Source organism: Photinus pyralis, unplaced genomic scaffold (genome assembly GCF_008802855.1).
Source record: "Photinus pyralis isolate 1611_PpyrPB1 unplaced genomic scaffold, Ppyr1.3 Ppyr1.4_LG1, whole genome shotgun sequence".
Classification (NCBI taxonomy): domain Eukaryota; kingdom Metazoa; phylum Arthropoda; class Insecta; order Coleoptera; family Lampyridae; genus Photinus; species Photinus pyralis.
In genome coordinates this window covers 62,368,494-62,423,264 of record NW_022170249.1, presented here as the reverse complement: position 1 = coordinate 62,423,264, position 54,771 = coordinate 62,368,494, and the positions used below count along the sequence as shown (strand labels likewise).

At 35.0% G+C, this 54,771-nt stretch overlaps 3 protein-coding genes and 1 long non-coding RNA gene across 6 annotated transcripts; 1 reads left to right on the top strand and 3 right to left on the bottom strand.

The window, feature by feature from the left end:
* Positions 1 to 1,645: 1,645 nt before the first annotated feature.
* On the bottom strand, positions 1,646 to 19,604 carry LOC116158789 (squamous cell carcinoma antigen recognized by T-cells 3-like). Of its 3 annotated transcripts, none has more exons than XM_031471630.1 (4): positions 19,498 to 19,604; positions 18,660 to 18,736; positions 17,582 to 17,849; positions 1,646 to 3,806 (listed from the first exon to the last, which is right to left on the bottom strand). In XM_031471630.1, exons 2-4 carry the CDS (start codon positions 18,726 to 18,728, stop codon positions 1,813 to 1,815), a joined length of 2,331 nt encoding a protein of 776 aa, XP_031327490.1. In that variant the 5' UTR covers positions 18,729 to 18,736; positions 19,498 to 19,604; the 3' UTR covers positions 1,646 to 1,812. The 3 variants fall into 3 exon arrangements, with proteins under 3 accessions (XP_031327490.1, XP_031327491.1, XP_031327492.1); XM_031471631.1 differs by having other exon boundaries at positions 19,550 to 19,568; XM_031471632.1 differs by lacking the exon at positions 19,498 to 19,604 and adding an exon at positions 18,982 to 19,000.
* LOC116158790 lies at positions 10,422 to 10,689 on the top strand. The gene is made up of 3 exons (XR_004142815.1): positions 10,422 to 10,468; positions 10,516 to 10,608; positions 10,660 to 10,689. It is a non-coding gene; the product is annotated as an uncharacterized LOC116158790 (long non-coding RNA).
* A 4,704-nt stretch (positions 19,605 to 24,308) lies between the features above and the next one.
* LOC116178837 (dolichyl-diphosphooligosaccharide--protein glycosyltransferase subunit STT3B-like) lies at positions 24,309 to 34,401 on the bottom strand. The gene is made up of 10 exons (XM_031498466.1): positions 34,169 to 34,401; positions 33,895 to 34,113; positions 26,943 to 27,385; positions 26,726 to 26,897; positions 26,502 to 26,680; positions 26,243 to 26,451; positions 25,240 to 25,511; positions 24,930 to 25,191; positions 24,556 to 24,879; positions 24,309 to 24,510 (listed from the first exon to the last, which is right to left on the bottom strand). Exons 1-10 carry the CDS (start codon positions 34,306 to 34,308, stop codon positions 24,430 to 24,432), a joined length of 2,301 nt encoding a protein of 766 aa, XP_031354326.1. The 5' UTR covers positions 34,309 to 34,401; the 3' UTR covers positions 24,309 to 24,429.
* A 6,957-nt stretch (positions 34,402 to 41,358) lies between these two features.
* Positions 41,359 to 51,257, bottom strand: LOC116181968 (oocyte zinc finger protein XlCOF6-like). Its single transcript, XM_031502422.1, has 8 exons — positions 51,051 to 51,257; positions 50,705 to 50,996; positions 50,549 to 50,659; positions 50,210 to 50,497; positions 49,505 to 49,661; positions 45,671 to 45,780; positions 45,298 to 45,619; positions 41,359 to 42,061 (listed from the first exon to the last, which is right to left on the bottom strand). The coding sequence occupies exons 1-8, from the start codon at positions 51,221 to 51,223 to the stop codon at positions 41,481 to 41,483; spliced, it is 2,034 nt and encodes a 677-aa protein (XP_031358282.1). The 5' UTR covers positions 51,224 to 51,257; the 3' UTR covers positions 41,359 to 41,480.
* Between the last annotated feature and the right edge of the window lie 3,514 nt (positions 51,258 to 54,771).

The window sequence follows — 54,771 nt, the reverse complement described above, 5'->3', positions numbered from 1 at the left end:
ATGCATCTAAATGATAAATTGCATGTACATAGGAAACAGCAAGATGGCGTGGTTCTACTCTTAGATCATACATACATGATCTAAGGCTCTACTCCAGCTTCAGTTAACAAATTAATTTAACACAAAAAGTACATGTGAGAATGCCAATAGCAAATATGTGAAAGTCGATTATTGCTCAAGCGAAACATATTTTAAATAGAGCAAATTTTAATTAGAGGGCCTCTTAATTTCTCGTATTGCTAAGATACAAGTTCTGCAATCCCCACGAGGTAAGTAGGCAACAGATACAGCGACAAGTTCGGCTACATGCGGTTCCTTTTTCCACGGAGATAAATTGTTAGATCTAGCATCCAGGCGACATCATACTGATAATTCACTAACACGTGAGTATATCAAAAATACGTAATAAAACAAAATAATGGCATAATCACCTGTACCTACAGTATAACAAGCAAACGATTCAGATAACAGTACATAAACAAAAGTATGTAATGTTTAAATATCGGTATTTTATGCAAAATGTAAATAATAACAAATTGTGACATGAAATTCAATGATTAATAGTTAGTACAAGAAGTAATAAAATGGTCCCTACCTGTAAATACACCTCCAAAACAAAATAATCAATCAGAAAAACCCGGGAATGCGTCATGCCCCCCTCATTGCCATTTTTTGCGTTCACCAAAATATTAACCTTTCTTAGTCGCATTTTTGTTTCAGACGTAAAGCTGTGTTGGCTAACCATAGGGGTACATTATCATATATACAGGGTGGTGACTTGCGTAACGCATCATAGGGATTTCAATGTAAAATTCATAACATGCGATTATTGGCTCCCCAAATTATTTTAGAGCAAAAATGTATTAAAGTTTTCTGTAGACAACATTTTTTTATGGCACTCAACCGTATTAGGTTTCAATTTTTTTTATATAAAGACTGAAAATTGGAAAAATAAAACTCGCATCTTTTTCAATAATCTGCGATGCCATGGAATTTTCTAAAACAAAAAGATATCCAGTTATCAATTAGCAGCAGTTCGAAATGGATTTTATGATCGACTTGGTTACTGTCTTGCAGTTAATGGTGACTTATTCGAACAACATTTATTGTTTTTAGTAATTTGGTCTTTCTTTATGTTGAATTCGCTGTTCTAAATATAATACTTTTTGATAGAATTTGATTTGTTTTATAGCAGACATTCCATGGCATGACGGATATTGGCGTAGTTTTTGTATTAGAAAATTCCATGGCATCACAGATTATTGAAAAAGATGGGGGTTTTATTTTTCCAATTTTCCGTCTTTATTATGCACAAAATTGAAAACTAATATGGTTGATTGACGTAACAAATTTTTATCTACAAAAAACCTAAATACATTTTTGCCCTAAAATAATTTGGGGAGCGAATAATCGCATGTTATGAATTTTACGTTGAAATCCCTATGATGCGTTACGCAAGTCACCACCCTGTATAAGGGCTGACCAACTGGTATAAAAATCATTACTGAAACTTGTAGATCAGGTCAAAGGTAAGTGTTACTGTCATGTGAGAAAAATATACGAAGGTTTTACCACTTGTTTTGTAATATCACGATAGTATAGAAACTATTCGAGTTTACAAAACTGTCAAATAATTTCGTAATCCTTGCCTTAAAACAACTTTATTATATACTATCTTTACATACAAAACAGTTTAATTTAACGCTGGAACAAATGGAAAAAAGGAGAACCTTATCTTACCAACTCAAACGTATCAAAACTAATACAAACATTAAATAAATGTTAGGACACGCCCTTAAAATCATAAAAGAATTAATTTTTATTCAAAAGCATCTTCCTGAAATCTTCATTACTTTTCGAAGTCCCCTGAGCAACGCTGTCAGTTTGTTTCGTTTGCACAGAACGTGGAACAAGGGGTAGTTGTATCCGGCTTCGCGCATGACGAGTGGGAATCAACAAGTCGGACTCGTCGTATTGCCTCTTTTGTGGTGGCGCACTTATCGCGACAGTAATTACAAACCCATCTATATCCATTTGATCAGTCGCTTTTAAGGCCTCCTCGGCCGCAGCTTTGTCCTTAAAATCGATGTACGCCAAACCTTTAGATTGTCCACTTTTTAGAGACACAAGCCTTACTGCCGTACATTCGTACGGTTTGAAGATATTTTCGACATCTTCTTGAGTTAATTTTTTCGGAAGACCGCGAACAAACAGTTTGTTATTTTCACCCTGTGTGGAATATTTGAAGGCAGTCCTACGTTGTGACTGTTCTCGCACACACTTAGATATAAACAACGGTCTTCCTTGTAGGAGCTCACGATCTCTATCTAAAGCATCTGTAACTTCAGTTTCCGTTTCGAACTCAACGTAAGCGAAACAGCGGGATCCACCTTTCCTATCCGTGGGTATGCTGATGTTCTTCGCTGATGGAAACATTTTTTTAAGATCTTCGTCGGTAACGCTACTCCGCATGTTGCTAACGAACACAGATGTGTCTGTATTTATATCAGCAACCGTAACGTTTTTTTTAAATGGTTTAATTTCGAGTTCGTCAGAAATCTTTAACCGTTTTATTTTGGGATCATTGCCATCTTGAGGTCGTGATCGTTTTTTAGACTCCACAGGCTTCTCTTCGCTAACACTTTGTTGAACGATTGTTTTGTTAATATGTTTACATTTATCTTCACACTTTAACATATCTTGTAGTGTGCCGCACTCTCGCTCGTACATCTGCCAATCCTCGGCGATAAACTGAGGCCAATCTGTACACTTCGCTATGGCCCGCTGATACAAGCTTCGTAACTGCTGAGCGTTCCCGTATTGCTTCTCTAAGGCGATATATTCTAGCCACACGTTAGCCAACTCCTTATTGCTGGGGTATTGAAGGATGCTTGACCAAATATGTCGCGCCTCGGTCATGTTATCCGCCCTTGCATGTAGCTTAGCCTGTAGACGTAACAACTTAAACGTCGGATCTCCGGTTTCTCCCAAGTGCTCTGCGCCCTGCGTTATGATTTTATGTAAATGTTCTGGGGCTGTTGAAGAACGCCGAATGAATTCTATGTAAGCCAGCCACAGATTTAAACCGGGAGATGGCGCTATCGATACCAATCCCTGTTCTAAACATTGTGTAACAGGTTGCTCATCGCATTTATTATGTTCTAAAATGCGCATGCGTGTGATCCACAACTCCTCACTCCATGGACAATTCCGTACAGCCTTTTTGCTCACCTCATCTGACAAATCACCAAGACTCATTGCGTATAAGCAGTAGTCATTCCATAATGACGTATGCAAGCTGAGTTGAGCCACGGCTCGTTCGTACAAGCAAACAATTGTGACCGGATTTTTTGTTACCTTTATGTAGTCCTTATATGTTCCATACAAAGCCTCATCGTCTTGTTCAGTTAAAAGCTGATCTTCAAATGGTTGATAAGTTTTTAAAGTCTTCAAAGCCTGTTGATATCCCCACTCTACCGGTTTTAAATCTAGCGTATAATCCGAAGGTAGCCTTTGCACCCACTCATTCCATTCTGCATAACAGCTCTCCATGTGCATAAGAGGCACGGATAATTGACGTTTAAAAGCATCAACGACCTTTACTACTTGTTGTTTCCACTTATCGCTTAGCTCTTCGTGGAGCCCCAACTGAGTTAGTTCTAATTCTCTTAACAAATCCCATAGCAATGACCCCTGGTTTGCATGTAAGCCTGCAGTGCTCAATCCTTTTTCCAATACTTTGTATGTTTCCTCTAATTCGCAGTTTCCCAAAGTGTATTGAATGTACTCTAGCCAAACATCAACAGCTAGAATAAAACAAAACTTGTATTAGGATTATTAGTACAATAAAGATCTAAAGACAGGGATGTCTTTTATATGCCTAATTATACACTGTCTCCAAGGATGTCTATTATGGGGATTTCTGAAACCATGGAAGATACGACGATGGTGAAATTAGGGAAAAGTTGCGCAAATAAACAGTTTTAAGATGCTTTAAACAAAACCAAAAAATTCCGATTACTTCTCAGAGTATGCGGTATGCCAGAAAAACCGAAATTTGTCAATTTGTATTTTCCATTTTTTAGGAAATTTGTCTAATAGGTATTCTGGCATGATTAGGGCGTTTTGCGCGGGTGCACCATCCTGTTGAAACAGCAATTTCCAATTTTTGTTTTTAGCTTCCTAGCATGTGCTAGGTAGCTATTGCGGTAGCCGTTTTTTGAACATTTCAAAATTTCATCAAATGTCGACGATTTAGACCATTTTAAGCAACTTTTAAAGAATACAATTTTTTTCCGTCTGTATGTACGTACGTACGTACGTTTGTTGGCAATTTTCTGAGAAAACGGCTCGACGGATTTTGTTGAAATTTTGTATATATGTTTTAGGCATACCGAACAGAAAAATAACGGGCCGGATTTTTGAAAAAAAGTTTTGGAGCGCCGTAACGGCATCGAACTTTTTTTTTCAAATAGCAACGTAAAATTTTTATTCTATTATTTGGAAGACCTTATTTTCCTGTGTACAACCTACAAAAAATTGGGCCGGGTTATATTATCAAAAAACGGAGAAAAAAATTGTCAAAGTCAAAAAATTGTGTTGCATATGTGCAAAACGCAACGATCTTGTTTCTGAAGCAATTTAAACGAAATTTCTATGGTAAGTCCCTTTAATAAAAGCAAACAAAATTCATGCGCAAAAAATCGAGTTGCGCATGTGCAACATCCAACTTTCTTATTTATGGAGCAATTTTAACGAAAATTGGATGGTAGGTCCCTCTAATAAAAGCAAACAAAATGCATGCGCAAAATCGTGTTGCGCATGCGCAGAAATGCAACTTTCTTATTTATGGAACAATTTTAACGAAATTTAGATGGTAGGTCCTTTTAATAAAAGCTAACAAAATGCATGCGCAAGTGCGTACATATGTTAGCAATTTTTGGTTTCAGCTAGGAAGCTATTCTGTCAAGAATTTGACACCTGGTTTTTTTTGGTGTGCAGTACATCGTTGTTTTCATACTAAAAAATGCTACTCAATAGAGTGTGTACTTTTTTTACAAGCATATAAAAAATGAAGTTGATAATGATTTCTCCGAAACAAAACGTTTTATTGAAAATCTGTCAACTGTGTCTTGTACAGCTCAAAAAGTGGCAATGAGAAAGTGTTTTTTAATTTGTTGTTGTATCGGAAAATTTCGGTTGTTCTGGCATATCTTCGTAAGTAATTCTAATTTTCTGGTTTTCTTTAATTAAAGCATGATCAACTCTTTAATTTGACCATTGTCGTATCTTTTATAGTTTCTGAAATCCCCGTAATAGACATCCTTATCTTGGACACAGTGTATATGGACTGCTAATATCAATTAAATTATATTCAAGCACATTGCCTAAACATATCAATAAAAACCAATTATTATTATCTTTGCTGCAGATGTATAAAACGTAATGGCGAGTGTAATTAACAAGTATGGAACGGGTACAGCTATTCTAGTATTCTGTAAACAATGAAATACAAACATGAGGAATCTTTGCAACACCTATGTGCGGTTTTCAAGTATGATTAATTTTTTAACAGATTTTCTAAAAATAAGGAGGATGTGTTTGACGCGAATTCAGAGTTAATCCGCTGCAAATTGCAATATGTGAGCTTTGTAATAGGCATATCTCTGTAAGATGATTTTACCACAGACTTAAACACTACAGATTGCTCGTGAGGAAAAATAGATACCTAATTTTAGTTTTAGTAGTATAATACATGATTCATTTTAGGTTCATACATCTAAAGTTAAACACTAAAAAGGTAAGTCGAGGGAAGTGTAAACAAGTTAAAAAATAATTGTAAACGATTTACATAAAGCGCATTTCCACTTGCATTCATTTCCCATTTGTAAGATGCAACTTCTGTTAAAATCGTAAAAATCCGCCCACAAATATGAAAGATAGCGTTGCACATGGGCAATCCATTTTTGACGTGCTACTTCAATTTCAGTTTATGAGAAGAATTTCATTTCAATGCTTTTCTAAATAAGAAAGTTGGAACTGCGCATGCGCAAACCTACATTTTAAAACTAATGTTAGATTTTCCTTTGTTCCAAGCGCCTAAGTATCAAATTTCACTTAAATGGTTCCATAGATAAAAAAGTTGGCACTGCGCATGCGCAAAATAAAATTTTGAAACTGGCGCTAGATTTTCCTTTATTCCAAGTGCCTATGTATCACATTTCATTTAAATTCTTCCATAAATAAAAAAGTTGGCACTGCGCATGCGCAAAACCAAATTTTGAAAATTGGCGTTTGATTTTCCTTTATTCCAAGTGCCTATGTATCAAATTTCATTCAAATACTTTTATAAGTAAAAAAGTTTGCAATTCGGTTTATAAATGGTCGAGATGCGAAAAGGGCACTGTGAATTTTGAATCGATTCGATTCAACTTTTGGCATTGCGTATTATATGGCTAAAGCTATGCCCATATTGAATTTCATGCAATACAGTTCATAACGGAGATGTAAAAGCGATCGAACATTTCTAAACAAAGTTATCGTTCACACGGACAGATATATGGACAGACAGACAAAGGAACAGACGGACAGACCAACCGGCAGGCGACAGATAGCAATGCAAAATTATAAACGATCTCTAGGATCGTTAATAAACGGCAAAAGTGTAAAATTATGGAACATGTAAAGAACGGTTTTTTGTTTTTTTTAAAAATAACTTTTTTTGTAAGCGGTACAGAAAAAATTCCTTCCTTGGTACAAGACTCGGCACCATAACGAACCAAATAGCGAAAAAAGTAGAACAATAGCTCTTAAGATAAAGAACTAGTAGCGTCGCAAAACGAGCGTTAAGGTGCCGAGTCTTGTACCAAGGAAGGAATTTTTTCTGTACCGCTTACAAAAAAAGTTATTGTAAAAAAAACAAAAAACCGTTTTTTACATGTTCCATAATTTTACACTTTTTTTTTTTAGAGATCGTTTATAATTTTGCATTGCTATCTGTCGTCTGCATGCTGGTCTGTCCGTCTGTTCCTTTGTCTGTCTGTCCATCTATCTGTCCGTGTGAACGATAACTTTGTTTAGAAATGTTCGATCGCTTTTACATCTCCGTTAGTTATGAACTGAATTGCATGAAATTCAATATGGGCATAGCTTTAGCCATATAATACGCAATGCCAAAAGTTGAATCGAATCGATTCAAAATTCACAGTGCCCTTTTCGCATCTCGACCATTTATAAACCGAATTGCAAACTTTTTTACTTATAAAAGTATTTGAATGAAATTTGATACATAGGCACTTGGAATAAAGGAAAATAAACGCCAATTTCAAAATTTGGTTTTGCGCATGCGCAGTGCCAACTTTTTTATTTATGGAAGAATTTTAACGAAATTTGATACATAGGCACTTGGGATAAAGGAAAATCAAACGCCAATTTCAAAATTTGGTTTTGCGCATGCGCAGTGCCAACTTTTTTATTTATGGAAGAATTTAAACGAAATTTGATACATAGGCACTTCGAATAAAGGAAAATCAAACGCCAATTTCAAAATTTGGTTTTGCGCATGCGCAGTGCCAACTTTTTTATTTATGGAAGAATTTAAACGAAATTTGATACATAGGCACTTGGGATAAAGGAAAATCAAACGCCAATTTCAAAATTTGGTTTTGCGCATGCGCAGTGCCAACTTTTTTATTTATGGAAGAATTTAAACGAAATTTGATACATAGGCACTTGGGATAAAGGAAAATCAAACGCCAATTTCAAAATTTGGTTTTGCGCATGCGCAGTGCCAACTTTTTTATTTATGGAAGAATTTAAACGAAATTTGATACATAGGCACTTGGGATAAAGGAAAATCAAACGCCAATTTCAAAATTTGGTTTTGCGCATGCGCAGTGCCAACTTTTTTATTTATGGAAGAATTTAAACGAAATTTGATACATAGGCACTTGGGATAAAGGAAAATCAAACGCCAATTTCAAAATTTGGTTTTGCGCATGCGCAGTGCCAACTTTTTTATTTATGGAAGAATTTAAACGAAATTTGATACATAGGCACTTGGGATAAAGGAAAATCAAACGCCAGTTTCAAAATTTGGTTTTGCGCATGCGCAGTGCCAACTTTTTTATTTATGGAAGAATTTAAATGAAATGTGATACATAGGCACTTGGAATAAAGGATCATCGAGCGCCAGTCTCAAAATTTTCTTTTGCGCATGCGCAGTGCCAACTTTTTTATCTATGGCACCATTTAAGTGAAATTTGATACTTAGGCGCTTGGAACAAAGGAAAATCTAACATTAGTTTTAAAATTTAGGTTTGCGCATGCGCAGTTCCAACTTTCTTATTTAGAAAAGCATTGAAATGAAATTCTTCTCATAAACTGAAATTGAAGTAGCACGTCAAAATGGATTGTCCATGTGCAACGCTATCTTTCATATTTGTGGCCGGATTTTTACGATTTTAACAGAAGTTGCATCTTATAAATGGGAAATGAATGCAAGTGGAAATGCGCTTTATGTAAATCGTTTACGATTACTTTTTAACTTATTTTTATTTTTGTGGAAATGCGCTAAAAACCAGACTTGAAAAATTAGTACAAATAACGTTTTTGACATATTAATGCTCAAATTTACCCTTTTGAAGTGATAGCTGTTCACAAAAGTAGCGACAAAGTTGATTTTATACAGATGACAGACGGTCGTTTATTTAGTTTGTTTGTTCTGGGGTTTATTTCAAAAGAAATTTGAGAGTGCCGTTTTCAGCAAGTGTTAGTTTATTTATTTATGTTGACTGCAACCAAAAGCTTTTACGCCAATAATTCAAAAATGAAGTTGATGATGGTTCCACAAAGACGAAACGTTGAAATACAAAAATAGCAACGCCACCTTCAAGAGCATTAAAAGTTGCTGTGGAGAAGTGTCCTTGGTGTTGCTCTAGGTCAAATATTAACGCCAGAAAAAATAGCAACAACGAAAATTCCGATTTTTTCAAAATATTTCAAAAACCAAAAAATTTTTCAAGGATTTCTAATTGCCATCTTCTTAGATCATAAATTTGTATCTCTCACCTTTTCTAGAAGGCCCATAGTGGTCCTCCCTATCTCGGACACAGTGTATAGTAAAGTCTTTATCGGTCTTTATGCATTATACATTGTGCAGCGGTACCTACGCTAAAGCCCCTCTATTGGGTGACTTTTTGCAGCGGAAGCTTTTCTGCAAATAATTTTGACAATTTCCTTTGTATTTATAAAACTGGAAATTGCAACAAGAAAATTGTATCATTAAAAAATTACTCAATGCCATCGGCTAGCCCTTATTATTTTTTACCACAATTTCACCTCCTAATAAATCCCCTTGTTTTCGCGAGAGATCTGACAGTTTGTTACAAATGGTTATTTACTTTTCACTTTCCAGCAAAATAACGACACCAAATTCAGTGGGTTCTATTGAGCGCAAAATACATTGAAAATACCAAATTTTACACTTATTGGAATTCTTTACGATCCATCATTTACAACTTTTATTATATATATAGATTAATACTACTTTTTGGCAATGGATCTCAGTTAATATTTTAACGAAATACGTAAATACAACCAACCTTTATTTACAATTTTTCTTGGACGTGTATGCTCTGGAATTTTTACTGCTATCCTTTTTACTTGTTAATTTGGGGTTGCAGTTGTTTTCTAAAGAACTTCCCACCGGTATAGAAAACATGCCAACGATAATTCTGGGTTGAAACCGCCTCTACATGTTAATTTGTTTGCTGGTCGATGAAACTGCACTCACATTAACTAGATTTTTTTATTATTATCATTATCAAATAAAGCGAATCGACAGCATAAGTGATTGGCGCCTGTCTAACAATTACAAGATGAAATATTATATAGAACCTATATACAGTGATAACCGTTGAGAGGTTCCACCCTGTATATACAACTTACGACGATGCACACATTTTTGAGAGTTGGCAACCATGCAATTTCTAGGTGGGGAAAAGCCAAGGTTGGTATATTACAGGTTGCCTCGTAAACTTGCAGATGAGTTCCACACTGACTCCCTGTACTGCGCAAACGCAAGCGCGCTAAAATTTGAATTTGTGTACAGCTGTCAAGTGTAAGGGGTAAATAATATACACATAACCGGCAAACGTTATAATTGAAGATAATTTAGCTTACCTGCTTACCTATTATATGTAGTAGGTATATGAAAATGCCATGTTATCAAGATGAATTTTGTTGTTATCTACATTTGGTGTGCATGGTTATAGAATATACCAAAGGCGATATTAGGAAACTGCTTCAGTAAGTACTGTAATACTTAATTAGAAAGAGTTAATGACATTTACTTACAGCAATAACGTTATACAGACCAACATTGACCTATGGTAAAGAGAGAGTCCGGAGCTGAACGAATCTCAAAAAAACCAGACTACAAGGATCATGACTGATAGCTAAAGTAGAGGTTTGCTTTCAAATTGGCGCTATAATGTATTTAACTGGAATTCACAGTAGTGACCGAAGGCTTTAATTCGAGAAGAAGAACATATTCTTTCCGAAAATACAGCGACATTTGGTTTGTAATATGGAAGTCAGCAGGAACTGGTATTATAAACAAAACAAACAGTGGCACGTTAAAACAAATTCAAATTTTAGCGCGCTTGCGTTTGCGCAGTACAGGGAGTCTGCTCGTGACGTCACTGGTAGCCACTCAAATTTCGTTATCTTGTCATTACCGCTTATGTGACATACGCGTAAGGTTATAAATATTGAACCTCCTGTAAAACCTGTGCATGCAGAACCTAGAAATATTATTAAAAGGTCGTGGAATTCTTTGACAAACAGAAAGCTGCCAGTAGGTATGTGGGCATTTCCTTTGGAAAAGGCTACAGAGCTAGCTGCTGCTGTGACGGCAAATCAATAAAACTCATAACTAAATTAGATAATGTTAATTTCAATTTCAATTATTGATGGAACGTAGCAACATTGTTGATTGTCGGTCACGATATTTACTGAGAATGAAAGAAAATTTTGCTTTAGGGAAAAGCGGGTCGGCAGAAGATGAACGTCCTCCTGACCGGAGCAGGAGAATCATATGGTCTCGTTGATACCGCCTATCGCATCCACAAATCGAAGACTAAGTGTAGAGACGATATAAACTACGTTAAGAGAATTGGAGGAAAAATGTGACTACGCGATTGATTGTTAGATGAAGCTGTTTATCTTTCACGGTAAACACTGGTACATCAGACGAAGATTGACTGTATTATATAACGATTTATAATTACTAAATTTTAAAATATAAAACTGAATATTTGTGTTTCACTAGTTAAACGATTCAAACATCATCAAAGAACTGTAAACAATAGCTACGCATCAAATTTTCCAGCTGTATGGCTGCATGCATTTATTATTTCGTTTAAATCGTGGGCTACCAGTGACGTATTCGCGCCTCGATTGCTATTGGTCGATAGTTACGAGGCAACCTGTAATATACCAACCTTGGGGAAAAGCTGCCTGCGCCATCTAGAAAGCACGAACGGGGATTACGTTGGGCATCTTGTCTTGTGAACGCGTCGCTTCATAAATTTTTGTTGATATTTTGTATTATTCAATGCAGGTAGTAATTTTTGCATTTCTTTATATCGTATTTGTGTTTTGTATGCTGCATTTTATATTTTTTGTGTGTTTCAATCTTTGTTTTTGTAATTGATTACGTTTTTGGTGTAATGCTTGCTTAATTTATGTTTATTGATGTTGATTACTTCTTGTCCCTGAAGTAACATTCATATAAATTTTGATCATTTTATTTTAATGTGTGGAAATTACCGATTCGTTTGATGTATGTACTGACTTGTTGTTTGTTACTAACATTTTTCTCCGAATGAAGTTTGAAGTACGACACCTAATTCCGCGATTGTCTTCGACGTTCAACTGTAGGCTCGAAACCCAGAAACCAGGGGCGGGTTATCTATCTTGCAGGAGCGGGATTACGCTAATCAAAGCTCTTCGGTTTAGAATCTATGTGCGATAAATGAGTTACGATTCTTAATTTCCATATATCTTGTTTCTAGTTAAATTTGTTTATCAGGCCATGTAATTTTCCATCTTGCTTTTAACCAAAGGACTTAATTGCACCAAAGATGAGTTACATCCTGTACTGTTCACCCTTTCTCAGAATTTAGGTACCTGCTCTTACCTGACCCTTTGTTCCCAAAATTTGTTTTTAACCTTCAGTGTAACCAACATTATATATATGCCTTCACTATCTTTGTTAACTAGGTACTGCTTAAACTTCTACAAATTATTTTGTCTACTTATAATTATTTGTTCTTTTCTTGTAAGATTATCGTATTGATCTTTTCTAGTATGTTCTTCATTCAGTTGGCGTAATTTATTATTTCCTTGGCTTTCCCATTCGTTGTTCCATTTTTCTGTTATATATCGTTTTAAGATCGCTCAGTTTTATTTTTCCGCAGTCAATGCTGAACTTGGTAGTACAAAGTTTGAAAAGTTCGTCTGCCTCTTCGTTCATCTCAGTGCCAATTAGATTTCATTACTGTTTACTTTAAATTTGGAGTAAACTCTCTTAGGTAAGCGGTTACACCGAATTGCCTTTTATGTTAGCGGCATTAATAATGAACTTTGGTTTCTATTTGATTTTACAAACAGTTTTCTTTGTTGTAATTCCGTTCGCCGAATGAATTAATTTCATCTCCCTTTTCCCATTCCCAAATACGAGATAAAATGTCCCAAAAAATTTACTTGCGAACACCCTTGTTTATAATAGCGAACAATTTCCAGGATCGTTAATAACAAATCGTTAGAATGATTGATCAATTTTTACGCTAAAATACACTTAACCTGAAGAGAGAAATGTCAGCAGACAGCAATAGTTTTTCACCATAACAAATAAATAGTAATTCATGCATTGATATTATATTGACGTTGGTGAATCAAAGTTTAACGTGCGCCGACTTGGTCTACTCTGTCGCACAGCGCATGCGCAAAGCGGTTAGGAAATTACAGAAGTCTCCTTGTGCGCTATCTCTCTCAACGTGCTATGTTTCTATGGCAGAGACCGCCAGTGCAGCATAATTACAGTGCAGTGTACAGATATGATAAAACGGCTACAAGATAGGTAGGTACATATTATTTAAGACCATGTCAATTTGAAAATAAATATGCTTGTTTATTCAAAACAGATTTATCTGCATGATGAAACACTGCCGTGTGTGCTTATTGATTTCTGTAAAATAAAGTTTTGGTAAGAATCTTAAATACATATATTGGTTCCATCGAGGGTTACAATTAGTTTGAATTGAACTCACCAGACGCTTAAATCCAAGGAAAGCGCAGACTATTTTAACCAACCATTATATATATCTGTAGTTTTTAAATCTGTGATTTTACGTGGTTGAATAGTGGTTTAAAACGCAAAGATTTTTTTGGAAAACGACAACATTCTTTCCTGTCGTTTTATCTATGATCAAGAATTTTACTACATAATACTTCAGGGTGAAAAAAAGAGGATGTGAAGTATTCCACCAAGTGATATGCCATGTGTCATTTGTAGTACTTTTTGGTGGGTGGGAAAAGCGAAGCTGCAAGGTAGCAAAATGTGCTACCATTGAATTGATAACTATCAGAAGCGCAGGTTAAATGGCAGGATATGTGACTGTTTTCAATAGTTTAAATTACAAGACGTAGATGTCTCTACCATCGAGAAAGATGAATAATAATGTCAGTTTTTTACCTTTGTTAATTATTATACAGGAATCTGTAATGAACCCACTATCTCGATTTGTAATTGTTGTATACAGAATTCTAGATACCCAAGAAACGTACTTATAAGGCATTTATGTGGCACACAGGATGTTGAATGACGTAAGATAAACATTCTTCCTTTCATGAATCGTGACCTACTTAACATTCCTTAAGGAAGATTGAATTACATTTGAACAGGAAAGCAAAAAATACGCAGGCATCCTTGATCACTGTAACAGAAATTAAATGTACCTACCTATCTATTCTTAATTTTTGTGTGTGTCGGTTAAACCGTTGCCACCGGTTAAACTACCTAGGACAGGGGTCGGCAACCTATTGAAACGGAAGAGCTAAAAATTACAATTTACAAAATTTCCCAATTCTTAAAGAGCCACAAATAATTTTTGATTCAATATTATAGTTTTTGGCTATATACAGGGTCCTGCAACAGTCCGTCGGTTTTTCCTACATAGCTGATAGATACCTGGTAAAAATATTGGTGGTTGCGGATCTACAGAAATTATTTTTGAATGTACAGGGTGTTCCATTTTTACGATGTCAATTAATAACTGATCTTTTTAAATAGAACATCCTGAATATTTGGTTGTTTCAATGCCGTTTGTTCAAAGTGCTATAACTATTCTTTTTCAAATGGAACTACCACTATTTTATTTCGCTATTCGCTTTTGTCTTCCCTTAAATGTTTATAAGGGGTGTCCTGTGCTTAAACTCCGCAGTGTTTAGGTTATTCAATATTTTTCACAAAAGTACCTACTCATTAATTAATTACGTGTTTATACATCGGAGTAGGCTGGCTATAATAAAAAAACAAAAGAATACCAGAAAGTAAACAAGTGTCAAAAATTAGATAATTATTTGCTGCAAGTATACTTTTGATACAAAATAAGATTAATTAAAAAGGCGAATTTCGAACAAATGAACTAATTTCTTTAGATAAATACGGAGAGCCGCAACTTTATAGGTATCAAAAGAGCCGCAGGTTGCCGACCCCTGATCTAGGATCACACGTCACACCTGGCAATTTGATACAAAATAAAAAGGTCGTTAACCTCTTTTCTTTTAAATTCTGACGTTTGAAATTTGTTCTCAATGGTTAATCGATAACTTATCGATAATTATCGATTAATAGATAGTCAATCGATAAATTTTAAAAAAATGGTCGACCGGTCAACAAAAAAAGAATTTTTTGCGCATGGGATTTACACAATATATATTCTGACTATAATAAGCAAAAATAAATAAAAAGTGCGATTAAGACATCGAAAATATTTGCTTTTACAAAAGTTACAGCGATTTGATTGAAAGCTTTCAGGGGCGAAAATTAAAGCTGGAAGAAAAATGGAGGGTGATATTTTTCCGCGGTTACTTAGCAAAGAGGAAAAAAAATCCTGGAACAGTTTTAAGGCAATAGTCCATGGTTTCCCGTTCAGTGTTTCCTGGGAAACCATAGAGCTGAAAATTATGACGAGCTGACAGGATTTGGTTTTGTATCATGGGGTATAGAATGTCTCTAAAGAATAAAGATGCACAGGTTACATTCTCATTTAGATCAATTTAAGGATAATATGGGAGCTTATTCGGAATAAGGACAACACTTTCTCGAGACAATGGAACTTAGGCACCTTCCCAAGGCCAGGAAGTTGGAAGCATGATGGAAGATCAGATTCAGTTGAACATGACAAAAACAGCAAAACTGTTCCATTTTTAAACATTTAGACTCTAAGATAAACAAATTATAAATGTAGAAACGTTACCATTTAATAAATCATGCCTATGTAAGTAGGATTCTATAGGTATTTTTATTTTTTGGTTTTTTGCATTTTTTTCACACAAAAACAAATACATAACCATTTTTTGTTCTAATTCTTATTTGTGGCTATAGAAGCAATAAAAATAAGGTATATATGTCCCATGCGCAAAAATGCTGTAGACCGGTGTAATTTATCGAAAATGTTAAAGGATTGGTCGATAAACCTATAATTACCGATAATCTATCGATTAATCTCACAACTAAACTATTAAGATAGATAATTATCGAGAGAATTTTTAACGACATAAACTTTTCAATGTTTAGGTATACCAGTTTACTTCCAACAAAAGCGATGTAAGAGCATTGTTGAGTTGCCATATGATCACAATTCACAACCTACTGCTGTACTCATTTTTGAGGATTATCGTCCACTTGATCACCTTTGATTTCAGAAAACTTGAGCATCAAAAGATCCTGTTTTATTTAAATTATCTCTCGCAATACCAATACCAAAAAAACAAAAGTGTTAGCGAGTGTACGCATGGATGATGTAATATATCGATTGAGCATTGAGAATATATATCGATGAGATTTATGAAAAAGTATCGATAGTTTTCTCTTGATAATTTCCGCTACTTATCTATTAATCGATAAATATCAGAGATAGACAATTTTCGTGGCAATAATAATCGATTATTATCAGCAGCTAACAATCATTATTAATTATTTTTCAAAGTTATCGATAATTATAAAAAGTTATCGATAATTATCAAACGTTATCGATCATTATCGAAAATTAGCGTTACGATTTATCGATAATTGTCGATTATTATCGAAAGTTATCGATAAGTGTTTAAAGTTATCGATAATTATCGATAGTTATCAATTAACGATTAATCGATAATTATCAGACTGAACAGACTTATCGATAAATCGATAACAATTTCATTTATCGCTCAGCTCTAGTAGGTATACGAATTCACGTAAACTGGGACCGATTTATTTGTGCACAATGCTGCATGGTTATAAAAAAAGCTGATTCGCGAAATTTAGTTATCAAATGTGAATGTGGAAATGATGTAGCTGCCAACTGCCAACAATTCCACTACTGGACTGTTCTGAGGTTCATTTAAATTTGGGTAAATTTCGCCAACTTTTTTTATACCCTGGCAGCATTGTGCACACAGCAAATAAAATTAACACATCGGTTCCAGTTCACGTGAATTCGTATTCTGCCAACGCGGCGGCAAATGTGTTGGTACGTTTTTTCTCTTCTCGCTGACCGTTGGTTTTCAAAATTCAAATGCTTGCAACGGACAATATTTTGCCTTCAAATTTTTTTTGATCGTTTTTTAATAACAAAATCTCCCGCTTTCAGTAAAAATGTGGAACCTGCCTATTGTACTGCCTGTGAATAGAATGTATGAAATTGCATTCCTTCAAGGACAAGGACTGCAAGCTTCGTTCGTCTAAATGTATTATTATTTACATTACAAATTTACGCAATGCTTCTTAAGGGATCTATTTTTAGAACATTCCAATCCTATTTATAAAACCATTCCAATGATAACACAAAAAACATCCCGAGTTCCTGACATCTAACGATTAAAAAGGAAAATATTCGAATGGTCAAAATAAATGGTTTGTAATGCTGCCATCTAATGTCAATGTAACGCTCCACTTTCGATCGCCCACGGACTTTCAAACGATCGAACTGCCCCTAGCGGCGGCCAGTTGGCACATGGTCACAAACTGTTATATGGGATCTGCGCTTCTGATAGTTATAAATTCAATGGTGCTACTATCTTTTACACGGTTGCGTACACCTTAACTGCTAAAAACTGAGAATTAAACCAGAGTGAAACTTACATGCAATTGCAATTTTGAATTCAGTTTGCTATAAGTAGATTGAAAGAGACAGTGGGTAATATTATAGTTGCTTCCAAGGAAACAAGTTGCAGTAATGTACGGCCTAAACAAAGTGAGAGCTGTATACAGCAACACTATCTCATTGGTTAAACTATTTACACAGATACTTACATAAATAATCCTTAACAGCTCTTTCAAATAGTGTTAGTACATGTTTCTTTTCAGAACTTGATGTCGCCAGTTTAACTTCATCTTTTATCCAGGCCAACCATATTGTTGACGTGAGAGGAAAGTATTCCGAAAATCGATTATACGCCTCTCTCATCGACTTAATATCGCCTAGTTTACGATAAATTTCGACAACCTCTAGATGCACTTCGTAAAGATATTTGTTATTGGCCAGCTCCCCTTCCAGTGCAGTTGCTCTATCCTCAAGCTCCTAAAATTGAAAAGCTCATTTAAGATGATACAAAAATTGATAGTAGGTATGTGATTAAAGATAGAATCTCTGTAGGTACATAATGCCCACAAAATAAAGAAGTTAATGTCATGCAGATATTTCAGGGGGTGATAGTATTCGTCAAAATAAGAAAAAAATGCAAATATATGCATGGTCTAAAGAGCGTTGTTTACATTATACAGGGTGGCAAACTAGGTGATACATTAATTATTTTCGAGACTATTTTTTAGAATAAAGAATTTAGAAGAAGTATCAAAATATTTTATCTTTCAGAACTTTTTTTGGAACACCAAGCATGACATTTGAACTCTCTATTCCTTTGTTTAGCTTTCAGGTCTCTTGCACTATTCTCGTATCTGTCACTGTTTTGGATTTATCTGCATCGATGACAATTATCTGTGAGCAAAATAGCGAAATAATAAATACCTATGAGAAAAAAAATTAGTAGGCTGGGGCAGGTTATTTATTGTGGATATTATTATTATGTATCAAATTTGAAACAATTATCACAGAACATAAGAGAAAAAATTCAAAATAAGAGAAAAAAAATCGAAAAAAAATCGAAACTTTGCCACTCTGTATAATGGAAACGACGCCCTTTAGACCATGCATATATTTGCATTTTTTGACAAAATATTAAATATCTGCATGACATTAATTTTAATAACATTCTGTGTATTTATAAATATTTATAAATATACTAAAAGTGTTGTCATGTTTAAACCACGCACTCTGATTCAAGACCAGTAGATTCTTATATTTTGAAAATAAATAAACATTGCAGCTTACCTTGTCTTCTCCATCACTAGAAGAAAGTTCATCATCATCTGAAGTAACCATCTTATCATTGTCGCCCATAGGTACCACTATAAAAGAAATCAAAAACTAAGTATATTGATATACAATATACTTCAAACACATATAAGCGAGCATATAAGTAAGTACAACCATCCTCCTCTTCCCACAACTCGTTACACTAAAAAATTGATTAATAAAAGTGATATTTAAATAACACCAACTTAAAATGGCCAGTTTTTGATTTAACCATAAAAAATCCTACTTGCTCAGTCAACACAGCACCAATGATTTATTGATGTACATTTATGTATACCTTTCACATAGCGCTACTATTGACACAATCTATGCCAATAAGTATTTCTTAATCATCTATAGGTGGTGACGTTTTCTTTGATGGGACCTATCTATTAATGCAAATGAAGAGGAGTTCACATCAAAGTAACTTGAATTTGCAACTGAGATATAGGTACCATCAATTTGCATACATCTCAGTAGCTGTATCAAGTTGCTCTAAAGTGAACGCAAACTTGCTCATTGCCATGATACAATAAATATACATACTCATTGCAATGTTGCATGATAAAGCACCATTGCAATGGGCAAGTCTGCTCCGATGGCTAGTGTGGAAGTTGTTTCACATTTTTAGTGATATTTTCCTTAATATGCAAAATAATCACTAAACAAATCACAACTCAAATTCGGTATTCTCCAGTCGTGTGCTGGGCACATTAAAACGTCGTACGTCTCTAGATGTATGAACTTTCCATCACATAGTATCAAAATCAAACACAGAAATTATTCGGAATATGAATTCAAATTTACAACAAACCTTTGTGTTTTAAACTTTTTTGGATTAATTTATGGGAAAACAACAACTTAACCTTATATTTCCACAAAATAACCACAAAATCAAAACAAACTTTGGTTGAGTTCAGCAGATTCATACACAGTCGGTCGCTGCCAACCTAAAATCGACTCGACTCGTATATCTATATACAGGGTGTCCCTAAAAGGTCTGTACAACGCGCTACCAGGGGTTCTTGGTATTAAAATAGGACGATTTAACCCAACTTACCTCTAACCAAAAATGCTTCGGTAAGGCGCTATCTACCGCCAAAGATTTAAAAAAAAAATCGTTATTTTTATTTTATCGGAAAATGGTTTTGCCGATTAAAATGAAATTCGGGATGTGAATGTCTAATGTAAAAAGGGTCTTTGTGATATCATCGTTTTGATTGTAGTTGCTATGTAGGTGGTAAAATACTGACCATCCACATCTGAAGAGGTCTAAAACTTTTTAACTACTATTTTGACGGTTCTGAATTTTTAGACACTGATAGACAGTTTACTTGCAAGCATTTTTTGTCTCTTGATGAATATCGCTATCTGTGATGGTTTACGAAAAAAAAAAATTTAGGCATGATGAATGGCATGCACCATACATGCGATTGTTCCTCAAAAAATCAGAAGATGGCTGTGAAACCTTAGAGTGTCGTAACGTTTGTTTGTTGTTTCTTAAACTTTAACAATTTACGTTTTTTTTTGCGACCATTTCCACGACAGTATCCAAACACTAATAGCATATCAGTTAACTCTGCGTTACTGTATTGAAAGGCCATATTACAATTTTAACAATGAAATTTTAAGTCTTCAAGCAAAATGTAAATTGTTAAAGTTGAAGAAACAACAAACAAACGTTACGCCACTCTGTTTCACAGCCATCTTCTGATTTTTTTAGGAACAATCGCATGTATGGTGCATGCCATTCATCATGCCTAAATTATTTTTTTTTTCGTAAACCATCACAGATAGCGATATTCATCAAGAGACAAAAAATGCTTGCAAATAAACTGTCTATCAGTGTCTAAAAATTCAGAACTGTCAAAATAGTAGTTAAAAAGTTTTAGATCTCTTTAGATGTGGATGGTCAGTATTTTACCACCTACATAGCAACTACAATCAAAACGATGATATCACAAAGACCCTTTTTACATTAGACATTCACATCCCGAATTTCATTTTAATCAGCAAAACCATTTTCCGATAAAATAAAAATAACGATTTTTTTTTTAAATCTTTGGTGGTAGATAGCGCCTTACCGAAGCACTTTTGGATAGAGGTAAGTTGGGTTAAATCGTCCTATTTTGATACCAAGAACCCCTGGTAGCGCGTTGTACAGACCTTTTAGGGACACCCTGTATATCCGACATGACTAAAAATTCGCATGTTGATACTTTTTATCGCTCGGTATGTACTGCATGTTTTTGCGCAGGAGTAAAATGATCTTATCCATCACGCTTGGGTAATGCCGTGCGATCCTGAGGCGAAAGCTTTGAAATTGACTAATATTTTTGAAAAAGCATACAGAAAAAACAGGGAAAACCCGAAATTAGTGTAAGGTGTGTTGCATACACTGCAAAGTAGCCCATTACCACAAATATACAGAGAGTTTTTTTAAATGCGAACATAGGAGTTTGCATGCAATGTAATTTCCCTATGTTCGATTAAAAAAAAACACATCAATCTCTGAGGTGTGCGCGGTTCACATTCCCAAATCGTGCAACTTGTGTGACTATGAATTGTGAACCAACCTTCAATTATTTGTAGGTCATGTGCACCGGTATTCTACTAATTTGATTTATTCAATAATTCAATACATAAATTAAGAAAATAAATAACGCAAACAATTACAATAAATGTTCGAAGTGTCCTCCTTGACATTCTAAGTAATAACCTAACCGATTTCGTAATTAAATTGGACGGCGGTATTTTTAAAAATGTGACAGCTGTCAATTGTATCTACTACTCATTTGAACTACTCAATAGATTGATGTGTTTTTTTTTAAAATCGAACATAGGGAAATTACATTGCATGTAAACTCCAATGTTCGCATTTTAAAAAAATTCACTGTATGTACATCATTGAACTGTATACTAACGTAACTGGAACGGTTGCGCTATAACAAATAAATGAGGCAAATAAATTTGTAGGCAACCCGCAGTAGTAAAGTATCTGTCTCTTTTTATCTTATTACTTTAAGCGATATTTATCTCTATCCTGAGTGAATATGCTTAATTGTAAAATCTTTTTGTATTTTAAATTGATAATTCATAAATAAACTATTCTATTGAATACTTTTGTATGTTCGCAAACATTTAGACCATTTAAAATTAAGTTTAAAGTTGTTTTTTTGATGCATATAAAAGTATGGGTTTATAATGTCTAAAATTTTCTCTTTTATCAGTATTTTAGTTGAAATTGTCCTACTTTGTAGGTGTATGATTTATAATTTACAAAAAAGATGAATTTTTTAAAATGCACTTTTATTTTAAATACACACATACATAATACCTATAGTTTATACATTTAACAATTATTAAATAAAATTAATTTATTCATTTTTTGCCGAACTGTTGCAGATTTTCCATGAAATTCTAAATTTTTTAATTTGGAATGGTGGTGCATTCTGCATTTCAAGAAGACATCCACTATTTTCCGTATGATCTGAATTTCATGGGAATCTTCAGCAAGAAACTCTTCTGTTACTGGATGCGTTGGCTTAAAGATGTGAATCTTTGCTGAAAAATTGTGAATTGCCGCGTTTGTTAATAAAAGTTTCAGATTGTAGGTTATTTTTTAAAACACCTCCTTGTTCGATTAGAAGGCGAAACTGCACTTAACAGCCACACAATGATGCACCATTTTCAAAAACAGGCACTACACAAAATATTAATAATTTAACAAGATGAACTCTGTTCTAATTGTCTCTATACACAGCAAACAAAACTCTGTGCTACTCAGAATAAAATAAAAAAGCGTCCTAACCCCCAAATTTGGGTATACTTTTGATGCCGGTAGAAATTTACAATCTACCTGTGCGAGTTGAAGAGATGGATATCCTTTAGTATAACGATATCTCTCTCTGGAGTGCCACTATGGGGATCTCGCTTATCTTAGAGATAGGAATTTGGTTAAATGAGGGCAAAGTTGCGAATTTTCGTGTTGAATATAATAATCTGAAAAGAAATTTAAAATACCTTCAATAGTTTTGAAAATATTGCAAAAAACGAAAATTTCTGATTTTGGTTTTAAATTTTTTCATAGTCGAACACTTTTTAATGCAGATTTCGAATACGGCATTCCGTTTTTAATAACGTTTAAGATGATGATTTTGACATTTTGAGACTAGGTCTTTTTTTCTCTTTACAACGATCACACAAGGTGGTTCAGCATCACATTTTTCCTAAAATTACAATTTTCATTTTCTGCGGAGAGTGCTTTGGAAAAACAAATTGTTCTTTTCTTATGAACAAAAGGTTGACTTATTTCAAGTAGTTTCACTTTACGTGTGTGCTAGAAAATATTTTTTTTTCACTACTAGCGTCTGATGACATGATTATTAATCTTTTTTCCACTTGTAAAGTAGGCTTTCTCGGCATTTGTTCAAAGTGGTTAATAATTTTTTATTATTAACTAGTAGTCAATAATGAGAACTGTCACGTTGTCACTTTTAGAAAACACAACCCGAAATTTCGCTCAATGAACGTTTAGACAAGTTCTCTAAAACGAATAATTGCCACCATTCGCAATTTCCAGAGAAATTACATACCTAAAATTATCACATTTGAAAAAATTCGAACGAAATTACTCTTTGAAAAATCTCAATGACAGAACAAAATACGGCCTGTTTGACTTGTACTTCCACGTACTTGATTGACATGTTAAATTAAGAAACAAACAATTCTGTCCAACCGTTAACTCTATTATCAATATAATATGTTAATTTAGAGGATTTCAAGTGCTAGTAGTGAAAAAAATAGTATATATACCACGGTAGAGAAGTCTATTATTGCCCTCGCACCTTACACCCCTCGGCGCAAGCGCCTCGAGATGTAATCTTGGTGCTCAGGCAATAATAGTGGACTTCTCTACCTTGATATATAATGTACTATTATTCTTATGTATTCTGAACTATAATTTTCTTGCAAAACGAAGATTCAATTCTATTCAGATGAAAATCGAATTTTCTCAACACAACTAGTTCATTGCCAATACTGCAACCAGACAGTTGGATCAAAGTGTCAAACTTTTATTCACAATAAAAGAACCACGAAAAGAACGTTTTATTTTTCCAAAGCACTCTTCCCAAAATTAAAAATGTTAGGCATGGAACCAATTGTTTCATTTGAATCAAATGTCAAACAGTGTCATCTTAGTGTTCAAATTAATTTGTTTTTGATGAGGGTTCATGATGATCTTATTTTGTACAAAAAAATCATCTACAAGGAGGAATCAACCTTTTGTCTAGGTTTGAACTGAATCGACGGAATCTGGGCTCACAAAAATCTCCATCTTGTAATGGGAGTGGAATACCAAGTTCAATTCAGCATTGATCTCTTACAGAAATTATCACCAAATTTGAAGTTCAGTTTTCATTTTGGCTTGGAGTTTTATATCCAAGGTGAAACTAAATAAAAGTACCAAGTACAGCTACCATATCCGATCTTTATTTCTAACAGTATATCAATACTGGAGCTGGATGTGTTTCCAATGTATGTTATAAATGTTGATGGAATTTTGCCAAAACATTGCAATCACATTATCTTATGCGACATTATGCTTTGACAAAAACTAATTGAAATAGTGTAATGATTTGTATTAAAGTTTAACAAATTTTATTACAAACACAACAACTTAAATACATACGGCAAATTGTAAAAACAGTATTTAAATATAATTATTGGTCAACCTGTCTTTTCACTATGACTGTTTTGTAGCAAGTTTCTTCCCTTTTATTACTACAGGTTTATTTTTTAATGTCCCCTTTCTGCGTTTAGTGTTCTGTAATGAAGGTGTTATTATTAGTTACAGAATTATACCACTTACCTTTTTTGATACAAAATTTTGTGTCTTCACTATTCTCTTAGAGAATGGTATTTTAGGTCGATTAAATTCATCAGGTTTCTTCACTCTGTATATTCGTACCAGCCAGTGCTCTGTTGTATAGGCTTCTTCCAAGTAAGTCAAGTTAATGTCTTTATTGCCAATTACGGCACCTCTAGTCCTGTCATATCCTCCAGGATTGCGATAGTCAAGTCTGACTTCTCCAAAACGATAGTAACTTAATTTATACATTAAACAGTTTAGTAATGTCGGTGAACCTTCTGCGTCAACCCGAAATTCTCCGTGTTCAGTGAAGTAGTCGGCTTCCTACGTAGATCAATGAGACATCTGGTATCACTCACTAAAGAGCAACTTACTCGTATATCTTTCGGATGTTCGCCTTCCGCAATTCTAACCATCCACAAGAACTTATTTATGTCATCACCTGAATAACCGATGACACCACCAAATATCACAAGAACGTAATCTACACCTAACGAAGTCATAATTTCGTAAGCTGCACTTTCGTTCGACGACATTGCCTTTCCAACCAACGCAATGTGACTATTGTTCCAAGTATTATTATCGACTAGCGTTGTGCGATTAGCCATTCCCGCAATTTGATAACCATAATCCCACCTTAAAAATGCAATTTGAAACTCCTAAACTTGGAAAAGAGACGCTTACCAGCTCATTACTGTTGCATCGTCCGCCGTATTCTGAGATAACCAATAGTAGGCCTCGCGAAAATCATCTAAAATCTGTCTGGAACCGTCGTTTCCGTATGAAGCTAACACAATACTTGGACTAGAATACGCGTTACTTGTTACCCACGTGCAATGAACGGCAAATAGCATGAGCAACAATAACATCACTATTATTATAATGCTTCGTAAGTTAGCACCAATTCCATCAGATTCCTTCACTTGCTCGTGTTTCATTTTTGGAACACGGCCGGCCTAAAAATGGGACAGTTAATTCATTTCGGTCAAGCCAGTATAAATGAATTGGTATATGGTATTGTGGCAATTTCGTGCAGTGCATTTTTAAGCCATCACTCGGGGCCATCTATACACTGAATAACCAATGAGCAGATGTTGAGTTGAATTTTGAGCTACTGTGCATCAGCCCTCATCGGTTGAAAACTAATTTGTAAGATTATTTTGGTTTGGGAAAATCAAGGGTGCCATCGAAGTTTTCAAAAAACGTTTTTTGCATGCCAGTAAAATGCTCTTTGGGGATGAGGTACACAAGGTGTTAAGAAAAGTTGTTCAGAATGAAAAACTGGGAAATGTGCAAAAATTCAGTCTTAGGCCTACTACGATTTTTTTGGTGTTTTTATTTTTTAACTGGATTTTTTGAGGAAATGAAAAATGAAAACAAAAGTTTTTTAAAAATTTGTAGGCACCCTGGATTTTTTGAATTAAAATTATGTCACAAATTAGTTTCCAACCAGAGCTGATCCCCAGAAGCTAAAAATTCAATTCGAACATTTTTTATATTTACATGACACGACCAAACAATCAGGGGCCATACTCATATCTATGAATAAGAAATATGTGAATTTACTTGGTGGCGATACAGTTAATTGTGACAATCGCAAAAATCAGGTGGGGTGAAAATAAGGCAACCTATACAAACAAGGCTACTACAACACCACTTGGATGATGTAAAATAGAATATTCCAAACCTTATCATACAGTCTTCGATTGCTGCTAACAGTCTGCTCATCATCAACGTCACTTTCACTTGATCGAGGCGTGTCTTCTTCGCGAAGGAACAGGTCAAACAGTACGGAAAACGCAATGCCGCTCAACATGCAAACGACCGGAGTAAGTGTCAACATTAATCGTACCATTACACCGGCAAAATATACTGCACTAAGTGCATACAAAACAACTAAAATCATTTTTTCTAATGGTAAACGATTAGAACTATACCAATCTTACCAAAGACTCTCTCATCGTTGATGTTCTTTATGCAGTACCACAGTCCTGCCGGGAATGTAGTGATCAGAACATGTAAGTCGAAAAAGAACGAAAACCAAGTTGTAGGTTGATGTTCGGAAACCGAAGCGATGATGGGTATGTGAATTTTGGCATATGCCGTATCCCATAAAGAGTAAAATCTGCACAAAGTTATTATAAACCAATAAATTACATAAGAAGCTTACCTTCCACTCCAAGGTGCAACGTATCCGGCATAGGTGAGTACCACAACTGTCAGAAACACGACGCCTGCAGAAATTGAAGCACCCACTATGAATAACGATTTAAATTCTGCTTTAGACAAGACACTCTGTAGGTACTTTAAAACAGCCACCGCAATGATCAATGCAAAAACACCTGAAAATTACCAAATAATTCGAGTCTCAATTTTGCTGCACTTACCCGATGCCGCCATATGCTCACTAGTCCGTATCGGCTGAAAGCCGACAAACGGTATTTGCATCGAAAACAAGAGACCCAAAATGTAAAAAGTCGTATAACTTGTGAACAGCCTGTTGGAATATCGTCCCATTAGCAACAGGACAAAGACGTGAAGAGGTATCAAGTTGATAATGAACACATATCCACCCCACGCAGATACCATGTAGAAGTATGACAGGGCGGTCATACATGACCAAAATATTGATCCGGTTTTTACAGACTTTACCCATAAGTAATACGTAAATTGTAGTGCAAATATTGCGATTCCTTCATTGTCGTAACTACCTGCCACTGAACGACTGATATATCCAGGCACAATAGCGATGAAACATGCTGCAAATAGTCCTGCTCCCGCCGACCACAGTTCTTTGGTAAGTAAATAAGTGGAGATAGCAGTCAAACCGCTGTAAGAAAAGTTATCATTATAAATTGTATACAAAGATATTTTACTTTAAATCGTGACGTACTGAGTTATAAAATGATTCAAACACTTAATTATATCTATCTATCTATTCTTTCTATCTATTTTTAACCTTACTGTTTTGTTGTTGTAACAAAAACTGTTACGCCTATGCAACCGCCTCTTTTCCCAATAAAAATGGAAATGGAATGCTTGTGAATAGTGACTGTCTAACTATTTTACTTACGTAAAATGTAGTGATGTAGTCAACAAACATTTTTGAAGCGCCATTTCTAAGATTTGATCCAAAGTTAGTATTTTTTAAATGCAACACCATCTATTTTAACGTCAATTTTTTGCATTCTATTTCCTGATTACATTGATGTAATCACAACCTACATTTTTTATATGCCTAATTATACACTGTGTCCAAGGATGTCTATCTAGAGCATCTCTTAAATCAAAGAAGATACGACGATGGTCAAATTAGAGAAACTAGTTTTATCCTTCATGGTACTCTAATGAAAGGTCTCAACGAAAGGAATTAATTTCTACCAACCATAGCCCTCCACCTCAACCTCTTATCGTGAACGGGTATATTCCCTTATACCTCAAGAACGGATTGTCAAAAGAGGGTACTCACAAAGGGCGATTGAGTCGTCAGCAAGAAATATATCCATTGGTGATGTTAAAACAAAAGCTATTTCGGTTAAAAAAAATGCGCTTTATCTGCACGAGAGTTGTGCACAATTTATACTTGTTTTCTGATGCTATTTGAAGAGACAAAAAAATACAAAACACTTTCTCATTGCCACTTTTTCAGTTCTATAAGATAGCGTTGAGAAACGTTGAATACAACATTTCGTTTTGGAGAAATCATCAACTTTATTTTTTTATATGGCCCATAAAAAACACGCTGTATTGAGTAGAATTTTTTATTACTAATACAATGATATACGACATACCCGCAATTCACGTTTAAAGGTTTTGTCGAGGGCTACCACATTCCCTTTGTCAATACCCGCTTCCGACGTCCCGTTCACGCGCAATTCGCATTTTGGTAGATTTCGCTAAAAGCCCTCCACAAAATGGTACTCCATTTTGGGACACTTCTCATATCTCGGAGCTTCTATTGACAACATGTGTAAGAGAGACTGCGATTCGAGATTTAAAAACTTTAAACCGCGGGACAAAATTCGCAGCTGAAGATACCTTTTGGGCGCCCGAAGTCAACTGCCCCTCGACGACGTGCGCCTTGCACAAGGTGGTTAATTTCGCCCTACGAAAACAAGTTAAAAGTAATCGTAAGCGATTTACATAAAGCGCATTTCCACTTGCATTCATTTCCCATTTGTAAGATGCAACTTTTGTTAAAATCGTAAACATCCGGCCACAAATATGAAAGATCGCGTTGCACATGAGCAATCGATTTTTGACATGCTATTTCAATTTCAGTTTATAAGAAGAATTTCATTTCAATGCTTTTCTAAATAAGAAAGTTGGAACTGCGCATGCGCAAACCTAAATTTTGAAACTAATGTTAGATTTTCCTTTGTTCCAAGCGCCAAAGTATCAAATTTCACTTAAATGCTTCCATAGATAAAAAAAGTTGGCACTGCGCATGGGCAAAATAAAATTTTTAAACTGGCGCTAGATTTTCCTTTATTCCAAGCAGCTATGTATCCAATTTCATTTAAATGCTTCCATAAATAAAAAAGTTGACACTGCGCATGCGCAAAACCAAATTTTGAAACTGGCGTTAGATTTTCCTTTATTCCAAGTGCCTATGTATCACAATTCATTTAAATTCTTCCATAAATAAAAAAGTTGGCACTGTACATGCGCAAAAACAAATTTTGAAACTGGAATTTGATTTTCCTTTAAAGCGCCTATGTATCAAATTTCATTTAAATTCTTCCATAAATAAAAAAAAGTTGGCACTGCGCATGGGCAAAATAAAATTTTTAAACTGGCGCTAGATTTTCCTTTATTCCAAGCAGCTATGTATCCAATTTCATTTAAATGCTTCCATAAATAAAAAAGTTGACACTGCGCATGCGCAAAACCAAATTTTGAAACTGGCGTTAGATTTTCCTTTATTCCAAGTGCCTATGTATCAAATTTCATTCAAATACTTTTATAAGAAAAAAAGTTTGCAATTCGGTTTATAAATGGTCGAGATGCGAAAAGGGCACTGTGAATTTTGAATCGATTCGACTCAACTTTTGGCATTGCGTATTATATGGCTAAGGCTATGCCCATATTGAATTTCATGCAATTCAGTTCATAACTAACGGAGATGCAAAAGCGATCGGTCATTTCTAAACAAAATTATCGTTCACACGGACAGATAGAGAAACAGACAGGCAAAGGAACAGACGGACAGACCAACAGACAGACGACAGACAACAATACAAAATTATAAATGATCTCTAGGATGGTTAATAAACGGCAAAAGTGTAAAATTATGGAACATGTAAAAAACGGTTTGTTGGTTTTTTTACAATAACTTTTTTAGCCATAAACGCAGAAAAAATTCCTTCCTTGGTGCAAGCCTTGACACCATAACGAATCAAATAGCGAAAAAAGTAGAACAATAGCTCTTAAGATAAAGAACTAGTAGCGTCGCAAAACGAGCGGACGGACAAAGTGGCCACAATAGTGCATTTTTTTATTTTTGTGGAAATGCGCTAAAAAACAAAATTCTGCCACTCAGAAGTTGTGCGCCTTTACAAGATCTTTCCAACGACATCATTTTGAAATCAAAACTGTAGAAGAACATAGGAAAACACTAAAAAATCACCATGTTCGTATAACACGCTCAGGGATGGCGCCCAGATGTCGCCGACCCCACATCATGTAGCCCCGTACCTAGAGCTGTTAATTACAGAATCCCAGTAGGTGCACATACACTCAACTTTCTATAAGTGTCTTCTACACGCCCTCATTTGCTGCCACCCAACCAGCTGACCGAAGTGAGATTAAAAGCTACCTTTTTACAAATAAATTTGCAAAAAAGCGTTAAAAAGTAGCATGTTAAATTTTAATATGACTACAATTCACAATTCAAAAAGGACATGGCAGGATGCTCCACCACTTGGAATCGTACAATTGCAAAAATGCCCTAAAGAGGTAAAAACTGCCTGTTATAGATAATTTTACGTAGAATCCAGTGGTGAAGTCAAGTAAGATTTTGGGCGACCTTTTCTGTGATTTGAACCAAAGTTGGTATTTTTTAAATGCAATAGGTACTTAATTATAATATTATAATATTTTAACGTCTATTTTTTGCATTCTTTTTCCTGATTACAACACAACCTATAATTTTTTATATACCTAATTATATATTATTTAATATTATTCAAATTTTTGAAATGACGTCACTTGTCAGCCATTTTTATTGATTGGTATCGACTACTTTAGTTATCATGGATACAAAAAACAACACAAAATCTCCATGAATCCATGACCTACTATTTAAAAACTTAAAACAATGTTTTCATTTTTAGTTCATGCCCAAAATTTAAAAAATATACGTTGTGATACATCAATGTAACCAAGAAAAAGAATGCAAAAAATTGACGTTACTTACCTGTTACTTATTAAAGACGAAAATTCAACTCTATCACCACTGTTTAAATACTTTATAGGCAATAGGTACTACTGTTGTCATTGTCAGATATTAATGTTAATCCGAGTAAAGGGCAGCACTTAGATAATGACAAAGCTGTATTTAGTGATACAGAGTGTCCACTATTTTTTTCAAATAGAACTACCACTATTTTATTTCGCTATTCGATTGTCCTTTGTGTTCCCTTCAATTTTTATAAGGGGTGTTCTGTGTTTAAACCCCGTAGTTTTTAGGTTATTTCATAATTTTCAAAAAAATATCAATACTTTTCACAGAAGTACCTACCCATTAATTGCCCACAAATAAACAAGTGTCTTAATTATTTACTGCAAGTGTACTTACTCCCTATTTCGCAGTAAAATAAGGCCAATTAAAAAAACTAGTTCATCTTTTTTGAAATCCACGTCTTAATTAGTCTTATTATATATAGGGAATTATTATATAGGGAATACACTTGCAGTAAATAATTAATTTGTTACACTAGTTTACTTGTGGGCAAATAACGGGTAGGTACTTTTGTGAAAAATATTGAATAACCTAAAAACTACAAGGTTTAGACACAGTAAGTACTTCCCTTATAAAAATTGAAGAGAACACAAAAATGACTATCGTATAGCGAAATAAAATAGTGGTAGTTCCATTTGAAAAAGAATACACTTTGAAATTTGAAAGTTTTATCTTTTCAACACCCTGTATCACTAAATCCAACCTTCTCATTATCTAAGTGTTGTCCTTTACTCGGATTAACATTATTGTTCAAATCTATTTCTTAACTTCAAAAAACAAGGTCGCTACGATTCATAGAAGTGAGGTTTGCTTATGGAGAATTATTCAGAAAAAAATTAAAAAGATGGCCTAAATTGACAAAAAATCAAAAAGTAAATACCTTTAATGTAGAGGTTAACAAATAACATCGAAACAACTAAAATTATACAAGGTGTTCTCTTTAAAAAAATCAGTTATTTCTTTACACTGCAAAAATGAGACGCCCTAGACGGTCAAAAATAATTTCTATAGATGTGCAGTTGACATTGCAACAAAAGATTATTTATATTTTTTACCGACCCACGTACTGTTGTAGGACTATGTAGATATATTAGATTAGTAAATTAGCCTATATTCTGCTCCTGATAAAGATACAAAATACCATGTGATTTTAATGTGTGAATGATGCGCAATCACATATGGCCATGACTTATTGCAATCTGGTATGGTCTCAAACAGAATTACCCATTCCACACCACAGCACACTTTAAACGTTCTTGACATGAGCCTCTTTATTTACTTTAGATGTCAGTAGCATATGGATTATTGAAATCTAACTAAGTAGAATGCAAAAAACAATGCCTAAACTATGACAAATATCAATGGAATTTTGGAAAAACACATAATTTGTATCTTTTCATAATAATAAAAAAACCTTGGCATAATATCGAACAATAATGATATGTAACTGTTGCCCTTGGCAAAACACTGCCAATGTCAGTGGATTATAGTTTATTGCTTTGCTATAAAAATGTGATTGTGACCAATGTGGAAATACAACAATCATAAATAGGTGTCATTGTTTGAAAATCAAACAAATTGGGATTTGTTTTATTTAATTTCAGATTATAATTGACGACAATTGAAAACCAATTTCTGTGCAATCTTAAATGAATCGTCGTGCCGCCTAGTTTTTGTTGCCCAGTAGTTGCCCCAGTATGGCATACCGATGCTGGGTGCCACCTAGTGAAAGATATTTCAAGTATGCTCTACAGTGAAGTTGAAACATGCAGTCCAAGGGATAATCACTCACAACAAGCCTGTCCACGAATTTATTACACTCTGTAAAAAATGAAACACTGAGCTTAGATCACAGCTGGAATATCATTTGAATTGCGTGGTAACTAATTGAAAGTTGAAATGTTGTTTTACAAATTTTCAAAAAGTAATTTTGGATTCGATACTTTCTAGTTAAAAATCCCCAGACACCAAATTCGTCGAGATCAGATTTTTTTGCAATTTTATTTAGGACTTTAAGTCTTGTGGTAAGAAAAAAATGTTTACAAAATCCAAAAGATCATACTCAGAAACCTAGAAAAAGCCATTGGTTCCATTCATCTATGTATGTATTATGGTTGCTAAGAAAAAAATTGAATAAAAAATACAAGAAAAAATACCCATTCAAATTACACAGTGCAGCACATGTTTTGCAAATCGTAAACGATAACAATAAATCGAAGTGGGCTAACAAGATAAAATTTTGAATTTTCACTTTTTAAAAAAAATAAACCATAAAAGAAACAAATGATTGAACTTTGATGACCTTTAATCCATTAATTGTAAATTGAACGGATTCTTCCTTGGAACAAGAGGAACTTATACATCACATTTCAAGTGCCTCTAAGACCTTCTGTTATGACAGATAGGTAAGGCTAAAAAGGACCTATTGGGTCCTTAATAAATGAAGTGGGCTGTTTTATTAAACCTTAACAAAGACTGTCAAGTTACAGATTTATAATTACCAAAACTAACCAAAATGTAAAACGTATTCAGAGACGCTCGCAAAGACGTATACGAAGGCATTTTACCTTCAAAGCTAATTTTTGTAAGATCCATTAAATTCAGATAAGTAAGCCTAAAATATAAAAAAAATGATAAATGTCCTTTGTGCTTAGGATGATAGTATTAAGCAAATAATGGGAAAGATGTGTGAAATGCTATCATTGGTTCCCTTGCTTATCAAGTACACGTATATAACTAATTTACTAATCTGTATCCAACCACTTACAGGTAAACATAGTACCTACCATCAATAAGAAGGAAGAATATGTTTGACCAATTAAAAATATAATTTTGAGATCCACACTGTAAATGTATTTGCACCTGCACTTACTTACCTAAATATTGGTGCTAGGAACACACATACATCACGTATGTGTACATCGATATTTAATAAATGCAAAACATAATGAATGCTGCCCGATGTAATCATTAAACCGGGATAGACGGTACCTCCGACGATCCTCCCCAAAGGATACCATGCTCTTTCATCAAACCAGTTCAAGAATTGGTAAAAACCATTCTCGACCATGTAGGCGGTGGCCCTATAGTTAAACCTGACGGCGAAAAATTTGGTGAAGAATTTGTAGGTGAAAATTTTAAGCCACTTACCATGGATCAAATTCATGAATGATACTTTCAAATCTAATAACCGCAAATAAACGAGATGAGAAACCGGCGACCCACGCTAATAAAAGTACCGTGAAAATTATTAAACTACTTAGTCCTGTTTTGCTATTTATTTTCAACATCGTGAGTTTTGCCTACCGGCTTGACGATACTTCACCTATACGGTACACATGACACGCGTACATTTGTAACTCGTCAGTCGTCTGCTTATCTATAAAAAGGCAGTGTTGCCAAATTTAGCGGTAAACAAAAATTTCATTCAATTTCCCATTGTATTTGGTTGTTCGGCGTTATTACTCGATAATTTAATTAGACTTTCAAACGTAATCACTTTCATGAATATACTAAGTACACAATTAACAAGTCATGATTACATATACAGAGCGTGCCGAAAACGATGTTATGATTCGCAGCATTTCGAACAATGGTAAACGGTTATGTACTACCATTATACCATACAATGGTAGGTACTACCTTGTACATTATCGAATTCATAACTGTAAAGTAATAAAAAGCTAAGTAAAGATGTATCGCATTATGCTCTCATTCTTTTTATTACGATTGTTACCGAAATTTGACATGTAGAAATACGCATGTAAATTACATGTAAAAATTTTACCGTCTAAAGGTATTGTACGCTTCCTATGAAGCCTCTGACGCGTGTGGTGACGCGGTGCGGCCAACGCAATGCACCGCCTCAATAGAAGCATGTGCTAACCTGGTATATGCGGCGGCCGTCTCCAGTTACATGTGTAAAGTCACACCGCGTCAGACGCTTCATAAGAACGTACCTTTACGCATGCAACTGGAGACGCCGCCGCATGCAGGTTAGAACATGTTTCCATTGCTTTCTATTGAAGGTACGTTTCCTATAGCGTCTGACACGGTGTGGCTTTTACAAATGCAACTGGAGACGGCCGCCACATGCAGGTTGGAACATGCTTCCATTGCTTTCTATTGAGGCAGTGCATTGCGTCAGCCTCATCTGCGTAAGACGCTTCATAGGAAACGTACCTTAAAACGAGTTTAACATCATAACAATAAATTTATGTCAATTAATTCTATATTAACTTTACGTAAGAAATAGGTCTTTCGTCACTAAGTATATAAAGAATAAAAAAAGGACTTTTACATTCCACAAATGTATAAGATATTGGCATTACCTACTTTTTTTTATCAATCTTTTAATCGTTAAATAAAGAATAAAAACATTGTTTAAGCATATAAAAAATCAATATTAATAGGCCAGAATATTGACTTACTTATTTTTGGGGGTGGGGGGTGTGTGAAGCCACTTACTGTGATAATTATAGTTCCAATTTTGTTTTGTTTGCCAAAAAGACTAAAAAATAATACATTTTGTGCTTTCTAAACAGCGCATATCAAATCCTTTCTTAAATTTAGAAAAAATAATTAAAACTTTGTTGTCCAAAATTTATTATGTAGGGATGCACGTGTGCCCATCCTGTGACGTAATCAGGGCCGGGGCTATAATGTTTTAATGTCCTGAGCTATATTTTGACAAAAATTATCCACAAGCCCAGATATAGGCCGATTGCAAATGCTGAAAAAAAATAATTTACCACATTTTGCAAGTGTAGGGGTGCCACATTTGATTGCGTTAAAATCCGGGTCACAGAGGGATGGTGACCGAACATTAGGTATGACCGGGTAAAATATACCACATTCAAAAATTTAATGGGTACCACGATTTAAATTACATAACTTTCACGAAAAAATGGTTGTTTTTTGTTGCTAGTTTTTTTATTGTTATATTTATTTTTTTAATGTCATACCTATTAATCTCATTAGGTACCTACATGTTTTTAACGCACAAAAAGAATATTTTAATAAAAAAACAAAAAAAATAAAATGTTAAACGTGTATCAATAAAATTTAACAAAAGCATGTTCTGGAACAAAAACCAACATATTAAACAAAAAAAACTGAGGAGCTTGGTTCACTATAACCACAGACAACACCCACCGTATATGTCACCATTGAATTTATAAATTTAATATGTCACGATCGAGGTTTGCGGCTATTTATTTCTTTTGGTTCGTGCAGTGTCGCCACTGGGTATTTGGGTTGGGCAAGTGTAAATTTTGAATTTTTATTCAAGACGTTGCGTTAGTTTTCCGGGATTTATATATGAAACACCGGGATCCGGGGCAATCGCGGCCATGTAGCATCCCTATGCAAGTGGTGCCCTGGGCTATAGCCCAATTTACCCATTTATAACCTGGGGCCTGAACCTAACTAAAATTAATAATAATGAGTGAAAAGATTCAAATAGATTTACCTAGGGGCAACGGAGCAAAACAACACACAAAAAGCGGTGGGGGGACATTATCAATATGTATTTATCACAAGCTTTTGACATTCGACGATTAGGCGGGAATCGCCATCTTGAATTTATAGCAACCTACTGAACTGTGTTCTTCTAGATATGCTGGATTATCATTTATATCTGGACCAACAACTTCCCAAGCCAATTTGGAAGGGTTAACCCTACATATATACGTTATCGGCAATCTGTATAGGTAATTCAGGTTTTCTATAGCTACAATTCCTAGGAAATGTGTATAATAATTGATGAAAGGAAAAATGTACAGCCCCTTTCGATGGCAGCACTTTCCCTTCCCAAAAGTTTTTAAAAAAAAGCACCCCCAATTTATCATTATGAATATTTCTTAATCACACTCTGAATTACATACATTCCCTACCAATTTTATAGAATACTGAATGCCGTTAACATACACAAAAAAAGTAAAACTTTGGGCAACTAAAAAAAATAAATTGGGAAACCTGAATAAATCACAGTTGTCGGATTTTATTAATTCCATTTCTTATGAAAGAAGGTATAAAATAAGATACAAAAATTCTCGGATGTGGTGTACAAAAAAAATGCCAAAATAAGTGGGTTTAATATTATACATGATTAAAACAATGTATCTTTATAGGAAAACAATAACAAACTGTGTGTGAATGAAGAGAAGTTCATTTTCAAATTTTTTTGCTAAAATAGGTTTATAATATCAAAGTATAACAAACATAAAAATGGTATTCAAAAAAACTTCCTCCTTGAACGTAGTGACACTATTTTCTATTATCCTGTTGGTCACAGTCACGACTAATATGGCCTGGCTCACCACATACGTAACACGTCTTCCTTCCCTCCGGACAATTCCTCGACAAATGTCCTTTTTTGTTACAGTTGTAACAAACTTGTGCGGCCGAAGAACCACCAGCTTCGGGGCAACTACGCGCAATGTGACCGGGTTTATTACAATTGTAGCAAGACGGCTCATCAGGGCTTTGTGGACAATCCTTTGCGAAATGCCCCTCTCCGTTACAGCGATAACACCTCTCAGACTCCTCCTTGCACTCACGCGCAAAGTGTCCAAATCTATTGCATTTGTAACATTTCTCGCGGCCACGGCTGAAACTATCGCGAGAACCACTATCTCGGTTTCCAGGTTGAGAACACTCCCTGGCGAAATGTCCTGGTCGGCTGCATTTGTAACAGACACTGGAACTCATTGTAACTTATCTAGAACAAGAAAAATAGCGGTAGCGATTTGGTCAGTCAAGAAAGGCTGGAGATGAATAAGAGGTCGTTACAATGACTGACATGTGATAAATGCCACTTGACTTTCATCATGCTGTATTGAGGATATAAGTGAGGTTATGCATAAAAAATTAAGCAGATGCTACGGCAAAGCTTGTTGCAAATAATAAATAAGTTTAGCAATGCTCTTTGTATTAAAAAATCAACGGTTTTTATCAACAACTAAACTTATAAAACGGTTTGATAAATGTGACATACCAAAATAAAACCCCCTTATTAAACGAAGACTTATATCCAATAAAAAATGTAGAATTTTGGCACAAACTCGATTGAAATGCGTTATTTCCACCAAATTTTAGTAAAAAACAAACAACGTGGAAATAGGTACACGTGTGAAATTATACATGTTTGCATTAAAAAGTAGGCAAGATATGACGTACATACCTTACACGTAACTCAACTCCTAACAAATATAAAAAACTTTCTTGGAATAATAAATTAATAGAAGTATAACCATCAACACCCATTCAATAATAAAAATGTGTTTTAATAGAAATTTAACACACTCACTTCGCAAATGGGTGCAATATGAGACCCGAAGCCGGTAGTCTTTACTTAAATCAAGCACACGACCAATATTTCAAACTGATTTGGTATACGTAGCGTTTCCCCAAGGTTCAAAAAACCCGCGAAATACGAAATCTTTACCTCAAATACCACGCCCAGCTGTAAATAATACAGTTACCAAATTAATTTTAATCATATACACGATTTTTTCAATATACACACAATAAGTAACCGCTTAAATTTTACATTTATTCGAAATTTTCTTAACATTTTAAAGTTAACGTAACGGACATTTTGATACCATAGAATAGTTTGACGCATGCCTTTACGAACATTATTAAGGAGCATAGATTAAAGAGAATTAACAAAATTATCTTTCTTTATACAGGATGTTTGAGAGTATACGTGCCCTATTTCTTATTAACTGTTCCATTTTTCGAAAGCTACAGGATTACTATGCAGATAAAAGAAAATATTTAATATTTTGTGGTCACGGTTGGCAACGTTCGTCATTGAGCACTGATTTTAATCAGAGGTTGGAACTCATATGATATGAAATATAGGTTCAGATTCCGCAATACTAAAGAATAATTTTACGGAGTTCCGGTACCGGTCTTGGTTCTATGACTTCAATAATTTTCGGTTTCGGTTCCAGTTTTTTTCGGTTGTTGGGGGTTTCATAATGAATAAATGAAAAATATAGTGTACAAAAATAACAATAACAACATACCTAAAGTAATATTTTGCTTTTTGCATGAACATATTTTTTAGGTTTAATTAAAACTTCCTTTTAGCTTGCGCCTTCATTTCACCTCTGTCTTTTTCTACTTTTCTTTTCTCCGCCAGATGGTTTCAGGTATTGCTATCTTCACAAATTCTTCAGCACTCTTACTGTTTCTGATTGGATTCTTTTTATTTTTTTCGGTATTAGTCACAAATATTTTGTTACCCGAGTTTCAGTATGGCAAAGTTTACACTTGGACAGCGATCCTTTTTTTTCCATACGTAAAGCGGTCATGAGCTGAGCACTGTTACGTTTAACCCTACCCATCTTATCGTCAATAATAATAACCAGTAACTACTAATTTTTAATCTAAGAAAAGTCTTAACGCCATAAACCCTTCAAAACCAAGTTTTAAGAGCAATATAAAATGGATTTTTACCTCTCACAAAGCGCAATGTGTCTACTCTATAATATATATTTCTGCTTTCTCATCAACCCTACCGCATAGAAGGATGTAATTTATCTAGGTGTTTCTACACGCATTCAGATTTTGTAAAAATGTTTCTAAAATTCCCACTCCAAGATAGTGCACCACTAAACAGTGCGAATAAATCCTGATCTTCACAATGTTTGATATCCGAGTGTGACAATATGGCAAAAAAGAAATCGTTTGATTTCAAATTATTTCCTTTTTATTAAGCCCTGTTGCACCATCCTGACTTACTACAGTTTAAGACATAGCTTAAGCACTATTGCACTAGTCACAAACATTTGCCTAGCCCGCCTTAAATGTAAGACGCTTTACTGTCACAATCGATGCCATAGTAGATATTTGTAGTAATTAATACCAATGCAGTTAATCCACTTAAATCATTGTTTATAATGACCACTGGTCAACCTACAATCTATAATTCGTAATGGAACACCCTGTATTTTATTTCAATTTTTAATAGAACATTTTTTATCAACACAAAAATGAGATTCAATATTGTTTATCTCCAGGATAACAACGATGCATTGCCAAATCAAATGTACTTTTTGAGGCAATTAATACTGAGATCTATCTATAGACTTGTTGCGGAGCTCTCTCCTTTTTCGAATGGATATTCACAATTCCACCTTGGTATTTTACAATTTACAACAACATCTGTTTACCAAATTTCATGTTCAGTTCAGTTTACTTGGTTCCCACATTTGCCCATCTCTGTACATATTATAATTCTTCGAAGTGTACATTAGAAAGAAGACTCATGTAGCTAGACAGGCCATTAGTAATATCCTCCACCACCCAATTTTTCTGTTTTATTATTTCTAAATGGGCGAAAGCTTATGAGAAAGCATAGAGGTACATGTACGTTGAGCTTTTGACTTTTCTTGCCAAATGACAGAAATACATACCTATTAATTTAAAAATTTTACGCCATTTTTTAAGACGTAGGAAAAAATGATACTCCTTTTTCGCTAGCTTACATATCCTTCATTTATAGCACCTCTACCTTCTGCTCATGATAACTTCACTGACAAAACCAATAATTTCTTATATTCGAAACATTATTATTATTATTGTAGTATTTTTGTAAATTTAAGTAGAGTGTCATTTGTCAGTCCACTGAGCAAAACCAAAAGTTCCCCAGAGAAGCCTTACAACAAATGGTTGGTTGTTTTAAAAAAGACAATTATAAGGAGTATGTTTTCTCACGTTTCAAAAAACTGTTCATTGCCACACATAAATATAAAACCTACGGCGTCCTATTTAAAAGGACAAATTGTGAGTCAACTTCAGTCCCAAGTCCTATAAAAGTAAAAATATTTTAGCTGAAATCATTTGAATAACGCATACGTATAAATTTTCAGAAATTTATTCGCATTAGTTTTCCGCAAAGTAATTAACCCATTTTGTCATTAAAACACCCTGTATAGTGGATCAGTAGTCTTCCTCATGTTCACAATTTTATTTGTTGCATTTTATTGTTCTTGCGAGTTGTGTACATCACTATTGCCCTTTGTTTATTGGGCTTTATCGGATTTACAGAGTGATTAGTTTAGTGGTAATCAGTGAGACCATGTACTTGTACATTTCTCAAGAACATAGCATAATTTTTCAGTTATATATTATTGCAAGTATTTGTTCACTAACGTTCATCTATCAATTGAGTGCAATTTTAATTACATTAGTTGTGATGGTAACAATCACTTTTACGTTAGTGAGGGAAAAGATTAGAATGAAACACTTAATTTGGGAACTTATCAATAACTGTATAATAGAGAAAACACGATAGCATTTGAAACATGTGTAAAAAATAAGGAGAATAAAATCGTAATATATAATTCCATATAAAAATTATACCCAATGCCAAATGTGTACGATCTATGTACTAAAACTTAAATATATATATATTGTTAACCAACCAGCGTACGCAAACTAACCAATGTTACTCGGATTTAGCCAATTTTAAAACATGCAAAATAACTTCGTCAACAGTTTGATTGTTTAAAAGAGACTTAACCGCTTCATCATCAATAACAACAGTAAATAACAGTTTGGCGTTCTCGCGCATCCTTCCGATGTAATCAAAATTTTCCTCCGATGCTGGTTTGTGACCACACCGTTTTATTACGGCATCGAGTAGTTTATCTACGGGTGTGTTTGGCCATCCAAAAGATTCCAACGTGTCTTCGTCAACGAGTAGGTTGAGTAGTTCTTTTATTGAGTCGGTCAACGTAAGTTCGTTCCATACCGTACTTTCAGTTATATTTTTGTCTGCAAACTTTGATGCATCCGACGCAGCAATCAACAATTGCTGTTGTAGTCGTTTTTTCTCCGCGCCCGCCATTATATCCTCCAAAACGTCTCGGTGTTTGGCACGCATGTGGCGCAATAAGCAATCTTGGCGAATGAACGCTCTTCCGCATTCATCACAACTGCATGGCTGTTCTTTTCTATGAGTTAGCATGTGCAGTTTCAAAGATGATTTTATGGAGAAACGTTTTTTACATAATTCGCATTCGAACGCTGAAAAATGACACGGGAGATTACACAATCCTCATTACAATAGACACAATCAAACAGTGCAAAATATAAAGTGAGATTCAGGGTGTGCTATTCATTTCTTGATTGAGTTGAGTACCAACCAAAGCAAGAAATCACAGCGGCCTACAGCAGATTTTGGGGATAAACAATGCCATAGATGTAAATATACTACAGATAACTCATCCCATGTTTTGAGTTTTGACTATGGCTATTTGTACCTGTGGAGTTTAATAATAATAATCTTTATTGTGCACAAGAAGTATATCACATTACACAATATAGGTGTAAGTTTTGGAATTTGGAATTTTTGTTTACATGGGAAATCGTATGTAACTTGAACTTCCAAAGGTCACTCAACAGCAACTCATTTTTGATCGCCTGTTACAAGGTAATGAAGTTACAGCTTATTTTATTTCAGTCATGTTACGAAAGATATTTGGGCACTTACTTATGGATGATAACTAAAAACTCAACATTTGACAAAGCCTGCTTTCCATCAGGCCTAAACATTTGCCATACTTCTGAACACAGCAATGTACATAAATATGTGTAACAACGTATGAAGAAATTTGTACAGATATAAGATTCTTGTAAACAACGACCATGCAGAAATTCCTATTCAATATCCCCACTGAACTAACTACTCCTCCCAAATCCAAAACGAGTAAAAAGAACGGACTATTTATGTGCACTGGGTGACCCAATAAGACTGTTCCTCGGCCATATCTCGGGAACCGTTCGTCGTATGTCTTAATTTGTAAAAAAATTGTTGGGTAATCTATATTTTGTTTCATGCTTATTGCCCAAGGAGTGCTCTTTTCAACAATACCAAATTTGTTAAAATCGGTCAAACCGTTAAGAAGTTAAACCAGGTTATTGCAAAAACAATTGAACCATCTTTGTTTTTGAAATAACTAAGTTTTTGTTTTTACGAAAATGATAGATAAACTCGTTCTCTAAAAATGTAAAAAAATTTTTTTAGTTTATTGTGCAAAATTTAAAGAAAATGCAATTTTAAAATTTACGACGGCAGTTACGCCCTCTGGTGGTCATTTTTAGAACTTGAAAATATTTTCCAGCGATTGTTCATGACCGATTTACCGAATAATTTTTTTACCCCTAAACCATATGACGAACGGTTCCCGAGATATGGCCGAGAAACAGTCTTATTGGGTCACCCGGTACAAAGGGAAATAAGTTAAAGCGAATTTATTTTAAGATTCAAATAGTAATTTTTTTGTAATAATAACCAACGGTGTATGAAGGCTGGCACAACTTTCATAAACCATTGATTCTATTATGAAAGTGTGGTAAACAGTAATAACAATAACTAATAAATAAGCAAGTTGGTATTGCAAAGAAATATCTCTTTAAATAAGAAAGCTGGCATTGCGCAGTTTGCGCACATCTGTTTTTTACACTATGCAATGTTCGCCTATACTAGAAACCTTTGTTTCAAATTTAAAAAAAATATTGCTATGCAAACAATGTCAATGGGCAAGGTTAGTAGAGAGAGTAGGTTGCCTCGTAACTTTAGAGAGACGCGTCATCGAGAATCTGGAAGTCCCATTTGATTGGTGTTTAAATTTTCGTGGACTTTGACAGTTATATTTGAAATGGATCGCAGACTCAGTTTTTTGCTTTTCCAAAAGGTAATCCCTGTATTACAAAAAGAATGGGTTATAAAGAAAGGGGAACCTGAACCCCGTATGCAATAGACTGGGCAGTCTGCATTCCCGGCGGAAGACTATGAAGATGAAATGTAAGCTGTTTTGAATAAAGTGCGTTTAATATTTCGCTAGCATGTTTCTTGCTATGCAATGCACATCCATGTAAAGTACCATTTCGATCCATATTGCATTTTTTGAACTTGCTCTGTTGTAATTAATTTTTATGATGTGGACAAAATGGGATTCTGGGTGACGTCATTCGCGTATTTTAATACTGAACGTTTATTGGCTGAAAGTTACGAGGCAACCTACCTTCTCTATTAACCTTTGTCAATGGGGACGTTTGGTTTGGTCCAGACGTTCTATTTGCTTATCCAAGTGGTTTGTTTTGTTTGGTTGCGTCGTAAAAGATTATTTTCTAGAATTGTGAAATGTAGGGCAATTTATTGCTTATTTTTTGCTTTATTAAATTATGTATGTGACAGTACTAATTTAATTCATGGGCACTTTGATTATAAAAAGTTGACGTAATTTAATCAGTAAAAAATGCGTTTTTTCGTAGAATCTGAGATAAGACATTTTCGCGTAATATTTTGATGCCTGCGTGACTACAGGAGCGTCAGGAAACGGACCTCTGACTGGTTGTCGGGTTGCTACATCCCGTTAATTGTATAAAGTTCTTTTCGAATTTTGGAAGTGGGGACACGTTATACCGAAGTTAGCGTAAGAAGGGGATCTTTCGCCAAATTCGAGGCCGAGTTGCTGTTCGTTGGAAGCCTAGAAGATACGCATGTTGTTCGTAAAGTAAAATTCATTACGTAATAATCAGGAAAGCAGCTGAGATCAAGTGAAAGTTTAGAGAAGATGTAGTAAAAGTTTGGATGTAGCAGTTTTTTCATTGAAATTGTTGTCTACTGTTTCCAGACAGCCTTCGTTTCATCTGTCGTGGTTGGCCAGCTAGTTGAATTCAATCGAATAAAATCACGTTCCTGTGACCTGATCAGAAGATAAGTTAAAGAAGAACAGGTTATATTGCGATAGGTTTGTTTGTGTAAAATCATGTAAATCGTGTGCTTATTCGAACCCTTTAACGATCCAGATAAATGTCTCATGCGTAATTATGATAAATTTTGTTGATCGGTACCCAAAATTTGTTTCAGGTGTCTTCAAAATTTGTGTGGGCGATCCTTTTGGAAATTAAGCAATTTGATCGGGGCCATTATTTGCTGTAGAATTTGGAATTTAAAGTCGACATTGAAATCATTTTTGTTGTGCCTGGATTCAAATGTGTCCCCAGAGATTACGTAAGTAAATCACTTTTGTTATTTCATACTTCTCCTACCTTTTCCTCCCGAATAGATTTAAAACCGACGCGCCTTTTTTGCTCACGTTTAATTATCATAAAGCGGTAAAGCCCCATTATACCGACTATTGTGGTACTTCTATTGAGTTTCTTATACCCTATAACTGTGCTATGATCTGTAGTCTATTTACATCTGTGACAATGATGTGTACCTAGTATACAAAATTAGGTTAATTTCTACCTACGTTTTACGCCCGAATGCAACAGCTTGTGACGTGCCAAATCTTCCTTTCGAAAGAAAGTTTTATCACATTCGTCACATTCCATTGGTTTGGCCCCTTCATGTACAAATTTGACGTGAGTCGTAAGACGCGTTCTGCGATTAAATGCTTTATTGCAGTACTGACAAGTGAAGGCATTTTCTCCAGTATGATGAAAAACGTGCGCACGTAACTGCGTTGCTTGGATGAACGCCTTTCCACAAAAGTGGCAGGTATGCGGTTTATCGCCCGTATGAGTACGAACATGTCTGTTTAAAGTTTCTTTAGCAGCAAATTTATTCGGACACTAAAATAAGAAGGACGACTAGTAACTTTGTCTCTGATAAAAAAAATATACCTTTGGACATTGATAAGGTTTTTCTCCTGTATGCATTCTTCGGTGTTTTTTCAGTGCACCACCTGATGGGAAGCATTTCGGACACAAATCGCATCCGTAGGGTTTCTCACCTAAAAATTAAATTCACTTCATTAAAACAAGCAAGTTCAATTTAAAATTATACTTCTATACAATAGCCATGGAAAATTACAAAATTTTGAGAAGATTCTCAGAAAATTCTAAAATCACAATAGGAGTTTTATACCTTTTATGCTTATATAATTAAAGAATGTTGCGAAAGACCCTTGTATTTAATTATTAAAAATTGCTATGTGATCAATCTACCCAAATCCATACGCCGCGCAGCATACGAGGTCAGGCTTTTAAATAATGAGACTGCTTATGAAAAAGTTACATTGTAAAAATTATTCTATAATCGAATGCTCCCCTTCAATATAATCCCCTCCCCCGCTACGGTTTTGTCACTGCTCAAAGCAATGCTGGAAGTCTTCTTTTGTAAGAGCGTTTAGGAGCTCTGCCGATTTTCGTTTCACCTCTTCCATCGACTCGAACTGGGCGTGGAACTGGGTTCCTTTTAAGACAGACTTGATATTGGAAACAGGAAAAAATCACAGGGTGCTAAATCGAGCGAGTACGGTGCGTGTTCGAACACCGGAGTGCCTCTAATGGCTAAATAACGCTTCACAGACAGCGCATTATGGGCAGGTGCGTTGTCCTGGTGCAACATCCACGACTTGTTTTCCATAACTCTGACCGATTCCTACGAACTCGCTCTCGAAGTGTCACGAGTTTTCGTACTGAAATAGTTGCCTCTTTCAGTTAGCCAACGCTGCGTTTGTTTCCCCCACTCCCCTCTTAACGCCTTCTGCGAGCGCAGTCTCGTTATTCAATAGCCAGACCTTGTATGTCATTTGGATCGTTGTAACTGATAAATGCAACAACCATGAAACACAGCAATTAGATCCTTTTGCCAAATACCCAGGGCCGGACTAGTTTGTAAATTCCTACCGGGAAATACTTTTAAAAGGGCCCCCTATAAGGATTTTTTTTTCGGGAAATCGTGTAGGAGGCTACTGTTACCATGCAGTTAGCTGGCAAACGAAACGATACAGATGCACATAACTGATAAAATAAAAAAATTAATTATAAAGATTCTGTTTTCACGAGTTTTTAGTCTAAGTAGCCATGGGCTATGTTTTTCTTTTATCATAGTCCATGGCTACTTAGACTAAAAACTCGTGAAAACAGAGTCTTTACTTATAATTAATTTTTTCGCGTAAAATATGAGGTAGAATAATCGTTTCACATGATTTAGATGCAGAATTTATGTCTCTAAAACTTTTATTTGAAGTATTTTTGCGTAAAATAATTAGGAAACGTTTGCGCAAAAAAAAAGTAATTTCCCATGTTAAACGCCTATGTTCCACTTTTCGATTTACACCCTGTACATGTTTTATTACACAAGTTTCTATTAAAACTAATTGTACGGTTGGTACCTTTCTGATTTCAAAATTATTTAGAAAAATCAAATGGGGGCTAAGTGAACCCCCAGTCCTCCAAGAATTGAACTTTTGTATGTTGAGACGACGGTAATGCGCGATTAGATTGTGTTTAATTGCACTTTTGTGTCTTTTTGGTTTGTGAGATATTTGTTGGGGCTCAGTGAACGCTTAACCAAGAGTAGTGGAGCCCAATAGGGTATTTTGGAATTTACTGGAGCGCGTCAAATTAAAGTAAAGTGAGTTGACTACGTGTTGAAGTGTACATTTTAATAATCTGACCATTTAAGCGTGACGTGGGGGGGAGTGTGAAGGCCACAAACAAACAAAAACGTTACCTCTACGTCCTCGAGTGCGTTGGAATTTTTTTCTTTCAAAGGAAATTATTCAAGAATAACAAAGGTAATATAATCTGCCGATTTCCAAACGCCAAAGTGAAACAAAACATCAATAAAGTTCAGTGTGTTCAGCAGTTGAAGCATGTCAGTTGACTGATATCATAGGCGGTCGTGTAATAAATTAGGGTGCGTTTATGTTGGAGCCGCGATAAGTAATAAGAGCGTCGATACTAGCGCAGCGAATAAAAGTGTGTATGCGCACATCTGACTTTTACAATATACGATATGCTTGTCTTTACTACAAGAATCTTTGGTTAAAATGTCAAAAAAATATCTACATATATACATCAGAAAGATGGCATGGCGCAGTCTGCGCATATTATTCGTCAAGTTTTGAGTATACACAGAGGTGCTAAGCGTTCACTTAGCCGTTATTTAATTTTTCTAAATATCTCCGAAACAGATGGACAGAGATTGTGAGAGTGGAAGCACAATAGAAGTGCCTACTATGCAGTGCCGTTCCAGTGTGAAGGAGTTCAATTTTTATTTTTTGGGCAGGGTTTACATATATTAGTGTATTACCCTGCAAGGATTACTTATAGGTAAAGGTCCTACCTAACACTATTTTATCATGCCATAAAATTATTCGAAAGTTTACGTGTAACACAAAAGAAACATTGATCAATTCTTGTTTTGAAAAGTAGAGGAATGATTTAAATCTCACCGTAAATCCTTTTTCTTTAATACCTTTTCAAAATAATATCCGGATTAGTGAGTAATCCGTGTAACCAATGCCCAGATAATCGAGTTTCTATTGTAATAATAGCCATTTACTTATTAATAACAATATTAAGCATTGAATTAGGGCCCTCGGGAAATCTCCAGGTATCCCTCCTGTCCAGTCCGGCCCTGCAAATACCTACTAGTAATGTGCATTCCACATTAATGTAAATTACTCATTCACTGTCCACTGGTCAACTGCATTGTTTAGATCTGGGGGGGTTTGATAAACATTGAACTTAATTTAGATAGTATTGGGGGAAGTTACGATTTTATTCTAGATTTAAGGTGGTTGTAATTGCTTTTGAATTTTGTCACGTTTGTTATTTGGAGTCTTGTGTAACTTAGGCAAGCCAAGTCTGTTATTTAAAAATTGTTTATGAAAATAAATGCAATGAAATTTCGTTTGTAAATTGGTTTTGTGGCCTTTTGAATTAATTTTTTAGTTTAATGGTAAAGTTCTATGTAACGTTTCAGTATTTTGTATTTTTGTGTGGATCATAATACGCGGCCAGGTAGTTCATATGGCAACATACAGAGTATCTATTTTTCAAGTGCCACTGTGAGGATCTCACTTATATTAAGAAATAGAAAGTCGGTTTAATAAGTTGCGAATTTCCGTACTGAACAATCAATCTGAAAAGAAATTTAAAATATCTTGATAGTTTTGAAAATATCGCAAAAAAAACGAAATTTTCTGATTTTTGTTTTTAATTTTTTCATGGTAAACTAATCGTACTAATAATCTCTAACCGGGCACTTTTTATAAAGGATTTGAAGTTGGCATCCTGTTTATAATAATTTGCAAGATGACGGAGACACACATGGAACTTTATTTTTTCTTATGGATGCCATTACTTACGGGGATACTTACATGGAAGAACAGGGTTGCAATAACAGTGAATGTAGTCCCATTTCCGTATTCCGTTTATTTACATTTTTATATTTATTTGGTTTTGCTATTACGTGGAAATAAACGTCATTATTATTATTTTGGATTTTGACATTTCGAGATTACGTCTTTTTTTTCTTTACATGGTGGTACAGATTTCAAAATTTAACATTATTAGCTATGAAGGAATTGAAGTCCCTGTTGTCTTTAGTTTTAGTATCGATTGGTAATTGGTCACAGCTTTGATCACAAGTTTAGATTATTTAAAATATTTCATTACTTTATCAATATCTAAATCTCGATTGAAATGCACATAATCACAAACCTGTATGAGTTCTTGTATGGACAATCAGCATAGCAGAACCTCTAAATTCTTTACCACAAAATTCGCAGGCAAGCAATTTCTTCTTTTTGGGTTCACCGGCATGCGCTCTTAAATGATCCCTCAAATTATCTTTCCGCGAGAAACTTTTTTGACACACCTAAAATAGAGCTCCATTAACGTAAATTCAAACAGGGTTGGCTACTGAATCTAAATCTGTAATTAAAAAAACCTCGAAAAAAACCAAACAACAATGAATTTTTTCAGATAAAAACAAAAATGTGACTTTCTTATATGGGACACCCTATATATTTTTACACCATATGAGAGGTTAATTAAATTCTCTACAAAAGTTCTCATAGTCAAAATAACCAACATTTTTTCACTATATTCATTTCGATCTAGACATCCATGAAAATGATAAAATAACATTGTTTCTTGTAGAATTTGGCTTCTAACTTTGAAGTATTTTGGCTATGATGCATTAAGAACTTTTGTAGAGAATTTAATAAACCAAGGGCAACAATATACACGGTGTTCCATATAAAAATCACATTTTTACAATTATCTAAAAAGTGCGATGTTTTGTTTTTTTAATTACAGATTTGGATTCAGTAGAAAAAAATAATCATTTCCATAATTTAACGGTCTCCACAACTCAGAAAGTTAGCAATAGTGTCGAATTAATTGAAAACAGACTGTATATACCTGACATTCAAAGTTATTTCGTGGTGTTCCACCGCACCCCGTTTGTCCAATGTGACGATCCAAGTGATACTTGCGTGTAAATTCACGATTACATTGTTGGCAGGAAAATAATTTATTCAGCGGATGAATTTGTATGTGTTCTATTAACAACGCTCGTTCGGAGAATACTTTATCACATTCTGGACAAGGCCATAGATCTCCAGAGGTGTGTTCAAAGCAACGATGACGATCCAAGCTGTGGTGCGAAGTAAACAGTTTATCGCACATATCACATGTGATATCGCCAGTCTAAAAAAAAAGAATAAGATACTTTGTATGGGATTAATTTACAAACAGTACAGTATGCGCAGAGTCTATAGGTTCACCGCAACATAAACATAGTTGAAATGCCAGCGGATCATCTTGTTCCTCTTCAACGGCATGACAAACTATTATGTGTCGTTTTAAACTCTAAAATAATTAATGAAATCAACTTGCTGAGAACCGATAACTTACCGCGGCGGTTTTAAACGTTCGATCGCAAAGTGTGCAAATGTTAACCGTATCAACTTTTTTATCTGTATATGTATCAACAACTTGGGTCGAAAGATCCACTTCACACGTTTCGTTCTCCATGAGAGTTTCATCTTCTTCTTCAACGTCTGTCATCTCTTCACCTTTCGGCAAATCCCTAGAAGCAATGGAAGAGTGCTCTTGTAAAGAGTTATCATCCAAATACTCTTCTTCCAAAAACTCATCATCTTCATCGATCATCTGACTTTCATCTAAATCATCATCTTGTACTACCCTGTAGAGTTGATGTAATTATAGTTATGAGATACGCGTTGTTGATAAACTTAACTGTTCTGTATGTTCCACACATTCGATAGTATTTATTTCTAAATTTCCATCCGAATTACCCACCAACTGGAAACTGTGAGACAAGATGTTAACGTGGTCGTTTATAGTCATGTTCTTCAAAATAGTAGTCTTCACATCGTCCACGTCAGAATCCTCTTCCTCGCTTGGATTCATGTTTTCTCTAATGCAGAAGGTTGTAAATGTTAACCTGAAATATTTGTTCATTACATTTTAATTGAATTACAAATGGAGCCACTAGTTAATTAATCTTTTTCCCAAGAAAGCCTTACCATATCAATCTTATGATTTAATTGCTCCGAGGTTCATACCTTACATTTTTGTAAATGGACCTATCTACTTTGACTTAAATGCACGTGAAATATTTTCCTTTCCCTCATGAGTGATGAGGCCCAATTCAATACTGGCAGATCCTTAAATTAAGGACATTGGGGCATTACATATGAAGAATTCAAATTTGAGACATGGTATGGCAGATCCCCACATAGGGCAAGCTTCATGGTAAAAAGAAGTAGTTCCCTTGGTTGTTCCAAATGATTTTTCTTTTGAGGTCTTTCAAGTGACAAACTGAGAATTTGTTTTTTTTAATATGTTTTTATGTAACCAGTGACAAATTTTCAATGAAATTACATTGAGTGTTTGAAAAAGAACTTTACAACAGTCCCGAATTGTAATGGCATTCAACACTTTCATAATGACCACTTTCGAGGTCAATGATGCCCCAATTACATGACCCCCACGGGAGCAAGAATTTACGTTGCTACTGAGCAGGTTACACCTGCACTGCTACATTGAGTTTGGAAAGAAATTGTGTACGATTCCAAGTGGTGGAGCATCCTTCAATGTCCTTTTTGAATTGTGAATTGTAGTCATATATTAAAATTTAACATACCACTTTTTAGCGCTTTTTTGCAAATTTATTTATAAAAAGGTAACTTTTAATCTCACTTTGGCCGTCTGGCTGGCAGTAAATACAGGCCCATAGAAAGACGATGAGTGTTAGTACATGTAGCTACGGGGGCCGTGTTATTAACAACTTTAGAGACCGGGCTACATGATGTGGAGTCGGCGACATCTGGGCGCCATCCCCGAGCGTGTTGTAAACTGTGTAACATGGAGATTTTTCAGTTTTTTCCTATCTTCGTCTACAGTTTTGATCCAATTGTTTCAAATTGGTGTCTTCGGAAAGATCTTTTAAACCCGCACAATTCCTGCGTGACGGAATTTTGTTTTTTTCCTAGGTGCGAAATAATTGCAAGGCGCGTGTCTTCGAGGGGTAGTCGACTTTGGGCGCCCAAAAGTTTCTTGGAATCGCAGTCTCTCTTTCTTGTGTCGCCAAAGAAGCTCAAGCTATAAGAAGTGGCCCAAAAATTAAGTACCTACCTACTATTATACCTTGGGTTGATAAGGTGTGCCAGACGGCCTTCAAATTTTGCTGTCTTAAGAGGGGCCAGCAAAGGGTCAACTATGGGGTATCGTTGTACTCCAAATTCGACGTACATTCCGAAAATGTAGAAAAAATAGGGGGTCCCTATTTAAAATAACAAAGTTGATGGCTACTTCCGGTATTTATTTCCGGAAGTGGCGCCATCTTGAAAATACTTTAGTTCAATTCATCATGTGCCAAAACCCTTAAAGAACTTATCAGTTTGTTTTCATTTTCAAAGGTTTTCCATATCTTTCTAACTGACGCTCGTCAAAAATGACCCTGTATAACCGGGTAACTCGGAGAATAGCTGGGCACACCAGTTTTGTGGGCCCGGTAAAACAACTATTTTTAATTTTTAAACCTTTTTACTATCCTAGAAACCTTTACTCAATTTAATTTTAGCACACTCCTTCATTTAAAAATAAAACTGAAAAGTATTAAAAAAATACAGTGAACATTAATATACAGGGTGACAGTGTCCACATAGTTTAAAGAGGAATATAAAAATTTTATAAATTCAAAAAGTGCACACTCAAAAACCTAGGCTCCAATTTTTGAATTTTTCATCTTCGACATGACATATTTTGCAGCCTCTGTTACACCTTGTAAATATTAAGAAGCGTACCTTGCAATTTTCTTGTAACAAAGGTAACTTTCTATTCTATTCTATTCTCAGGGGAGCCCGACCGGGCAGCACTTAGGCACATCAGAGGCCCATTGTGCCTACCCCCTTTCTTCGCAACTGAGTTCAGAGCCCGTTCCTCTCAATGAAGGATAGGATCCTGTTTAGCCTAAGTAACTACTACTAACTAAGGTAACTTTACTTTTCGCTATGGATTGTGTACCTAAATGGTGCAATTAAGAAAATACGATTTCGAGTCTGCTATATGTGACCATATTTACCTACCTAATATACCAACATTCGTTTCTTTGTTATTCGAAGAAATAAAGAGACGGTTAGACAAATCTTTTAGTGTAAACAAAGAACTAAGGGCGCTACCTATAACCTATATAATATAGAATTGCCTGATCCCTATACTCGTAATGTTGCTCACGTTAAGTCATATCCCCACCCTAATATGGCGTCACCAACGAACAAGTAGTAAACGTTTTTGCATTAGTGTCATAACTGTGTGTATAATAGTTTGTTATATTTTAACTAAAATACCTGGACACTGAGGTACAGTATTGGACTGTAATAACAATTTGGGGTAGTATTCACATTTTACTTTAAATCATACAGGATCATAGAACGTTTTGCAAACGTCAATTGTCAGTGGGATCTAACATGTTGGACGAGTCAGCTGTGCTATATACAGAAGCTATAGGTCCGCAAGTGACGTCACTACACGCGGCGAAAAAATTCCGTTATCAGGCAATCCTATATTATATAGGATCCTTGACAAAGAACCACAATTGTCATTTGTTTTGAAGTTATTAGCACCGGCTAAACGTGGGATGCGAAAAAATCCGACTTCGACGAAACTTGATGTCTGAATATCTTTGAACATGAAGATAACAAAATTGAAATTAGTTTTTGAAAAAGTTTCAAAATCCACTCGTAGATGTTGCCGCGTAACACAACTGTAAATGATGAGTAACGTGGAAATGTAGACCATAGCACCTATCAATTAGCGAAAACCGAAGTCTCTAGGTGGTCCCAGGAGCCGAGATCTCGATGGAACAGACAGACGACCGAAAATCGACCACATATAAGCGTTACCTCAAATTCGTTGTTATACTAAACATGCAAATTACTGAACTTTTGGGGGCATTGCTCTCAAACAAAACATTTTGGACCAATCAAGAAATGCTTATTTTGTCCCATCTATCACCCAATTTTTTTTACATAGTTAATTGTTTAGTAAGGTGGGTTCATAGCTCTCCGTTCATCCGTTGCGTTGATCCGTCAAACGGATAGTACATTTTGTTAAGGTTCATAGCAATCCGTCCACATTGTACATTTGCAACGTATAACAATAACCTAAATTTTATTTTGTATTGTACCCTCCGTGATTTTCAGTATGAAAAAATGGTACGAAAATAAGAACACGTTGCTATCTGAATATCACCGTGAAGAACGAATAGGCGAACACTGTTAACGTACCAAACATAACCTCACTCTTGTTAAAAACGGACCAACGGAAACGTAAATGTTCAACTTCAACCAACTTTTCCGTCGTAAACGGACGACGTACGATTTAAAAATTTGCTGCCTTCTGATTGGCTAACGGACAAACGGAAACGTATGAACGGAGAGCTATGAACTTACCTT

Excerpts from the sequence above, each read along its gene's own strand:
- LOC116158789 (XM_031471630.1), bottom strand. The coding sequence starts at position 18,728 with ATGGGCGACAATGATAAGATGGTTACTTCAGATGATGATGAACTTTCT. Across the intron at positions 17,850-18,659 it reads CTAGTGATGGAGAAGACAAG|GAGCTTGAGGATAGAGCAAC; the intron begins GTAAGCTGCAAT and ends TTTCAATTTTAG. Across the intron at positions 3,807-17,581 it reads AGCTGTTAAGGATTATTTAT|CTGTTGATGTTTGGCTAGAG; the intron begins GTAAGTATCTGT and ends GTTTTATTCTAG.
- LOC116178837 (XM_031498466.1), bottom strand. The coding sequence starts at position 34,308 with ATGTTGAAAATAAATAGCAAAACAGGACTAAGTAGTTTAATAATTTTC. Across the intron at positions 27,386-33,894 it reads TTCCTAGCACCAATATTTAG|CGGTTTGACTGCTATCTCCA; the intron begins GTAAGTAAGTGC and ends CTTTTCTTACAG. Across the intron at positions 26,898-26,942 it reads TGAGCATATGGCGGCATCGG|GTGTTTTTGCATTGATCATT; the intron begins GTAAGTGCAGCA and ends GGTAATTTTCAG.
- LOC116181968 (XM_031502422.1), bottom strand. The coding sequence starts at position 51,223 with ATGAATCCAAGCGAGGAAGAGGATTCTGACGTGGACGATGTGAAGACT. Across the intron at positions 50,997-51,050 it reads TGTGTGGAACATACAGAACA|GGTAGTACAAGATGATGATT; the intron begins GTTAAGTTTATC and ends TCAACTCTACAG. Across the intron at positions 42,062-45,297 it reads GTTGCATTCGGGCGTAAAAC|CGTTCGAATGCGAATTATGT; the intron begins GTAGGTAGAAAT and ends GTCATTTTTCAG.